Source organism: Euphorbia lathyris, chromosome 10, assembly GCF_963576675.1.
Source record: "Euphorbia lathyris chromosome 10, ddEupLath1.1, whole genome shotgun sequence".
Lineage (NCBI taxonomy): Eukaryota > Viridiplantae > Streptophyta > Magnoliopsida > Malpighiales > Euphorbiaceae > Euphorbia > Euphorbia lathyris.
Window position 1 is genome coordinate 63,386,518 of NC_088919.1, and position 72,089 is coordinate 63,458,606.

The window sequence follows — 72,089 nt, forward strand, 5'->3', positions numbered from 1 at the left end:
TTTAACAACTTGAAAATGAAATTTTTCAAGAATTAAAGTCGTTCAATGTCATATTTTCTATGGAACTACATTTTCGATTTTCGAAAATCATATTTTTTGGAACTTTCTCTCTCTAAACATTAACTTTCTCTCCCTTTACCAAACATCATCTAAATAATCTCAAAATAAATAAAAAAAAAATTGGAGAATTAAAGTTGCTTAGAATATTAGTGGTTCTTAAAATATATCATTTTTGAAGTCGTCAATGGTGATTTTAATAGTATCAATCGAAAAAGTCCTTATTTTGGTAAAGTTGAAAACCTCAATCCTCGTTTTGACAAAAAGTAAACCACAGTCCTTTATCTGAAAATTAGTGAAACTACAAGAGTTTTATTTGAAATTTACCCTAATTAAAATAGTGTGGCCTCTTATAATATGTGTGGGTCCATATTACACATTTCAAAATATGTATAGGAGATCCTCCATTTGACATGGAAAACGATGCTTCTAATAATTTGCCCTATAAAACTGTTATCATTTTTTCAAATGAAAATTTTGAACAATTTAAGTTGCTTAGTACCGCAGTGGCCCTCTTTGGTAAAAGAGCTTTTTTGGGAGTAAAATTACAGATTTCAGCTATTTCAAAGGTTTTGACTAGTCAAACCTCTAATGTTTGTGTTTGGACGAAGAGGGTAACGATGACAACGGGTACTGTATCTGTGGGTATCGGACACTATCCGTGGAAACCCTACCCGTTGCCATCCCTAGATGAGAGGGTTGAAAGGACTTATTGGGTCCAAAAAACTGATTTTGAAAAAGTTGGTTTTATAAGCATTTTCAATTAGCTTATGCCCCATCATTTTTAAGGACATTTTAACTCATAATTACTACATTTTAACCCTAAATAAATGCTTTATCGTGTCTTTATTTATCATTTTACACAAACACCTATTAACAATCAGCTAAGTTTTACAACATAAGTTTACAGAATCAGCTAATAGCTGACAACTATTTGCCAAACAAAGCCAATATTTTTCAAAATCATCATTTTGAAATTTAATTTCTAAACGTTAATTTCTTTTTTTACCAAACAACACCTAAATAACATAATAACTAAAAAGTTGAATAATTAAATTTATTTAAAATGTTATTAAATTTTTAAAAATTTTCATTTTAAGGTTATTAACGATGAAATTCGGCAATATCAACCTAAAATTGATCGATTTGCAAATATCGGCAAACACAATCCTCTGTCAAATCTATATTCCTAAATGCTAAATGCTCAATTTGCACCCTAACTTATACATTAAAAAAAAATCAAGTGCTAATTTCAAAAACTTTTTTTTTAAAAAAATTGCTCATTTTTATTATCCAAATGGTAATTTTTAAGTATTAGACATTAATTTTTCAACTTAGATTGGGTCCACAAACTATTATAATAATATATGATGGATGGAATTTTTAAAGCAGATTTGCCATTTGGAAAAGGTTAGCGATGTAATCGAGGCATAGGAATGTATTAATTGATTTTTGGGTTAAGGTGCAAAAATACTCCTAACGTTTTGGGTCAGGAAAATTTTTACCCCTAACATCTAAAATGATGCAATTTTATCTTTAATGTTAGAAACCAAGAGCAATTTTACCTTTAAAATTGATAAATTGGGTCAATTTAAGAAATAATTCATCAAACTGTCTTCTCGATCATGGATCTTGTCATCTACACTTCACACATGCGTTATTTTATCAGTAACAAATCACAAACATATGTTGGGATGTGAAAAAAATAAGAAAAAAATATTAAAAATATACTGTCTTTTGTACGAATTAGATAAAAAAAAATTCAAAAAATTCACCGAATTTATAAATATTAATCTCCAATTTTATTATTAAATTACAAAAAACATTATATCCTTTTTTTAGAACAAATTGATATGCAATTGGTACAAAATAAAGAAAAAAATAACTGTATTTTATAATAGTGTCTGAAATTGATCCAATTTATCAACGGTAGGGATAAAATTGCTCTTGGCTACAAATATTAGGGGTAAAATTGCACCACTTTAGATGTTAGGGGTAAAATTGCTCCTTATCCAAAATATTAAAGGTATTTTTGCACCTTAACTCTTGATTTTTTAAGTATTAGAAAATTAATTTTTTAACATGTAGGATGCACAAATTATTATAGCCATTATCGCTAAAATCTATTTTAAGAAAACTAATATTATTTTTCATCACTAAGAAATGATAGTCAATTTTGGCTAAAACCTATTTTAATAAAACTAATATTATCATGTCTCAAATTACTCCGTCAGACTTTCAGTTTATCTGAAGGTTTAACTAAATTCATTTGATTTTTTGTAATTTCAGATTAATGATATTCTATATTCTTTTATTATCGTTATTCGTGATTCATTTCTTTTTTTTTATTAATAATTGTTAACATCATGTTATTATTCATCACTACTATATTAAAGACACGTTAATATATGAAAAAAAATTAAATATTATCTCGTGTTCAGTAGATGTTTTAAATAAAAATCATATGTTTCATTGAGCTTTTATTTAAGTATCTCATTTCTAAATCTATTTTGAAATTCTTTCATTCTGAATCATCTAATATATAACGGGTGCAAAATACATAAATAAAATATTTGTATTTTTAATAAGGTATAGAAATGATCCGATTTGTTAACATTAACTAAAATTAGACATTTTTATACAATTTTCTTTCTTTAAGAACACAAGGAAATTTCACGTATATCCTTTTTTATATAGTTTGTCCAATTTTTTGGTTCGAGGCTTCATCATGCATTCTATAGGTGGATTTTCTCTCAATTAAAGTTGTCTGTGTATACTAAAATTCAAATTTGAAATCTGTAGTTTAACCGACATAGGAGGTGTTTGGGTGCTCCTTTTCGTGCTCATGTTTGCATTTTCAGTTCGAAATGGAGAGTTTTAGGTGTTTGGTTAGTGACATTCCTGTTTGCCTTTTACACTTGAAAAGCTGCATTAGGTGTTTGGTTAGTGACCTCATGTTTGCTTTTTACACCTGAAAAACAGTTTTTTACAAAAGCAGAGAATCTCTGCTTTTTCGAAAAGCAGCTTTTTCCAACATCAAACAGCAAAAAAGTAGCCTTTTACAAAAGCAGAGAATCTCTGTTTTTTTGAAAAACAGTTTTTTCTAACAGCAAACCGTAACAGTAAACAACAACTAGCAACAACAAACAACAAACCGTAATAGCAAACAGTAACAGCAAACAGTAGGTAAAACAAACGGGCCCTTAAAGCTCTTAACCACTCAAACCACCATTAATTCAAAACACTATAACACTCAAAACAACATGCAAGACTTTCTCAAAACCATAAATGTTTGACATTATAGATGGAGTTTTGTAATGGGTAAGATGGATATCAAGTTGCAAACCATAATAAATAATTGACATTATAGATCTTCATAGTGGTTCCTTAAAATGTGGATCAATCAAGTTGCTTTCACGTAGCTAAAATCTCCAATGACCACAAAACGAGGCATTTTTTTTTCTAATATGTAATATAAAAAGAGATAATGATCCTGTTTCACAATTAGCTAAATAGCGGATTACATTAGCTGTTAGTTGGTTACCTTTTTAGTTAGCTGATTTGACTAGCGGATTATGTAAATTTGTTTGGTAAAACTTAACTGATTGTTAATAGCTGTTTGTGTAAAATGACAAATAAAGACAAATTAAAGCATTTATTTGGAGATTAAAGAATATTAAATAGGGGTAAAAATGTCCATAAAAGAGATGAAGCAATAAGTTAATTGAAAAAACTTCCAAAATGAGCTTTTTGGATCCAATAAACTCTTTCAAACAGTTATTCACCAAACACAACTAGTAGAGGTTTGACTAGTTAAAACTAGACCTCGGCATGGGCAGGGCTCGGACCGGCTTTTGATAAAACCTGATAAGCCCAAGCCCAGCCTAAGCCCACACTAATTAGAGTCAGGCTCGGACTCGGGCTCGGACCTAAAAAAGGAATCCCAAGCTCGCCTGCCCAAGCCCATATCTATATTAAAAAAAAATCAATTAACTTTTTTTAATAAAAAATCATAAACATAATAGTTAATACGAGGCATTTAAATAAATATTAAATTTATAAATGTATATATAGATAGCGAGCCGGACCAATCCCAACGGGTGTTTATATAGCCACGCCTGCCCATTTTCTAGACGGATTTATTCGGGCTTGGACCGGACCGAGCCTGACACTAATTTTATGTGTCCAGGCCCGGCTAAATGGGCCTGGGCTCGGGCCGGACGGGAGGGCTCATCGACCCATCGCGAGGTCTAGTTAAAACCTCTAAAGTGGTTCAAACCTCTAATTTTAAATCAAAAAGCTCTTGTAAGTTAATTTTTTTCAATTAAAACTTTATGTGTATGTCAGGATTCGAACTCGAGATCTAGCTTAATCGATTTGAAGCTCTTAACCACTCAAGTCAATTTTAATTGATAAAAGGAGGTATGACTCAATTGATAATAGGAAAAAGTACAACAATAAATATTGTGGTTAAACTGATTTGCAAATACAATCATCGTGGTTTAAAAGTTTGCAAACAGAAATCTGTGTTTTTTTGTAGTTTACAAACTCAGTCATTCCTTCAAAAATTATTATCGTTACTATTTACCCCTAAATGAAGTGATTTGAAAAAATTAGAAAAAACTAACTTTGCAAATTATCCAAAATACATGGTTTAACTTTACAAATTAACTAAAACACAAGTATTGTTTTATCGAAAAGTTGACTCACATATTTTTTATTGCAAAATTCACAAAATATAAATTCATGTTTGCAAACTTTTAAATCATAAAAGTTAATTTTACAAATCGATTAAACTACAAAATTTATTTATTTATTTTATTATTTTTGTACTTTTTCCTCCATAATATTATTCATGTTGAATCTCTGCTTGACATGTTTGAGGTTCGATTCCTCACTCCGTCAAAATTTAACCTTCATTGATAGGTGATCTGTAAATTCTACTGTAAACCCTCATCGAGGTCTGTGGTTTACCCTAATCTTGGAAGTGAATAGACCTACCCTTACCTTACCTAAACTTTTGGGAATGGAAAAAAAAAATTCTGTCATTCTCCCAGTTGGATAGGAGGAGGGATTACACTATACATATTATATTTTGTAATTTTATTTTATTTCACTTATTAATACCAATGAATGTCACGATACATTTTTATAATACCATGTGTTTCAACTATTATTTTTATTAACAAAATATTGTAGAAAAACATTATAATAAAGAAGCATGCTATTTGTGTACGTATACTAATACCAAATTATAAAAACAAAAGATTTAGTGAAATAATTTTAAAATAAAAAAAAATAAAATGAAAAGGTGAGTGATATCATATGAAATAATATCAATATATACATAATGTCTTTAATATTTAATATAATCCACGATCTGCCTTCTGATGGGAAAATTATTAAAAGCATTCGGTTTTCCATGTCAAATGGAAGACCTTCTACTATTTCAATTATTACGTTGGGTCACATTACACGTGTCCAAATGTGAATTGGGAATCTTCCAAGTGACATGGAAGACCGGGTGTTTAACATAAGAACTCCTTCTGATGATCTAAATTAACAGCAAACGGTCAAAGAGGAGCCATAATCCGGCCTCTCCTCTCCGATGCTTAAGTCAGTGATGTATTTGAGAGTAAATAATAACTTGAAAACACTTAGGGGGCGTTTGGTTCACAAGGGGTAAGGGAAAAAGAATCAAGAAAGGGAAACTAAAGGAAATGAAAGGAATAAGCATTAATTCCCCTATGTGTTTGGATATGTTTAGGAAAGTGAATAGGGTAAAGGGAATCCAAATCCCTACAGGGCCTGGGGCAATGGGCTTAACCTAAAGTGGGGTAAATCCATAATCTAAAATGGGTAAAGGGAATGAGTTTTTTTTAAAACAAACAAGAACAAAGGGAATGAAACCCTCCCATTCCCATTCCCATTTCTAAAGACCCCGAACCAAATGCCCCCTTAGTAATGAATTGGGAATAATGGACATACTTGTAGCTAAGTTTATAGATAATTACATTTACACGTGTCCGCTTCTAATTGGGTTCGGTCAAGTACCTTTCCACATGTAGACCGTTGATTGGCTTCAAACTCCTTCCCTTTATGTCACTCCGCAATATCTCGCGTGATCTAAGGATTAGGAACGTGGCTTTGAGACCCGTAGATGTTATTGGTCCACGTGTGAAACTAGGTACCTTCCAGCTGAAGCTTTCTTCTTAACCACTCCAACTAGCTCCTTCCGCTAACCTTGACATGGGCTTTTGGCTCAAGCCCATTAAGTTGATTCAGTTGGGCCTTCATTCCAGCCTTGATTCTTTTATCCTATATCAACACGTATTCTCATCTTAAACTAATAAGGGCGCTCAGATCAACAGGAGCCGCCATACAAAACTAAACAAGGATATCACTCTTATTCAGACACATAGACCAATGGGAGACAATTGAATCCAGCTCGGATTAGGACTTGTCAATTCCGTCTAGGATAACGTAAATCAGGCATAACACAAATTAACTTAAGTTCACCTGTCTTCCGATGAATCTAAGAATAACATCATTTGACGAATCTACTCATGCACATCCTATAAACTATAATCAAGTTACATACACATATTTATTGCAGTTACTCGTAGTTGTTTAGTACTCTATCTTATATTCTGCTAACATAGGCATCAGAGTGGGATTGTCTGTCAACGGCCTCACGTTGATCATCTTTCTGTCTTACCCCAGGCACCGGAAAGATCACATCAGACAACAAAGTGCTACCTCACATATTCTATCATATCAAATTGGTGCGGTGAGCGTGGATCGAACTAGAAATGATCACGACTCATTAAGAAAACACAACTAATCCAACATCCTCGCAATAACTTGGTACCTTTCATGATGCCAGTAACAACCCAATAACCTTCCTTCAAATAACCTCGGAGATCGATCGGCATATTGGTGGATGTTTGGGATCCATAAAACCTTCCTACATAGAATTTATGGACCGCATCACTAAGCAACTCCTATACATGAGCATCGTTCAATAGGCCATAAATGAGCAAAAAGCCATGGTGGTTGAGCGACAGGAAAAACTGACAGAAACAGAGGAGGCCATTAGATTGGCAAATAACCAAAGTTCCAAGGACTACTCCGCCAAGTAGAACACGGATCGCATCTATTCACAGAGGATGTTGGAAGATCATGTGTGCAGTGATGAAAGATCCCACATAGCTTGCTGGTGAAGTAATCTCATACGGCATGTGACCTTAGGGACACTTTGTGTGGATTGAAGTTCAAGCAGAATTACAGATGTCCTAGATTAGTTCACACGACGTGTTGTAATAGAGACACGCCGTATGAATTAATCCAAAAGAAACAGAAACTTCTCCAAATTCTCACACTCTATGTGGCTGGAGTCACACGTCGTGCAACTTTCTTTCCCCTGTTTTCTGGATATTGCAATTGCTCACACGACGTGTTCTTGTCCTCATATATGTGAGGCGATAAGAATGCCTTGTGTTTATGTTTTTCATAGCGAATCCTTGTGTTTATGTTTTTCATAGCGAGTGCATTTTTATATTGGGTGACTATCTTCACCTCTTTAATCTTCAAAGATGATGATTGATCATTTTATTGCATAATAAAGTGTAATGCTTTGTCTTATTTTGCCATTGTTCTTTAACTTCCCATTGTTCTTTAACTTCCCAATTACCCATTTTATATTTTTACTTTAATTTTGTACTTCTTTTATTGGGTTTTGGTTCGATTGATTTTTTTTGCTCCAATGATCATATAAGCCTGGTTAAGTTAAAGAAATAAAGCATATAGAAGTCGTAATCAAACATATGTGCAATTTTAGTTTTGAATTTAGTTTAATAGGTAATGTGTTATTTTTTGATTGACACGAAATTGATACATAAACATATTTCTATGCTCATTATAATTACATATATATACAGCAATGTTCATGTGGCTCTGTGATTCTAGTAAGCTTAGATATTATGGTGACTGAACTAACGTGTGTTTTTCTTTGTCATGAAACAAAATCAACAACCAATTCAAAAATAGCATTCAAGGGAGGCATGATGTCGAAAGTCGATTCTGAATAGCAACAATATACCCCGACAATCAACTACAACATACTGGTACAAAATCTGATCTTGGTGTCTCAAAAACAATGTGTAAGAAAGGGTTTTCTATTCTCCAGTTAACATTATCCTCAAAGTTTTGTCAAACATTTCATGACGTAAAGGAAACATATGCCCAGAACCCGGAAGTTCATGATAATGAATCCAGGGAAGCCGCTGCGCCACGTATCGCTGCAACTTAACAGGCACTAATAGATCTTCATCTCCTTGCCATAGATGAACAGAAACTTCGCTATTAGGAAAAGGATTCTCCAGATCCATAGGATCAAATTCCCACTTGCCAAATGCAATCGCCAAGTCACGATGAATGGATTCAGCATCTCCTTGTTGTTTTGCATATCCCTGAGGAGGCACAGCTTAAAAAATGACCAAGTAGTAGCACAAGTCATAGAATAGATCAATAGAAGAATAACTTTGTTAAAACATTGGATGATTATCTTCCAACTAAAGATGCTGGATAAACGGTCAAATTGGTCATTCGACTTGGCTCACGTAATCAATTGGCTTCGGAAATAAACTTTGGATAACAATTTGGACTTTCAACTTGTCATTTTTCTTACGAGTGACCATGAATGACGCATGCCAACATCTGATGATTGCTTATGTGAGAGGATCCTTCTGCTAAGATCTTTCACTCAATTCTTTTCGTTCAGGGTTTCATGTCACCTTTTTTTCAATAACGGATGCTTTAGGATATGTTTTTCAAGCAAAAAATGCATAGGAGAAAATCTAAACTGCCTCTGATGGTATTTTCTTTAACATGGTGCAAGATAAACAGTATATAAAAGCAATAGAGGTAAACAGAAGATTACCGAAAAGTCTAATTTTCGATCAAACTTAGCCACGATCTCTTTGTCTTGCTGGGAAAGAAGATCAGGGTTGTTAGCTATAACAGCAGAACCAGGGAACCACTTTTGAGTATTCCACCAATAGGATAGCCAAGGAGTGTAATGAGCAACACGAAGTGCCCATTGGTCTTCTGGTAACATTTCGCTGTAGGCTTCAGTCGATAAATTAGCAGGAAAACCAGGCCACCAGTAGTTAGTTACTGGAGTTAATAACGATACCCCTGCTAACCTGTTAAATGCAAACAAAACCCTCGCAAATTAGAAGGCGTCCAAAGGAAACAATAAGTAACAGCGATTCATATAGCTGAGCTAAATTATACCTGTGAGGAATGTACTTAAGGCAGCTCCAAGTCAAAGCACCACCCAGGGAAACCCCAATTATGTAAAACTTAGATCCAAGTTGCAACTGATCTGCAAGCTCTTCAATATCCAAAGTCAAGCTTTTCAATGTTCGACTTGGATGAGGATCACTCTCTCCATAACCTGGTCTATCAAAGCTCACAATGTAGATCCCTAATTGTTTGGAAATTCCTGGAAGAACCTACCATTGAATGAAATGATACTCATTCTTGATGCATAAAACTCGAGAACTTAAATAGGATGCAGAATAATAGGGATAAAAAAACAAGCCATTAGTACCGGTGAAAGATGATTATCAACGACCGGATCGTGCCTACAAGAACCAAAACCATGGAGAAAAATGATTTTATGTTTGGCCACATGTTTTGGCACACCATGCTCTTTGTAGGCCAAATACCTCCCGTCCCTAAGCTTTATTCTTGGTCCTGTAATAGTAGGTCCACCTGGAGAGCCACATATCTTGGTTGGAGGAGGTCGTATCGTCTGATAACCCCACGCCAAAATCCCCACAAAGAAAACCAATGATACTTTCCCAAAGATCCCTGAAAATATTATGATTTCGGCGATAGTCGGGAAATTAAGACACATAATTGAGCATCACATATATACATATGAAATGATAGAAAAGGAATAATACAACACCGATCCAGTAATTCACAGTCTCATACTGCTGAAAAAATTTGATTCAATGATCTGTGTGCCTTTTCTAGGTCAATGCAGATGCCATTATCTAGCTAAGGGATATTATAACACAGAAGACCAAAGCTAACTGTCTACTAATATATATTCTTAATCATAATGCCATTTTGTTCATTTGAATCAAATATCTGTCTACTAATATAATTTTTTTTTTGAATCTACAGGAAAATGAAATTGACATGAGTAAAGTCAGAGTAAGCTATTCGAATTGCTAGTTTGAAACTGTGAAACTTTCGCATTACAGAAATCAATCAATAACTGAAAGAAAAAAACTCGATGAAATTCCAAACCCTTAGTCATTGATTCTAACTTCTAATCAAATAATACTTTCGCATTCCTAAGCCTACCGCGAACACATCTATGATCTAAGATCTAAAGTTATGAAGTTCGAACACATCTGTGTTGCTGCTTGATTTCAGTAACTAAACAATGTGAATCACTTAAAAACGAAATCGAATCAAAGAAAACAGATAGAGAGGGAAAGTAAGTAGACCTGAAGGAAGCTTGAAAGAGCTGTTTTGGTTAGCTCTTCTTCTAGTATGAGATCTAGCTGAAGCCGCAGATATCTTCCTGTTCACACCTTCTACCATTGCTGGCGACAGAGAAGGAAATTCAGATTTCGCAATGACTGACGGATTTCGCAATGACTGCGTTTTGTTCTGCCTTCTCTGGTGGACCAATTCATCCTCGTACATCATTTAGCTCATTTATGGTGTTTCTTTTAGAAATTACAAAAAAAAAAAAAATCTTGCGTTTTAGTTAATTTTCAAACGTATTCCCGTGTTTCAAAAATTAATAAACGGACAATTTAAGAATCCGTTTGTTTTAACCACTGTTTGCTGTTTGCTCTTTGAAAAAGCTGTTTTTCCCAGAAACAGAAATTCTCTGTAAAAGGCTGTTTTTCACATGTGAAAGACAAATAAGAGGTTTCTAACCAAACACCTAATACTTCTTTTCAGATTAAAAAGGCAAACAGGATGTAACTAACCAAACACTTAAAACTCTCGCTTTTGAAATGAAAAGGTAAATAGGAACATGAAAAAGAGCAAACAAACGCCCCTAAATTTACAACCGTTAACAATGTGTTTTTTATAATGTTACATGCAAGAGAACATACTGTTACGTAAAAAATTTCAAAGTCACAAATGGATAACAGAAAGAATAGTATCCTGAAAATCTTTAAGACAAACGATTGTAACCATAGTCACGTACTATCTTACTTCTATTTTATTTTCCTCTAGTATAATGTTTGATTATTATTGTTGCTAGTCAAATATAATGATTTGTCACATTTATTTTGCCATTTTAACTTTTTATTTACCCATTGTGCATATGTAGTTTGTTTTTTACTTTATTTGTTGGATTTTTTTATCTAACTAGTTTTATTTTTCTCCAGTGGAGAAAATAGCTGATCATATAAAACCGGCTAAATTAAATAAATAACGGATATGGAAGTTGTTTGATCAAACTTATATTACTACCTTTTTAATTACCTGTTTGATAAAACTTATATTACTACCTTTTTTAGTTACCTGTTGGCTGATTTAACTATCTATGTCTTGTTTAGTAAAACTTAACTTGTAAAAATGTCATTAAAAAAAGATAGAGTAATAAGGTAATTGAAAAGGCTCATAGAACCAGTTTTTTCAAAATTAACCCTTTAGATCTAATAAGCTATTTCAAACATTTCCTCACCAAACACCTCTAAGGTGGCTCAACCTCTAATTTTATCTCAAAAAACTCTTTACCAAGCAGATCGTTATGTTCCATTCTCTCATTAACTCCACAATGGAAAGATGTAGAGGATCGATCAACTTGAGTTGGCCAAGTTTTTGTTTTGTGTATGCATACACAAGAACTCGACTTGAAAGCCAAAAACCATAGCATAAGCCATCCGAGTGCTCGAACAACTGAAAAAAGAGTTAAATTTAAGTCGAATGGGGGTAGAAGGAAGGCTTTGACGGTCTTCAATAGCAAAATAAACATATTTATGTGCTCAATACGATCATATATATATATATATTTGAAGAAATACGATCATATATTCTTGAATAAACATAATTATACATTCTGCGATCCAAAAACGTACATCTTATGCCTATTATATAAGCTTGCAAGCAGCTAATATTAGAGAAAATTCAGCTATAATCTCAACTAATCCCACCACCCAAATAACTAAATTAATGACATAAAAATAGGACATGTTTAATAATCTATTTGAATCAGTAAACAACACAGATTCTGAATACAACAACAACAACAAAGCCTTAGTTCCGAAATGATTCGGGGTCGGCTAACATGAACCATCAATTACAACATACTGGTACAGAATCTGATCTTTGCGTTTCAGAAACAATGTGTAAGGAAGGGTTTCTATTCTCCAGTTAACATTACCTTTATAGTTTTTTCAAACATTCCCTCAAGTAAAGGAAACACATGCCCAGAACCCGAAAGTTCATGATAATGAATCCAGGGAAGCCGTTGCACCACGTATCGCTGCAACTTAACAGGCACTAAGAGATCTTCATCTCCTTGCCATAGATGAACCAAAGCTTCATTATTTGGAAATGGATTCTCCAGATCCATAGGATCAAATTCCCACTTCCCAAATGCAATCGCCAAGTCACGATGAATGGATTCAGCATCTCCTTGTTGTTTTGCATATCCCTGGGGAGGCACAACTTAAAAAATGACCAAGTAGTACAAGTCATAGAATACATCAATAGGAGAATAACTTTGTCAAACCGTTGGATGTCCGTCGAAAGAGGCTGGATAAAGGGTGAAATGGGTCATTCGACTTGGCTCACGTAATCGAGTGGCTTTGAAAATACACTTTGGACAACAATTTGGACCTTTGACTTGTCATTTCTTTTACGAGTCAGCATAAAATATCGACATGTATCAATAAAAACTACGAATAATACATGCCAACATCTGATGATTGCTTATCTAAGAGGAACCTGGCAACTATTATCGCTTTAGGATAAGTTTTTCAAGCAAAAAATGCATAAGGAGAAAATCTAAACTGCCTCTGATGGTGTTTTCTTTAACACGGTGCAAGTAAACAGTATATAAAAGCTTTAGAGGTAAACAGAAGATTACCGAAAATTCAAATTTTATATCCAACTTAGCCACAATCTCTTTGTCTTGCTGAGAAAGAAGATCAGGGTTGTTAGCTATAACAGCAGAACCAGGGAACCACTTTTGAGTATTCCACCAATAGGATAGCCAAGGAGTGTAATGAGCAACACGAAGTGCCCATTGGTCTTCTGGTAACATTTCGCGGTAGACTTCAGTCGATAAATTAGCAGGAAAACCAGGCCACCAGTAGTTAGTTACTGGAGCTAATAACGATACCCCTGCTAACCTGTTAAATGCAAATAAATCCCTCGCAAATTAGAAGGCGCCCAAAGGAAACAATAAGTAACAGCGACTCATATAGCTGATCTAAATTATACCTGTGAGGAATGTACTTAAGGCAGCTCCAAGCCAACTCACCACCCAGGGAAACCCCAATTACATAAAACTTGGATCCAAGCCGCAACTGATCTGCAAGCTCTTCAATATCCAAAGTCAAGCTTTTCAATGTTCGACTTGGATGAGGATCACTCTCTCCATAACCCGGTCTGTCAAAGCTCACAATGTAGACCCCTAATTGTTTGGAAAATTCCTGGAAGAACCTACCATTGAATGAAATGATACTCATTCTTGACGCATAAAACTCGAGAACTTAAATAAGATGCAGAATAATAGGATAAAAAAACAACAAGCAATTAGTACCAGCCAAAGATGATTATCACTGGCGGGATCGTGCCTAGAAGAACCAAAAGCATGGATATATATGATTTTATGTTTGGCCACATCTTTTGAGACACCATGCTCTTTGTAGGCCAAATGCCTCCCGTCTCTAAGCTTTATTCTTGGTGCCGTAATAGAAGGCCCCCCTGGAGAGCCACATATCTTGGTTGGAGGAGGTTGTATCGCCTGATAACCCCATGCCAAAATCCCCACAAAGAAAACAAATAATAATTTCCCAAAGATCCCTGAAAATATTATGATTTCAGACTGACTCAGAGAAATTAAGACACATAACTGAGCATCACATATATACATATCTCCACATTATATGAAATAATAGAAAAGGAATAATACAACACCGATCCAGTAATTTACAGTCTCCTACTGCTGACAAAATTTGATTCAATGATCTGTGTGCCTTTTCTAGGTCAATACAGATGCCATAATCTAGCGAATGGATCTTATAACGCAGAAACTAAAGCTAACAGTATTCATTCATTTGAGTCAAATTTGAATCAAATAACTGTTTTGAATCTGCAGGAAAATGAAATTGACATGAGTGAAGTTAGAGTAAGCTAGTCGAATTGCTAGTTTGAAACAGTGAAATTTTCACACAATTTCCAATCAAGCAACGAAATCTACAGAAATCGATGAAATTCCAAACCCTTAATCATCGGTTCTAACTTCTAATCAAATAATACTTTCGCATTCCTAAGCCATGAATAATCTAAGATCTACAGTTATGAAGTTCGAACACATCTGTGTTGCTGCTTGATTTAAGTAACTAAACAATCTAAATCACTTAAAAACCAAATCGAATCAAAGAAAACAGATAGAGAGAGAAAGTAGACCTGAAGGAAGCTTGAAAGAGCTGTTCTGATTAGCTCTTCTAGTATGAGATCTAGCTGAAGCCGCAGATATCTTCCTCTTCACACCTACTGCCATTGCTGGTAAAAGGAAATTCAGTATATCTTTTGCAATGAACGAATGAATGAATGATTGATTGTGCAATGCAAAAGTAATGCGTCTTGTTATACCTTTTCTTTGGTGGACTGATTGTGGACCAACTCATCCTCGTGCATTTAACTCATTTATGGGAGAAATTATTAGAAAGACGGTAGTCGACCATGTGAAATCGAAACGGATGACTTTTATACATATTTTAATCCACATAGGTCTTGCTATTAGATAATATTCAACTCTCGTTATTCGTATACGTGACATTTAATTTATTTTGAATAGAAAATTAAGATTTGTTAAAGTTTGTGACATATTATATAAATCATGTGGCAAAAATTTTAGGGTAAAGTTCAAATAAAACCCATATGGTTTCACTAATTTTCAGATAAAAAACTGTGGTTTACTTTTTATCAAAACGATAATCGAGGTTTTTAAATTTAGCAAAATAAGAACTTTTTCGATTGATACTATTAAAATCACCTTTGACGACTTCAAAAATTACATATTTTAAAAACTACTAATATTCTAAGCAACTTTAATTCTTCAACTTTTTTATTTCGAGATTATTTAGATGATATTTGGTAAAGAGAGAGAAAGTTAATGTTTATAGAGAGAAAGTTCCAAAAAAAGATGATTTCTAAAATCGAAAATGTAGTTCCATAGAAAATATGGCATTGAACAATTTTAATTCTTGAAAATTTTCATTTTCAGGTCGTTAAATATAGTTTTAATAGCATTATTAAAAGTGTGAAACATCAATCCTCGTTTTGACAAAAAGTAAATCATAGTCCTTTATCTGAAAATTAGTGAAACCACAGGGGTTTTATTTGAACTTTACCCAAAATTTTAATACATTTGTTAGTTTTCCATCTAAAATGGATTAAATGTCACATATTGAATTACGTCAAATGATAAATATTACCGAATGATTGCACATGGGAAAAATGATAAAATTTTGGGCATCACCTAAGCCAAATATAGGTTTCATTCAAAACTAAAGAATAAAATAAAAATTTAAACATTATGCATTTTCAAAACAAGTATAAGTTCAATACTTATGGAGGAGTAAGTACGAATCTGTTCCTTCCTCTGAAAGTTTTTGTCATCATCAAAATGGGAAAGGTTGTTAAAACTCAATTTTGATTAAGTTTTGACTATGAAAAAAAAACCTCAAGGAATAAGATCCCTTAATAGATTAAAAAAATTCAGAATTAAATATTGCCTTATGAACTAACAATCTTTTAAGTGTGAAATATTATTCAAAGCAATTAGGTTGTCTCTGTCCCATAAACAAATTAGAAGCAAAAGGCCTTCACCAAATAAAGGCTCAGACAAAAGCAAGGCCCAAGTCCAGAACCAGAAGCCCAAAACAACACACTGGAAGAGACAACAGTGTTGTCTTCCCCAAACTTACCGTTTATGATTCTGGCAGAAACTGGTATCTCTGCAACAACTCATCTCTCTTTATACAGAAATATGGGAACTCTCTAGCCAGACCAGAATCCAAAAGAATATTTAAGGACAAAAATTATCAACAGTCTTCCAGAAATGGTAATTCACCAGTCAAACCATAATCCAAAAGAAGAATTGAGTACAAACTTCTCAACGGATATCTTCTGAAGTCAAACTGCTAGTTTGAAGAATTGACTATAGAATGCAAGCTCTAGCTCAAATTCAAATAAGAGAAAATAAGCGCAAATAAGCAAAAGGCGATATATATGAGATATACGAGAAAAACAGAGCAATTGCAAAGCACAACAAAATTTCATACTTGTGTAATTGATTTGAGAGAGAGATTAGTTCATACCATTTTCTATCTGAAAAAACTCTATAATCTTTCTATTGTTTTCAATAGTTTTGTTACTTCGGATTTAAGTAGCAAAGTGAGAAATATAGTAAGTGTTGAGTGAATGAGGGTACTTCAATCAAGCTTAGATATTTCTGTAAATGGCTTGTTCTCTGCATGTGAAAGAGATCAATAGTGGATTAAAGCTCAAGAGATGATATCTTGAGGACTGGACGTAGGTAAGAGGCTGAACCATGATAAGTATGCTGAGTATTTCTTTCCTTGTTATTTCCTTTTACTTCTACTGAACTCTATATATTTATCTCTTATGTGCTTTGAATTTATATTACGTCTCAATAATATGAACTTGAATATGTGAACATATTATCTATCATTTGTTTTACATCCCTTCACAACCTCTGATAAGAGCCATCCTTTAAATAGGTAATTCTCAAAAGCTGAAAGAATTTCGGTAGACTAAATTGTTAATCAATTTAACAGATTGAAATTACTTCTGACTCTAAACTTATCCTCTATGCTCTATTGACTTAAGTGGAAAAGTTTTTAAAGTCTTAAAATTATCCAATAGTTATATTCACCCCACCCCACCCTTTAGAACTATTTTGTCTTATTAGGGACCAAAATAGGGTTGGCAGTAACAATTGGGTCGGACTTCTATGAGATTTGGCTTTTTCTTCCATTTGATAGTTACCTTTGGGTAAGGGCAAGCAGAAATGTTAGACCAACTGTAGAATCAACCCCTTTCATTCTGTCCTTGGATCTTGTTTAGTCATTGGCTTGTCTCTATGTGCTGTTTTTACTTTAATCTGCTCTAGAATGGTAAATATCATTCTTGAAATGCTCAAATGGAAATTAGGTAGAAAAAACACCCTATTAACATGCAATTTACCATAAAAAGAGTCATTAATCCCATTCATAAACATGGCTTTTTCTTACTTATCAACAATAGTGTCTCGGAAATGAGGAACTACACTTTATTCGATATAGTGTGCTCTATGATGGATTCAGGAACTCTCTTAATGTCATTCTGTCATTATGCCCTACAAACAACCTTGTAAGTCTGCCTCTACAACTCCTTTTGAACCGTTCAAGGGGAAAAACCAAACTTTTCATTTACGAGAACTTAGGGATATTCAATGTACGTCTCTGTATATGTGACTTAACAATTTCCATAGTCACAGCTCGTTTGGATATAGTTGATGAAAAGTCATATTAACTATTCAATGAAAGATAAAAGGTCAAATCAACTTCTTATGGCTTTTAGGGGCGTGTGAGACTTATTTTTTAAGCCGAGGCACTCGCTGCATTATACATTTAGTTGGATTAATTTTGATAGAATTAATAGATAAAAATTAAGGAGTTAATTTGCTATCTGATTCGGTATTAAGTGAATTGCAATAAATGAATACAATTGATAAGAATCTAATAGGTCGCATACTATAAATTGAGAACCAAAAGAAAAATGGTAATCTTGGAATTGTTCCAATAGGGGGAGAAAAAAAGAGGGCTGAATATATATATGGTTAATTATTTGATTGATTTATGGTGTAATTATAATTAGATTAAACTAATTATAATCTAAATAGAAAATATAAATTCTATTGGAAACTAACTATTAATTATAAAATAGTTAGAAATAATTAGTTATTTTAATTCTTATTTGGTTTAACTAAACCTAATCTATATATAATATAAAACAGTAACGATGGAACTGATGTGTCACTTCCTCATTTTTTACTGATAAAAAATATAATATAATATATAATATATTAATTTTAATTCTATTATTATTTTTTTGATTAAAGATTGGTTAGCGAGGAAGGGTAAGCGGCGGACATCCCAGCTAAAATCTCTCTATAAAAAGATTATTTTATCTGTACTATATCTAAGAGTTCTACAGAATTTAAATTAATCCCTAAAATCTCTCTAATTCTCTACATATTTATATATAATATAAAACAGTAACGATGGAAATGAGGTGTCACTTCCTCCTTTTTTAGTGATAAAAAATTTAATATATTAATTTTAATTGTATTATTATATTTATCTATAAAAGATTATTTTATCCGTACTATATCTAAAAGTTCTACAGAATTTAAATTAATCCCTAAAATCTCTCTAATTCTCTACATATCTATCTATATATAATATAAAACAGTAACGATGGAACTGAGGTGTCACTTCCTCATTTTTTTACTGATAAAAAATATAATATAATATATAATATATTAATATTAATTTTAATTATATTATTATATTTATCTATAAAAAGATTATTTAAAGTAAATGTGAAAATAAAATAATAATATTTAATTTATATAGCACATTTATGTCATTAATTGTAATTATTAGATTATATTTTTATTAATATTTATATATTAAGATGAATCCGTGCATCGCATGGGCCAAAAACTAGTATTAGGAGATAAATTAACTAATAAAATAAACCTATATTTTTTTTGGTGAAGATAGGAAGGCTAGGCGCCCAGGGAAAAAAAAAACAAGACACAGAAAAAGCTGACTAAACTTGAATGTTTCTACTAAGTGCTAGTCCCCGATTATCATCAGAGAGGATATCCTGGAGGCCTGCAGGAGGCGCACCAAACTCATGGTGGCCCAAGGAACAAGAACCTGCGAAGTTCGCCAACCAGTCAGCAGCACGGTTGCCTTCCCTATACGAGTGGATAAAAATGGTCTCCCAATTTCTGTCCCGATATGATATGCACCTATGAATTAACCACGAGAAGGGATGGTGAATATCAGTAGTGCCCGTCATGAAGCTAAGAACAATTTTTGAGTCGAGCTCAACTATTACTCTCCTGAAGCCCTTGGCCCACGCCATTTGGAGCCCAACATACAGTCCCCAAAGTTCTGCCACGGAGGAAGTGCAATAGCCAATATTAGCTCCAAATCCACAACACCATCTTCCTAAGTTGTCCCTAATGATCCCGCCTGCTGATGCTAGGCCCGGGTTTCCCTTACAGGCACCGTCCGTATTCAGCTTTACCCAACCATCATCCGGCGGATTCCAGAAAATCCACACGGTCTGCCTGGTACTATACGCCTCTCCAATGAGAGACTTCTTTGCTTCAATGAACTCTGTGCAGAGTTTGTAGCTAATATCGATATAATTGTCAGGAAGCTCCCTTTCTTTGAAGACCCTCTCATTCCGGAATCGCCAGATCCACCACACACAACAGGCAAAGAAGAGCGCCCACGGGACAGATCGGAACTTCTCGGAGCTTTTTAAATTCAGCAGCAGCCAGACACTTAGATCCGCTTGAAAGAACTGCGCTCTAATCGAATCGGGGATGATTCCAATCTAGGCTGTTTTTATTCTATGATAGTCTCTGAGTAAATGGACAGCCGACTCAACCAGTCCGCAACGGTCACAACACGGGTTCAACAAGATGTGGCGTCGGGTCCGATTTTCATTATAGAGGATACTGTTGTGCCCCGTTTTCCAAAGGAAGTATTTTACTTTTTCCGGGGCATCGAGCTTCCATATGTGATCCCAAATTGGCTCCAAATTATCTTGAGAATAGTAGTTCAGCATTTTGTAACCAGAGCGGACAGTGTAATTACCCGTGGCGCTTTCAGTCTAATACCACACATCCGACGAGCTGCTTGAGGGGCAGACTGCAAAGGCGGCAATCTTCAAGAGAGTTGAAGTGATGACATATGGGCGGATCACTTCCCAATTCCAACAGTCTAATTCAGAGATCCAATAATCGGTAATTTTCAGTCTCAAACACCAATCTGGGACTGGATAAAGGACATCAGTTATCAACTTATCTTTTCCACACCAAACATCAGACCAGAACAAGGTATTACTCCCATTAAAAATTTGTTTCCCAATACCCGTCTCAAGGACGGCGCTTCCGGCCACTATACTTTTCCAAGTGTGAGAATGCGTCGGATTTTTCTTGAAGATTTCCATTCCTTCTCTACTTCCACCGTATTTCGCCCTGACAGTGCGGATCCAAAGGTGCTGTTGCTCAACCAAAATTCTCCAGCTCAGCTTCGCTATCATTGCTAAGTTCATTTTTCGAGCTGTGTGGATTCCCAGCCCGCCGTCCATTTTTTTACGACCAACGGTGTCCCAATTCACTAGATGCATTTTTCTGCTAGTAGCAGAAGAGCCCCATATAAAGCGCCTACTGCATTTATCGATTTTCTCACAAATTGTCTTGGGGAGGATCGTGGTCTGCATAGTATAGATTGGGATTGTGGTTAAGACTGACTTCGCAAGCGTAACTCTACCCGCAAAGTTCAAGCAATGTGATTTCCACCCAGCCAATCTGCTGTAAACCCTGTCAATGATGTATTTTTAGGTTTCCTTGGAGACTCGATCGTGAAGAAGCGGTACCCCAAGATAGGTACCCAAATTCCTGGTGCGGGATACCCAACACATCACAAATACCATTGCCTGCAGAATCCGAGACATTGTCAGAAAAGAAGACCCTGGATTTCTGAAAGCTAACCTTCTGCCCTGACGCTTCACAAAAATGGTGAAGGATGTCTCTTATGATAATGGCTTGATCAGTGCTTGCTTCCGACATGAGGACGATGTCATCAGCAAAGCAGATGTGAGAAAGCAAGGGTCCTTGATGGGAAAGCCAGATAGCTCTCCAAGAAGAATCTTCAACCGCTTCGCAGATCATATGAGTTAACCACTCTAGACAGAGCACAAACAGATAAGGCGAGAGGGGGTCACCTTGCCTAAGACCCCTCGAAGGCTTAAACTGCTGCAGCTTCTCCCCATTCCACATGACACTCAGCATCGAACCAGAGACACAATTCATGATGAGATTAACCATTGTTGAATTGAGACCAACTTTTACCAAGGTGTCTCTTAGGAAATCCCAAGAAATACGATCATAGGCTTTTCTCGAGATCTAATTTCATAATCATAAAGCCATGTTTACCTTTCTTCCGCTTACATGTATGGATTACTTCTTGAAGGAGAACCACATTATCAGTAATCTGCCGACCAGGAACAAAACTTGACTGCATCGGGCTCACCAAGGTCTGTAGGAGGGGTTTTAGACGGTTGACTATGCATTTTGTGACAGTTTTATAGAGAACATTACACAGGCTGATTGGGCGAAATTGAGAGATCTCCTCCGGATTGCTAACTTTTGGGATAGTGGTTATAAGAGTGTCATTCCATCCAGGAGAGAGCTCACCAATTGCTAATCTGGACATAACAGCAGAGCAGAACTGAGCACCGACAGAAGACCAGAGGTGCTGGAAAAAGCCAACCTGATACCCATCCGGGCCAGGAGCTTTAAGGGGGTGGGGGCATGTCAAATAAAGCTTTCCGGATTTCATCATTGGAGAAGGGAACTAGCAAAGCCGTGAGGGCCGGTTGTGAAAGGCTAGGGAAGTTCACTGTGGTGCTCAAAAGCGGTCTGTTGGGGTTATCTTCAGTATACAGGTTGCGGAAGAAATTAGTTACCATTTCTTTCACAACTCCCTTATCCCAGACCCAGGTGCCAGCAGAATTCCGAAGGCCCTCAATCTTATTCCGGCGGTGTCTAATCAAAGTGGAAGTATGGAAGAAAGTTGTGTTTTTATCCCCATGACAGAGCCATTTCACTCTTGATTTTTGATACCACATCGTTTCTTCTTGGAGGAGGATGGTATTAAGTTCATCTAGAAGACGAGATTCAAGTCGAATTAGACCCCTAGTCATTCTGTGCCCCAACTGCCACTGGACTCCATCAAGACGCCTCAGAGTTCGCTGCTTATTGTAAAAAACATTTCCAAAGACTTCTTTATTCCATTGCCCGATGCTTAGAGTAAACTTCTCAAGACCAATGTCAATTGGCACAGATTTATCCCAAGCAGTGTTAAAGAAATGATGAAACTGGTTGTGCTGAAACCAGGCAGCTTCAAACCGGAAAGGTCTGTTACCAGGCCGAGGAGCACACGGAAAAAGGGAGAGATCAATGGGGGTGTGATCTGACGAATTATGAGGGAGATTCCAGATTGAAGCCTCAGGAAACAGCCTTCTGAAATGAGAATTGCATAAGGCTCTGTCGAGCCGGCAGGCCACCCGAGTTCTAGGAGAGGAGCCTCTATACCAGGTGAACGCAGGCCCCGAGAAGCCCATGTCGATAAACTGCATATTGTTAATCCAGTTGAGGAAGAAAGAACATCTGTTCAGCACACTAGGCGAGCCACCAGATTTTTCCATAGGGCTTTTGATACAATTGAAATTCCCGAGGACTACCCATGGATCAGTAATATTTATTTGTAGAGCGAACATGTCAGAGATAAATTCCCGTTTGAACCGCATCTGGGGGCGAACATAAACAAACGTGACCAAGAAGGACAAGCCATGCCTCTGTCCACCAGTAAAGGTTACTCTAGTATGAAGAAATTGCCGGTTTCTGCTCAGGATAGAGATGTCAAGCTGCGCTTGATTCCAGAATAACCAGATCCCGCCACTGAACCCATCAGTATCAATCACTTCTATAGAATCAAAATTAATTTTCCTTCTCAGTTCCTCAACACGCATACGGGGCAGCCTTGGTTCAAGAAGAGCAAAAGCCTGCGGCCTAAAAGACGAGATCAAGTGTCTGAGAGCCCGATGAAACTTATTACCACCGGCTCCAAAGCAATTCCAGGTAATAAACATAAATACAGACAGTTAGAGCTGATGGAGAGAAACAACAAGAATCAAGTCACATTACTCAAGGAGTTTGTGACTGTAGTTGGAACTACGTTACCCAAAATATTACTAAGAGGGGCACTAGCACTGGTCCCAACACGGCTTCTTTTGTGTCTACTAGAGTGATCTCCTTCTGGTTGAATATTCTCTTTGTTTCTATCATTCGCATCTATCTCCATTGAGCTTTCTGTTGTTTCAAGCCTTAAACTGTCAAACCTGTTATTGCTTTCCCCTAAAGGTGTCTTCTTCCTGCGCTCCGGGCCCAATCGGATACTTCTGTTCGAAACAAACGTGAAGGGATTGTGCGAAAAGCTAATTGGTATCTCATGCGCTTTGCCTTTAGGGTCTCGGGATAGGCCAGTTATTATGTTGGCTATCCCATTCGTATTTTGTCGAACTTCCTCCGGTGCTCTCAGATCCCCTGGGCTGGTCATGCTCTGCATTTCAGACTTCTTCTGTCTAGGTTTGTACGGGCGTTTGGGCACGATCATCCATGCTCCATAACCTGCTTCATCGTCCTCCAGATTCTTCATAGAACCAGGTTCCGTGCCCTCTAGGGGGATATTCTCTCCATTAGCATTGTTGTCATGCGAGGCTTTCATGGTTGTGTCTTTAATTTGAGGCTCCCGGTTAAATAGGGTTGGCTTAGCATGGACTTTCCGATTGTCAATTACACTGGAGCAGGTTTCTATCATATGGCCGTACAGCCCACACTTGGCGCAGGCGATGTATAGCCTTTCATATTCTATGTGATAGGTTTCTCCATTCAGGCAGAACTGCGCTACCAGGGGCTTAGACAAATCAACTTCAACACAAACCTTAGAAAACTTACCACATGATTTAGAGGATGTGTTCTTATCAACTTTGACAGCCTTTCCGAATGAATTACCAATGAGAAGGAGACACTCTTCATTGTAAAAGTGTAATGGGAGCTCAGGGAATCGAGCCCAGACAAGCGAGGAGTCCACTATGGCTTCAGATGGTACGAAGGAAGGTGACCAGGTTCTCACTGTCAAATAATGCCCCTGAACCATCCACGGGCCATCCTGGATAACACGTTCTCTGTCTTCAGTCAGTTCCATCTTGACAAGATAGAATCCGTACCCTAATTCCATGATGTCCATTGTTCCTTTGGGTTTCCATAGTTCCCGAACACGATTTCGGAGGGCAATAAAGCCAACGTTTCGTCCCAAAATTTTAACAATTAATGCATCCGACCAGGAAGTAGACCACTCATCCACCAGGTGTGAGTCAATGGTGATATTTGGGAGAAGCGGGTTGTCATTAAAGAATTCAATTTTGCCAAGCCCCGACTCGCGGAGGTCGATCAAAGGGTGTTTTGATTCTTCGCCGCCAGGTTTTGCAACAGAGTCACGATAGGAGCGAGGTGGAGCTTGGGTGTTGAGGAGGGGTGATGAGCAAGGGTTGGGAGATGCAGGATGATACATGTTGTGAGCGGCTGAGATGGCTGGTTGCGGAACCAGTTCCGGCGAGGGGGTTAGGGCTTCGATCATGAGAGGCGTGTTACGGTTGTTGATATTATTAGTCTGTTAATAAATAAACCTATATATACTCCATATACAATATGTATTTCAGCAATCACATCACCAAGCCCTAATATAAATACTTGATATTTTTGCTCCAATTTTTTTCTCTCAAATTTACTTAACCGGATCAATCAAATAGTTTAGTTTGGATTTTGCTTTTTGTTCGACGTTTGTGGACTTCATTAGAGGTGGACTTCATTAGAGGCAATCTATTTTGGTTGCTAAACAAGTTGGTCAAGTTCGTTCAACGCATGTTCAAACTTTTGTGGTTCGCTACTTCAATAGTAGATTGCTTCAAAAAAGTAAATCGTTTATGATTTTTTAAACCGTTTTAATATTATTGCCAAATAACGAGCGTAATAAATTCCTCGTACTAAGGAAATAGTTATAGAAAATTTAAATATTCCGATGCGTAACCTATTTCTTAACAATTTGCATTTATTTAGAGATTGCTTACATGCTAAGAAAATCTGGATGAACATTCTCCAGGTCCCATTTCGCCAGGCCTTTTTTAAATTTTAGTTTTGTTGGGTGGTTGAGGGATCATCTTATGGCTAATGTGCTTTTTAAGTATGTACCTTGGACAAGGGGTCAAATACATCAATATCATAATTGAGTACAAAATTACAATTAAGTCATATCACCAAACTTAATTTTTAATATGTCATTATTCTTTATATATTATGATTTTACATCATAGTTTAAAAATTTTAGACTCCAATTCACAAATCATAAACCCTAGAAAATACATTCTAGACTTCTAATTTATAAATTTTAATTCTTAAAGTATATTAAAAGTACTGATTTTATTAGTTCGACATAACCCAAAATTATGACTTGATATAATTGTAAATAGTTGTTAAAAGATGAATTTCTGTGTAATTTTCCCGACAAGGGTGTTTGCTGGTAACGTCTGGTGGTTGTGGAAGTGGCGTAATGCCTCGGGTTTTGAAGGGGTGGAGGTTAATGTGGGTTTAGTTCAATTCTTTACTGTTAAAAGGAAGCATATTGTTGTTGCCTTTCATATAGAATTCTTCTCTAACTCTCATGAGACCCGGGTGATTTGGATTAATTAGACTCCACCGGACTTTGGTAAGGTGAAAATGAATATATATATAGAGCTTGTAAAGGGAACTCTGGCTACGGCTCGACCCAATGTGTTTTACGTGATGCTAATGGGCAGTGGCTAGGAGGGTTTCCAATTAACATGGATACATGTGCGATGACTTTAGCAGAGCTATATGGTATTTACTCGAGACTCAAACTAGATTGGGAGAGCGGGTTAAAAAGGTGGTTTGTGGAATTTGATTATACTACGTGGTACATGACTAGTTGTGTGGCTAATCATCATCATACTATTGGCTAGTTGTACTCATGAGTTTCGTGACCATAAGTGGAAATTCAGTTTGTTCATTCTTACCGTGAGGGCGATTAAGTTGTTGACCGGATGGCGAATTATGCATGGTGTCTATCTTTTAGCTCACTCTGAATATGGTGTGCCTCCTGCATGCATCCGTGATATTATTTTCGATGATTGTTTAAGAGATTCTTTGAGTAGTGAGGTTCGAGTGTAAGCTTTTGTTCTTTCGGGCTTTTAAGCCCTCTGTTTAACAAAAAAAAAAGTAATTAGATTACAAAGCACATAACTTTAATTATATTGTGGTTAGTATCATAATATTGTCCTAATATAATAAAATATGATTACTCTAGCAAGTGCAATAAATACAATTAATACTACAACAACAATAAAGCCTTAGTCCCGAAATGATTCGGGATCGGCTAACATGAACCATCATATAAAACCGTGAAATCAAGTCGTGTCAGCGACACAAATTCTCTCCCTCCACTCTTTCCTATCCACTACCATATTTTCCTCAATCCCCAATACACTCATATCACTCTCGATCACCCTCCTCCAAGTTTGCTTAGGTCTTCCCCTACCCCTCACCACTACATCCCTTTGCCACTCTTCGGTCCTCCTAACCGGCGCATCAAGCGCTCTTCGTCTTACATGGCCAAACCACCTTAGTCGGTTTTCCCTCATTTTATTCTCAATAGATGTAACCCCTACTTCTGTCCTAATTATTTCATTTCTCACCCGATCCTTTCTCGTATGACCACACATCCATCTCAACATACGCATCTCCGCCACCGACATCTTATAAGTGTGACAGTGTTTCACTACCCAACACTCCGTACCATATAACAATGTTTGTCTGATTGCCGTGCGGTAGAATTTTCCCTTCAATCTATTTGGCATGTCGGGGTCACAAAGGAAACCCGTAGCACTCTTCCACTTCGCCCAACCAGATTTAATCATATGAGCAACATCTCCATCTACTTCTCCATCCGTTTGGATAATAGATCCTAAATACCGAAAGCAATCTGATGTCTGAACAACTCTCCCATCCATGATAATTGTCCCGGCCTCCCTACTCCTATCGCCGCTAAACTTACACTCCAAATATTCTGTATTTTATAATGTTTATATTTTGATACTTGAAATCTATTTTTATATTTAAAAACTATTATATTCTACAGCCGCATAACGCTATGATGTCGGCACATTACTTTATGTACCAGTGTAGAATATCAATGCACTAAGACTATTTTGAGGGGTTCAGTGAAGTTTTTTATCTCTGTTTCGGAGAGTTTCTCTCGGAATTAATTGTTCATGGCCCATACTCCTACTTCGAGAGATTTTTTTTTGTCAGTGCCATTTTTACTTCTATTTATTTTTCTCACATTTTATCACTTAATATAATTATTTCATCAACAAAATATTTTAAATATAATATATATATAATTAAAATTCTAATTCTTATCTAAAATTAGATATTATACACCGATGTATAAAGTAATGCTTTAAATCCAAAATGTTATGCGGTTGCACAGAATATAATAGTTTTTAAGTATAAAAATAGATTTCTGTATCATAATATAAACATGATAAAATTCAGATATAAAAAATATATTATATTTTCAGGACTGATTTGACGATGAGTTAATTTGACATTTTCGACCAATTTTAAGGGTTGAGTTAATACCTAAAAATTGACTTGGACTAAATTGGCCCTCCGTACCAAATTTGGATGAAAATCATATCTAACTATAAAATTATACTTTTTTTTTTTTTGAGGAAACTATAAAATTATAATTAAATCATATGAAAAAACTTAATTCTTAAGATATTATTATTTTTTATATATCACAAATAAAGTACGATTTTATATTCTAATTTATAAATTTTAGATCTTAATTCATAAATTTTAAATCAAAAAAATATATTTTAGACCTTTAATTTATAAAGGGCTAATACATAAATAACTCATGAACTTGTCCAAATGTTGCAACTGCCCCCCGAACTTTCAATTGTAACAATTTACCTCTCAAACTTGTCTAATTGTAAAACATAAGCCCAAACTACTGACATGGACTGCAATTGAAGAAACACGTGAAATACAAAAGATGCAACGCTTATGGAATGTGATAATCAGATCTTTGGCGTGATACGAATCCGAAAAAACGTTTTTACGGTTGCTTCAAGTACAGGGTAAAAAAATTCCAATTTGAAATTATGTTTACAATTGGATAAATTTAAGGGATAAATTATTACAATTGAAAGTTTGAAAGGACAATTATAACATTTGAACACATTCAGGAAATTAATTATATATTAGACCATTTATAAGTAATTCTTAAAATATATAAAAAAACAATAATTTTTTAGTTTAATATTATTTAGATTAGTATTTAAAATAATTATAAATAATTTTTCAAATCTAAATTTCCCCAAATTTAATAGCGAATTTGAACTTTTATTCAATTTTTCATAACCCGCGAAACTTAATGCACCGTTCAGATCATCGAAGAAAACCACAAGTGTTGCCAAATCGAAAAGCCCGATAACCTTGAAACAATCTTACGCGTCCAATATAAATAAAGCTCCTACAAATCCAACGTTAAACAAGATATACACGTCATCAATCCGTGTCCCGAAGTTTTAACCAATCATATATAATCCCTCTTTCTCCTATATATCAGAGTCTGAATCCTCTGAAACTGCTACAATTCACTCAATTTCAAAATCATATTCTCTCTTCAATCTCTTATTCACAAAAACCAAATGGCACCAAAGGCAGCGGAGAAGAAGCCGGCAGAGAAAAAACCGGCGGAGAAGGCACCGGCGGAGAAAAAGCCTATAGCAGAGAAGAAGTTACCTAAGGACGGTGGTGCATCATCAGCCGATAAGAAGAAGAAGCGATCAAAGAAAAGCGTCGAGACCTACAAGATCTACATCTTCAAGGTGCTGAAACAAGTTCATCCTGATATCGGAATCTCCAGCAAGGCCATGGGGATTATGAACAGCTTCATCAACGACATCTTTGAGAAGCTTGCTCAGGAGTCATCTCGTCTTGCTAGATACAACAAGAAACCAACAATTACTTCTCGGGAGATCCAGACCGCCGTCAGACTTGTTCTTCCTGGAGAATTGGCCAAGCATGCCGTCTCTGAGGGTACTAAGGCTGTTACTAAATTCACAAGCTCTTAGATGAGTTCTCTCTCTTTTGATTGGTAATTTGTGATCGAATTTGATGTTTCCTGTAGAGATTGGGAATTTTCAATGTTTGATTTAGGTTTCTTAGGTATTCTACATAACTTGATTTAGGAATTCTGAAAACCCTAATATTTCTACATAAGTAGTCCATCTGCAATACATTTAAAAGAACATTTAGCATCTTTTGATTGGTGATTTGTGATCGAATTTGATGTTTCCTGATGCAGAGATTTGGAATTTTGTGAATGTTTGATTTAGGTTTCTTAGGTATTCTACATTACTTGATTTAGGAATTCTGGAAACTCCAATATTTCTACATAATTAGTCCATCTGCAATACATTTAAAAGAACATTTAGCATCTTTTGTTGTTGTTTGTCGATTTCAGGTACTAACAGTGACTGAGAATCTTTCCTTTTTGTTGAATATGATCCTGGAAATTGATGATTGTATTTAGGGTTAACTAAAACACTGTTACAGTTGAGTGATTGAAAGATACCTGATACTATGTAGATTTTGATGATTCTATTTCACTAGTTCCTTGCTCTTATAATTCAATCTTGCTTCTGTTAACATAGATATGACTTTTAGCCATTGCTTGGGAGTTTAGAAGTTAACGGGCTGAGGTAGTTTAGAAGTTAACGGGCTGAGGTAATGGAAAGAAAAAGAAATGGTAATGGAAAGAAAAAGAAAGAGATGGGAAGTTAAAAATTAATCTTATCTTAATATTTTTTTAGTGGTTGATTTGGACAATGTTCAATAGTGGAGACTCTCCATCTAAGGCTCTGTTTTTTAAATTTTAACCGAATATTACTAAATAATGAACTGAATTTAAATGAACTCTATTAAACTTAACTGAATACTACCGTTTTAACTGAATTTAATAATAATGATATTAGACTTTAAAATAATGATAATATTGGACATTAATAAGTTTATAACAATAATAATAATAATAATAAGGGCTAATTACTAATCTAGTTTATTTGAAGGGGTCCATTAATATATTTTACCCACTTTGCTTCCATCTCATTAAATTAGACACAATCATCTACTTTGGATAAGAAATCTACTTTGGATAAGAAATGAGAAAATTACATGAAAAGACAAGTTTCAAATTTATTTTACAGTTAACTAACCCTATAAAATTTCTTTAACACATATATAAAAAATTCATCTTTTTTAATTTTAGTTTTATCAAATTGGCAGTTACTAATTTAAAATCCAGCAAAAAAATCTTTAAATTCATCAGTTTCTAATACTGATTTTCCGTCAAATTCAATGAATTTGATATAGTTATAAATTTTTTTTTTCTAAGAATGACACATTTATAATAATTTACAAAATTGCTAACCTTTATGTAACTAACCCATAAGAAATTCTTATGGGATGGCAACGGGTAGGGTACTCGCGGGTAATGTCATTCCCAAACCCTTATCCTTTTATTTTTTAATTACCCGTACCCGTCCCATTACCTAACGGGTATACTTTTTGTATCCCATACCCTTCCCATTTAATTCGCGGGTACTTACGGGTACCCTTACCCGTTAAGAATCAATAAATAGAAAAAATATTACAAATTTAACAAACTATAAATTTAATAAAACATCAATCCAAAAATTGAATAAATTGAACCTTAATTAATAAGAATAAAGTAGCTTAGTGGTATCACTCAATTGTTGAAAAATAAATGGTTGGGGTTTAAATTTCATGTTTTACATCTAAAAAATAATGATATTTATTAATATAATTTTTTTTATGACGGGTACCGGGTACCCTAGGGGGTATTCCCATACTCGTCCCATTACCCTAACGGGTAATGATTTTGATCCCATACCCTTTTATACAGGGTTCGGGTAGTCCCATTAGGGTCGGGTAGTGCCGGATACCCGCGGGTACACTACCCGTTGCCATCCCTAATAAGAATACCCTTATTTTAATTCACATTCTTTCTTAGACTCTCAACGTCTTCTTCGCTATCCCAAACTGACGAAAAGACGGTGGTTTATAAAGAGAAGAGATTATGTTTCGTTCAACCTTTGAAGAATTAGTGTCTGCGGAAGAGGATTAGGATGGAAAGCTCAAAAAATGAGGAAAAAAAAAATTTAACAATTGAACTATTGCGATGTCGTATTTTTGATGAATTTGTCACAAATGCGACAACAGTTGTCATAGATGTGACAATTGTTGTCGCATTTGTGACGAAATACGGTAAATTTCGTCACAAATACAACAACAATGGAGGAAAATAGAGAAAATTGAAACAATACTATTACAGATGAAGAAAGAGGCAAGACCAGCGAGAAAAGCAGACATATAAGCTAAAAACATACCATTTCTAGGAGAAATTAAACATACTTCAATAATCTCAAAAATCGCAAACAATTGGTATCGAAAATTGAAAAAGATGAACCGAAGAAGAAGCGGACAAAGCGGAAAAAGAAGAAGTGGGAGGAGTAGATAGATCGATCGAATAGAACTAAGGATAATTTTGTCCAAAATGGATGAAAATATCTAATTTGATGAGATGGAAGCAAAGTGGGTTAGATATGTAAATAGACCATTTTAGTTGAACTAGATTTGTAATTTTCCCTAATAATAATAATAAATATATATATATATATATATTATTAAAGATAAAACTAAATTGAATATCAAATAAAAGTTCGGGTCGATAAAATCTCGGCTCGATAAAAGCCTATGAAATTACATAAAAATGAGTCTAATTTAAATTAAAAATACAAATTACATACAAACATTTACATACAATTTAAAGCCTCTAAAATTTTCCTATGAGTACAAACTCTTAACTTCTTATTATAGATACAGGATAAGGTGTAAAAAATACTCCTAACGTTTTGAGTCAGGAGTAATTTTACTCCTAACGTCTAAAATGGTGCAATTTTATCTCTAACATTGATAAATTGGGTAAATTTGAGAAATAATTCATCAAACTGTTTTCTCGGTCATGAATCTTGTCAGCTACACATCACACGTGCGTCATTTTTTATTAAACGATGTATATTTTAATAAACTACAATTTCTTGACTTCTATCTAATTTATAGATAATGATAAATTATAGATAAATTATAATAATAAATAATTATAATTATAAATAAATAATAATAATGATAATAAATTATATATAAATAATTATAATTATAATAAATAATGATAAATTTCTGAATGCTGAATACTGAATTGAACTGAAATTAAGTAATAAAGAACAAGACCTAAGAAGAGTGTTCTACTCTGAAAAGCTGATTCTTTATGGGTGTTGTTATACCCAGCCTCAAATTCCCACCCCTAGCCCCGTGAAAGGACGAAAATGCCCTTTCATGGGTTAAGGGTGGGAAAATGCTACTTTTTTTGCTCTCCCGACACGCGGGCGTGTGGCTATCACGCCTCACCGTGTGGTCGGGCGTGATAGCCCCACGCCTCACCGTGTGGTCGGGCGTGATAGCTACACGCCCGACCACAAGGTGAGGCGTGGGGCTATCACGCCCGACCACACGGTGAGGCGTGATAGCCACATGCCCGACCTCACGGTGGGGCGTGATAACCACATGCCCGCGTGGCGGGTGGGAAAAAAAATTAGTCCGCTATTGAATTAAACCCGTAAATACCTGTTACGTAAAAAAAAATTAGTCCGCTGTTGAATTAAACCCGTAAAAAAATTAGTCCGCTTATTGAATTAAACCCGTAAATACCTGAATTAACAAAATAACAATTTAACAAAATAAAGATTTAGTTAAACTAAATTAAACAAACGAAAAATTACAAAAATTTAATTAAATTTAACTAAAAATCTACAAAATTACACTAAATTAATCTAAAAATTTAACATATAAATTATAATCAAAATTTCACATATAAATTAAACCCCAAATTAATCTAAACATTTAACAATTTAATTAAAATGTAAATATAATTTTTTTTTTAAAAAAAATTTCAAAAACCCCTCGGGCGTATGAACATCACGCTCGAACCATAGGTCGGGCGTATGAACATCACGCCCGACCTACGGTTCCGGCGTATGAATATCACGCCCGGCCTATGGTGCGGGCATGAGGCTATCACGCCGGAACCACAGGTCGGGCGTGATATTCATACGCCGGAACCGTAGGTCGGGCGTGATGTTCGTACGCCCGACTGCGATTCCGGCGTTTTTAAAAAATCGCCCACAGATTCCATTTTTACGCTTAAATCAAAAAACAAAAACGGTAAATCTTATCATTTTCGCTTTCCCTTTACGGTTGTTGTTACGCTCCATTTTTTGGTTCACAAATTAGTCCGGATTTGATCAAAGAGTGTGTAGGGTGTTTGAGAGGTTTTGTGTTTTTTTAAATTTTGGGTAAAGGGTAGTTCGGTCTTTTCACGGGGCTAGAGGTGAGAATTCATGGCTGGGTATAGTAATTCACTTCTTTATTCAATAAAATAACTTATTTATTTATAAAAATTATTTTTAAAAGGAAAATAATATTTTTAGTGTGATGTTAACCCTCCAACCATTACAAATGCTCTTATAGAATTTAAACGATAGCTAAAAGTCCTTTTAAAATATATATTTGTATGAATGTCCTTTTAAAAGCACTAACGAAACCGAGCTCATCACACATATTCCCGAGATCATCAAATTCAAAGGACATTCATACAAATATTTCATCTCTATTTTTGGTTTTGCTGTGACTCTATTTGACTTTTTTCTATTTTGGTTTGGGATGACGAAAAAGACGTTGAGAGTCTGAGGAAGAAGATGAATTGAAATAAGGGTATTCTTGTCCAAAGTGGATGAAAATGTCTAATTTGGTAAGATGAAAGGAAAGTGTGTCAAATATGTTAATAGACCTTTTCAAATGGACTAGATTAGTAATTAGCTCCAAAAAATAACTCCTAAATAAGGTTAACGTGATATTTAATTTTCCATTACTCTCATATATCTTCGTTAACTTTCTTCCAAACAATGACTTAGAATAATTATTGCAGCTGACCGGTACCATAAAACTAAGGGATAAGTTACAAAATAGGCTTAAGGTTTTTGGGGAAGTACCAATTCAGGCTCAACGTTCAAAATAGCACCAATATAAACTTAACGTTTACAACATAATATCAATTTAGGCTTAATATTTACAACATAGCATCAATTTAGGCCTTACGTACAAAATAGCATCAATATAAGCTTACAAAATAATACGAATTTAAGCTTAAATTGTATTATAATAAAGGTTTCAAAAAGAAATTGTATTATAATAAATAAGAATATAGAACGAAATAAAAAGATAACATATCAAGTTAATAGGTAAAGAATATAATATAATATGATTAATTGTGATGTTTAGTTTAAATTGGATATATTTTGTAAACGTTAAACTTAAATTCGTATTATTTTGTAAACATTAAGTCTATATTGGTGCTATTTTGTACGTAAGATCTAAATTGATGCTATGTCGTAAACGTTAAGCCTAAATTGATATTATGTTGTAAACGTTAAGCCTATATTGGTGCTATTTTGAACGTTGAGCCTAAATTGTTACTTCTCCAAAAATTTTAGGTCTATTTTGGTACCTTATCTCTAAAACTAATTATAAACGGAACATTTCATTGGTCTTAAAGTAATTTAGTAGTAATTTTAAAATCTTTTTAGTATGCCCTTGTTTTTTCATGTGTTTTTATTAAGTTTCTATACTAATATTTATTGAGATGAAAGTTGATGTAAAAAAGTATGAGGAAATGACTGTTTCTACATCTCTGAGGGTACATGTTTAGTGATAGCCTGTTTTACTTTGTAAAATGGTTTGCGAATAACATGTAGAGAGGTTATAATTATTGGTATGCTACTAAGTTTGTCCACAAACTATTATTTTCTTCAAGAATTGTTGAGAAACTGAGTGATCCAAATCTGACGTGTAATATCCTGGTCCAATAGCATCTAGATTTTGTCCGCTTTGATCAAAATCCAACACATTGGGTCTCACGGCTTTAAAACGTGTCTGCATATATTGGATTCACACTTTACTAATAAACTCCATTACCCCCTCTCCATTTCTGATGTATGATTCAATTCATTCCTGCCCCCATCGCCATCCTTAGGGCCGCTCCTTGCTCAGGCATTCTACCCCGGTGCCACCCACTTCGTACCGGGTCGTTACAGTGCGTCTTGCGGATTGACTTATGTTAGGCACGCCTGCTATATGTCTCATTAAAGTAGTTCACTGCTCTCATAAAGGGAGCAGTGACTACACATTCACGGGTTAAATTTTCGTGAATGTATAGTAGCAATTCTGGTACCATATTAGAACCAGATTAATATCCATTCCTCTACTTCTGAAAAGATCTCACAGCCTCTCATTTCACTTGTATTCAATTTCTTCAAAATACCTTATGATGAAGCATGTGAGGCTCCCTCCTTCAAACACCATCGTACCCGAGCCCTCAATGCCGTGCACCCATCGGTCCCGGACAATCATTGAGATTGAGAGAAGAAAAATACACATGAGTTTCCAAAAAAGTAAAAAGAGGAAAAGGTAACTTCAATAATAGCTATTTTACGGTTAGGGAAAAGTAAAATTACACAAATAGTACCTAAACTTGAAAGCCAAAAAGATAGCAGAAGCAACCTGAGTTCTCGAACAACGAAATAAAGGAGTTGAACGTAAGTCGAACGAGGTAGAAGGAAGGCTTTGATGGTCTTCAATCAGACAATAAACATATTTCTGTGCTCAATATGATCATAATGTGTGTGTTTTTCTTTGCCATGAAACACAATCAACAACTAATTCAAGAATTCAGGAGGCATAATGTTGACAGTCAGATTCTGAATAGCAACAATATATCCGGACAATGAATTACAACACAACATACTGGTACAAAAACAATGTGTAAGGAAGGGTTTCTATTCACCAGTTAACATTACCTTTATAGTTTTTTCAAACATTCCATCAAGCAAAGGAAACAGGTGCCCGGAACATGGAAGTTCATGATAATGAATCCAGGGAAGCCGCTGCGCGATGTATCTCTGCAACTTAACAGGCACTAATAGATCTTCATCTCCTTGCCAAAGATGAACAGAAGCTTCATTATTTGGAAATGGATTCTCCAGATCCATAGGATCAAATTCCCACCTCCCAAATGCAATCGCCAAGTCACGATAAATGGATTCAGCATCTCCTTGTTGTTTTGCATATCCCTGAGGAGGCACAACTTAAAAAATGACCAAGTAGTACAAGTCATAGAATACTAAAATAGAAGAATAACTTAGTTAAGCCGTTGGATGTCCAACGAAAGGGGCTGGATAAAGGGTCAAATAGGCCATTCGACTTGGCTCACGTAATCATTGGCTTCGAAAATACACTTTGGACAACAATTAGGACCTTTGACTTGCCATTTCTTTTACGAGTCAGCATAAAATATCGACATGTATCAATAAAAACTACTAATAATACATGCCAACATCTGATGATTGCTTATCTATGAGGAACCTGGCAACTATATCGCTTTAGGATATGTTTTTAAAGCAAAAAGTGCATAAGGAGAAAATCTAAACTGCCTCTGATAGAGGTATTACCGAAAATTCAACTTTTATATTGGACTTAGCCACAATCTCTTTGTCTTGCTGGGAAAGAAGATCAAGGTTGATAGCTATAACAGCAGAGCCAGGGAACCAGTTTTGAGTATTCCACCAATAGGATAGCCAAGGAGTGTAATAGGCAACACGAAATGCCCATTGGTCTTGTGGTAACATTTCCCGGTACGCTTCAGTCGATAAATTAGCAGGAAAACCAGGCCACCAGTAGTTAGTTGCTGGAGCTAATAACGATACCCCTGCTAACCTGTTAAATGCAAACAAATCCCTCGCAAATTAGAAGGCGCCCAAAGGAAACATTACGTATGAATCTGAGCTAAATTACACCTGTGAGGAATGTACTTAAGGCAGCTCCAAGTCAACTCACCACCCATGGAAACCCCACTTACGTAAAACTTAGATCCAAGTCGCAACTGATCTGCAAGCTCTTCAATATCCAAAGTCAAGCTTTTCAATGTTCGACTTGGATGAGGATCACTCTCTCCATAACCCGGTCTGTCAAAGGTCACAATGTAGACCCCTAATTGTTTGGAAAATTCCTGGAAGAACCTACGATTGAATGAAATGATACTGATTCTTGACACATAAAACTCGAGAACCCAAATAGAATGCAGAATAACAGAAATAAAAAAAATAACAAGCAAATAATACCGGTGAAAAATGATTATCAATGCCGGGATCGTGCCTACAGGAACCAAAACCATGGAGAAATATGATTTTATATTTGGCCATATCTTTTGAGACACCATGCTCTTTGTAGGCCAAATGCCTTCCGTCTCTAAGCGTTATTCTCGGTCCTGTAATAGAAGGCCCACCTGGAGAGCCACATATCTTGGTTGGAGGAGGTTGAATCGCCTGATAACCCCATGCCAAAATCCCCACAAAGAAAACAAGTAATACTTTCCCAAAGATCCCTGAAAATATTATGATTTCAGATACATAATTGAGCATTATATGAAATAATAGAAAAGGAATAATATAACACCGATCCAATAATTTACAGTCTCGTACTGCTGAAAGAATTTGATTCAATGATCTATGTGCCTTTTCTAGGTCAATACAGATGCAATAATCTAGCTAATGGATATTATAACACAGAAGACTGAAGCTAACACTTTTCTATGCTATAAACTTCCAATATATATTCTTAATCATAATACTATTTTGTTCATTTTAGTGGAATTTGAATCAAATAACTGTCTACTGATAAAAAAAGATTTGAATCTACAGGAAAATGAAATTGACTGAAACAGTAACTTAGCACAGAATTTCGAATTACAGAAATCAATCAATAAGTGAAAGAAATTAACTCAACGAAATTCCACATACTAAAATAATCTAAGATCTGAAGTTATGAAGTTCGAACACATCGGCATTGCTGCTTGATTTGAGTAACTAAACAATCTGAATCACCACGCAGAGGTCTTAAAAACCAAATCGAATCAAAGAAAGCAGATAGAGAGAGAAAGTAGACCTGAAGGAAGCCTGAAAGAGGTGTTTTGGTTAGCTCTTCTAGTATGAGATCTAGCTGAAGCCGCAGATATCTTCCTGTTCACAGTTCCTGCCATTGCCGGCAACGGATAAGGAAATTCAGAATATCTTTTGCAATGAGTGGTGGATCGTGCAATGTAAAAGTGATGCGTTTTGTTTTATGCCTTCTCGGAAATGGATACTGAAACTGAAACTGAAACGGATACTGAAAAACATACTTTACAATGGATACTGAAACTGAAACGGATACTGAAAAACATACATTGTATGGATACTGAAACTGAAATGGATACGGGAAACATAATTTTTGAAAAACACATAAAAAGGAAAAGTGGAGGAAAGTGTAAATATTAAAAATATAGGGGCATATATTTATAAATATTAAAAATATAATAATACTTCTCTCTGGTGCCAATTCATCCTCGTGCACGGAAATGGATACTGAAACTGAAACGGATACTGTAAAACATACTTTACAATGGATACTGAAACGGATACTGGAAAACATAATTTCTGAAAAACACATAAAAAGGAAAAGTGGAGGAAAGTGTCAATATTAAAAATATAGAGGCATATATTTATAAATATTAAAAATATAATAATACAGTACAAAAAATAAGATTGAAGAACAAGATGAAGACCGTCCAAGCTCAATCAAGACTCAAGAGACAAAGATAATAAGAGAAAGAAATATGGGTAATTTTTTTAAATTGAATGATACAAGGAATAAATTATCTCTCAAATGGGAAGTTTCAATTTTCCTAATCTTAGATTGAATAAAAATTGCAAAATAGAAAGTTTGAATTTCTAGAATTTTAATCAGAATAGACATGTAAAACCGTTTAAAAACTGAGAGAGGCATTTCATATTTTGGGTAATTACGGAAACGTGTCCGCAAACATTTCGTATCAGTTTTCGAGAGTTTCCGTTTTTCATATCTACCGGAAACGGGAAAACTTATATCATGAAGAGTTTCTGTGCATCATAGTTGTGCACCATTTAGCAAATGTGTTTTTTTTTTAAATTACAAAAGAATAAAATAATAAATCTTAGTGTTTTTTTTGTCATTTTTAAACATACTTCAGTGTTTTAAAAATTGATAACCACGTAACTTGAGTTTACAACTGTTAGTAATTAAAGACTAAATGAAACATAGTGATCCATCTAGTTACACTTCATATGTACTAATATAAAGGGTGTTAATGAAAACGTCAATATAGAAATCCCTTACAATTTGACAATCTATATCAATATGTTTCATTTTCTTAACTCATGCAACTTTTGTTTGTCTTCGTACATTCGTACATTCTCTTCTGTTTCATTAACTTATCCTTTTAAGGCCATTAACTATCATGTTTATCACCCCGCAGGGAATGTGAGCCGAAGTTTGGGAGGTTTTGTGTTCTGAGGTGGGGGCTTTGGTCGATTTCTTAAGGTAGCATTCTAGTAGGCCTCTTTCTGCCATTTTATCTAGCTCTAGAGCAAGTTGTATGTACTCCTCCATATAACGACCCTTACTCTTGTGGTACTTAAGTTTTGTTGCTTCTTGTATTTTGGTGGGTACTCAATATGCTTCTTGTTTTTCTCGACTAAATACAAACCTCTTTCTTAGAAGCATTAAGTGGTGGGAAGTTACACTCTTGACATTCTCGCGGTCTCTTCTGGTCACTTTCTTTTTCCTCTTGGTGCTGTTATTTCTAGTAATTGATCAGACTCAAACAGTCCTATAAAAGTGTGTTAATTTTATGTTTGTCCCATCTTACAAAGTCTTTTCCCCGTCACATGAGGTTTAGGAAAGAATAGGGCCTTTAGTAGCGAGCTTATTGAACGAATTTTTACTCTGATAGTTAGCAGTCATTACGTCCACTATCGTGTCCACATTTAGTTGTTGGACTTGTATAACAGTTTTCTATAACCTCTCCACCCATTCTTTTAGAGTTTCATCACTTTCTTGGACCAAATAGTTGATGTCCTACATGGTCCTATGTTTCGAGATCAAGGTGATAAAGTGGTGAGCAAACTTTGTGGCCATCTGATTGAAACTCCAGATAGACCCTGTTGGAAGTTGTTCATAATAGCATGCATCTTCCTTTTTTAGTGTGGTTGGGAATAACTGGCATATGATAACATTTATGGTTGTCGTGGTTTCCAATGATCTTCTGAAGTTTTTAACATGCATCATGGGATCTCATATCCCGTTGTATTCTTTGAAAACGGATATTTGAAGCCTTGAGGCATCGGTTCCTTCAGGATGCATGAACAGAGTGGTAAACTAGTAACCGTGACTTCAAGATTGCGAGAATCTATTCTTGCATTTGTCATGGTGCTTTTTAACCATCACTTACTTCTTCACTAATGAGATTGTACATATCCTCCTTATCCATCAAAGTCTGGTAATCCTCGTAATCTTCAGGATAAGTTTGCTTATGTGTTGACCATTGATCTCAAAGAGGTCTTACCTTTCCTTCGAAGAAAACATTGATCATGAGCTTGTGCCCAATGAAGCATTTTTAGAATGAGCATTTTGTTGGAGGGGAAGGTGCCTCCTTAAATGACTCTTTCCAACTAATGCTCGACGGTAGCAAGGGTGACCTAGAGAATTGAATCTAGAGACTACATGGACTTCATTCCATTTTTTTAGATCTCCCCCTCAAGTTCGTTCGCGTGGAGGGATGAGGTCTCCTTTCGTTGGGGCATCTTCAAACAATATGATGTCCGTTGAAACAAGCAACAAAGTCCTGGTTGTTCGAGCATTTGATAGCTTCCTATATCGCTTTGAGTTAGGCTTGAACTTGTATCATCTTTGTAGTGTGTTCTTCTTTGATCTCATTCACGGTACTTTAGAAAATCTCCATATAATATATTGGTGATCCTGTCCATGAACGTTTTTGCCTATATGGATCCAGTGAGTTCAGGCATTCATTCATGCACTGGTCTAGATCTGGAGTGATTTGGAAGAATTGGATGGGATTATTGCTAACATCCAAAGGAGTTCTAGGGCATGAGAGGGGTTGCCGTTTGGTAGAGGAAGATTAGTGACCGGGAGGATTTGAGCATTCTTTTAGGTGATCCAGAATATGATATAAGGTCCACGTTCACCGCACCAATTTGCTATTGAAAAGTGTGAGGAGGAACTCTTGAGGGTGACTTGAGAGGATACCTTCCTAAAATAAGATAGAAAAAATGACCAAATGAGGGATGGACGTCTAACGAATTCGAGAATCCTTCTCATTGGTCCATGTGTCTGGTATGATTATTTTTTTGTTTGTTAATAATGTAGAACTCAGATCCAAGTCGTAGCTGATCTGCAAGCTCTTCAATATCTAGTCAAGCTCTTGGATTAGAATCACTCTCTCTGTAACCTGGTATATCAAAGTTCACACTATAGACCCTAATGGGACGTTTGGTTCGTGCAGAGATAACAGAATAGAATCAAGAAATGGAAACAATGAGAAATGAATGAAATGACCTGAATTCTCTTATCGGTTTGTTTCAGTTCCACGAAGGGAGTGATGTACCCCTGATTCCCTTTGTGGCTGTTTGGTTCAAATCAGCTAATAAAACAAAGTTGTGTTTTTAACAATAATTTCTATACATACAAGTGTCATGTAAATGTAAGAATGAAAATCAATTTATTTAACCATTAAAATCAAAAGACGATGAAATAAAGTAAACTGAAATAAAATAAATAAAGAAAAATGCATAGACATTCTATTTGACTAGCAGATTGTATCAACTTATTTGGTAAAACTTAACTTGCTAATAGCTGTTTGTGTAAATGACAAATAAAGATATAATAAATCAATTATTTGAGGTCAAAGAATAGTAATTAGGGGTAAAAATGTCCTTAAAAAGAGATGGAGCAATAAGCTATTGAAAAAGCTCCTGAAATGAGCTTTTTCAAAATTAACTTTTTGAACCTAATCAGCTCTTTCAAACATTTCTTCACCCAATATCATTATCAGAAGTTTGACTAGTCAAAACTTTAAAGTGGTTCAAACCTCTAATTTTATTCTGAAAAAGCTCTCTATTACCACAGAAGGAAAAAAAAAAGTACTCCCTTCGTTTTTTTATTATATGACGTTTAGAATTTTTAATTTGTTCTTTTTTATATGTCGTTTTGTATTACCAATACACTTTTTATAATGCTTTCTTTAATTTGCCCCTATTTACAATATGAGGAAAAGTTATAACTATTAATGCAAATAACTTTAATTAAGCCATAAAAATTAGGGTAAATTTTAAATAAAACCCCTGTGGTTTCACTAATTTTCAAATAAAGGACTGTGGTTTACTTTTTGTCAAAACGAGGATTGAGGTTTCACACTTGGATTAATGCTATTAAAACCATCTTTAACGACCTGAAAATGAAAAATTTCAAGAATTAAAGTAGTTCAATGTCATATTTTTTATGGAACTACATTTTTTATTTTCGAACATCATCTTTTTTAGAACTTTCTCTCTCTAAACATTAACTTTCTCTCTCTTTACCAAACATCGTCTAAATAATCTCAAAATAAAAAAGTTGAAGAATTAAAGTTGTTTAGAATATTATTAGTTCTTAAAATATGTCATTTTTGAAGTCGTCAATGGTGATTTTAATAGTATCAATCGAAAAAGTCCTTATTTTGCTAAAGTTGAAAACCCCAATCCTCGTTTTGACAAAAAGTAAATCACAGTCTTTTATCTAAAAATTAGTAAAACCACATGAGTTTTATTTGAAATTTACTCTAAAAATTAAGATGAGAGAGAAATTTGCATATAAAGTAGAGATTAGAGAAAGATAAATTAGTCATTTTAATAGTCTCATTAATATTGCATTGGTGTTAATGAAAACCTTAAGGGTAAATTCCAAAAAAAACCCCTGTGGTTTGATGTTGTTTCAAAAAAACTCTTGTGGTTTGTTATTACAAAAAAAAAGGACTGTGGTTTGCGCCGTTACCCGAAAAACGGAAAATGACTTAACGGTGTTAAATTGCTGACGTGGCACAAAGATAAGGTTGGAAATTCGAATTTTTTTTATTTTTTTATTTTTTTTTCTCTCTCTCTCCTCCTCCTCCTCCTCTTCCTCTTCCTCCTTCTCCTCCTTCTTCTGCTTCTTCTTCTTCTTCTTCTTCGTTTTTTCATTTTTCTTCTACTTAGTTGTTCTTTTTTCCCCTTATGCTTCTTCTTCCCTATGAACAAGATTCCTTGTGTCTAAAAATCTGAAGAACTGGGTTTAAAGAATTATTTTGATTCGATTTCCCAAATTGATTGAAAAGAACAATGCTTTTATTAGAGATCTTGAGTACCCCTGAGGAATTGGTAAGTGGGTTATCTCTGTTAGCTACCCAGACATAAGTTCTAATCGGAATGTTTTTGTGCCAAATTCCGATATACCAATTTGGAGAATTTTCAGGGGTGAAGAAACCCAATTCGAAAACCTTGCCGGCGGAGAGAAGAGTTTGGCCATGGGAGAGAGATTGGGTAGTTGTTAAAGTGTCTGCGGAGAAGGCAAATTTTGAGGTATGAGAAATCACGAGCGTTGATTTTGAAGTTTTACCAGATGGAGAAGAAGCGTGAAGAAGAGAAGCCGCGAGGTGGTTTCATTGCTTTGCAGTATTCATCGTCGGCGTCTACGTCATCGAAGTGAGAGAGCGAAAATCTTTGCGTTTAGGATCATCGGAGATGAGAGTGTAGTCTTTGGGTGCGGCCACATTTGACGTTACATTTCCCATTAATTTACCCACTTTTTTTCCTTTTCTCTCTGAGACAAATTCACAAACACAAAGCAACCAAACCCAATTGAGAAGGCCGTTGATTTACCCATTAATTTACCCACTTTAATGTGAAGGATACGATCTAAGAGGGCGGAGCTGGGAAAGGAGAAGGTGGAGATGGTGGTGGAGGAACAGATATCCAGAAATAAATCAAAACTATGGGAAAGTAGAAGGTGGAGATGGTGGTGAAGGAAGAAGAAGATGAGAGAGAAAAAAATAAAAAAATAAAAAAAAAATCGAATTTCTAACTTTACTTTTGTGGCACGTCAGCAATTTAACACTGTTAAGTCATTTTTCATTTTTCGGGTAATGATGTAAACCACGGTCTTTTTTTTAATAACAAATTACAAGGATTTTTTTGGAACAACATCAAACCACAGAGGTTTTTTTTGGAATTTACCCAAACCTTAATCGAGGAAGTAATTAGTATTAGTGTTAGTGAGATGATTGTCAATGATGAGATTGGGCCTACAAGAACCAAAATCATGAAGAAATATGATTTTATATTTGGGCACATCTTTTCAGATATCAAGCTCTTTGTAAATGCCCCCATCTCTAAGCTTTATTTTTTTTATCTTGTAATAAAAGCCAGGTAAATTACATCCATGGCTACTAAACTTTATCCATTTTCACATTATGGTCACTCAACTTCATTTCTTTTTTATATGACCAGTGAACTTTACACTTTTTAACACCGATGGCCACTCAATTTTAACTAACTTCTCAAAATGACCATTAATGATCGTTAACGACCTCAAAATGAAAATATTCAAGAATTAAAGTTGTTCAGAATGACATTTATCATGAAACCACATTTTTTATTCTTAAAAATCACATTTTTTGGAGCTTTCTCTCTCTAAAAATTCATTTTCTCTCTCCTAACCAAACAACACCTAAATGACCTCAAAACGGAAATTTTCAAGAATTAAAGTTCCTTAGAATATCATTAATGCTTTGGATTTTTTAGTTTTAGCCGTCAATGGTCGTTTTGAGGCGTTAAGTGGCCACTGGTGTTAAAAAGTGTAAAGTTCAATGGCCATACCGGAAAGAATGAAGTTCAGTGGCCATAATGTGAAAATGGGTAAAGTTCAGTAGCCATGGGTGTAATTTACCCAATAAAAGCCTCACTTGCAGAGCCACATGTCTTGGTTTGAAGAGGTTGTATAAGCACATGCGAAAACCCACGCAAATAAAACCAATAATACTTGCAGAAATGAGTCTACAATATAATAGAAAGTCTAATTTTATAAATTGCCCGGTTTCTTCGTATACTTTTCTTTTTATAACTATTATTTTATTCCAATTTTTTTACATATACGGGTGTTTGTTAGAAGGGATATAGGAGGTGAGATAGGGATAAAAAACACAAGATAAGTTATCCCGTATTTGTTTGAGAGATCGAGAGATAGAAGAGTGAGACGGATGAGGGATAAGCTTCTTATCCCTCAAATCCTATACCCAGGAAGGAGGTGGTATAAGGAGGTGGGATAAACTCCTACGATTTTAATAGGATGGAAAAGTCAATCTTATCCCTCAAATTAATGTTATATAGTTTAAATAAGGTTAACATAGTAAAATGTATTATTTTGTCCTCATCCCTATCCCACATACCAAACATTAAATAATAATTCCCGACTATCATATTTTTATCCTTATCCCAACCATTTATCTGGGGTGTTTGTTAGGAGGGATACAGAAGGTGGGGTGGGATAAAAAACACGAGATAAATTATCTCGTATTTGTTTGGGAGATAGACAAGTGAGACAGGCGAGAGATAAGCCTCTTATCTCTCAAATCATATACCCAGGAGGGGGTGGTATAAGGAGGCGTGATAAGCTCCTGGGATTTTAATAGGATGGAAAAGTCCATCTTATCCCTTAAATTAATTATGCAGTTTAAATAAGGCTAAAATAGTAAAATGTATTATTTTATCCATATCTCTATCCCACATACCAAACATTGAATAATAAATGTCGACTATTATATTTTTATCCTTATCCCAACCATTTATCATTGTCCATATCCCAACCTTTATCTTTATCTCTATCCCAATAGAATACCAAACGCCCTGTTATCTCTATCCCAATCTTTATCCCTATTCCTATCCCAATAGAATACCAAACGCCCCGTAGTTTATCTTATTTTTCGGTTCGAGACTCATCAGGTACATTTTAAATAGATCATTTTTCCAATTAAAATTTCATACGTATGCTAGAACTAAAACTTGAAATTTAGCTCAAATAACCACTCATTGATAGATAAGAATTCCACTTAATATCATCAAATATGATGCACATTTTTATAATATTGTATCCTAAAATACTAATGTTCTTCTCAAAATACTATTTTCTTTTCTTCCTTGCTGTCTTTTTTTCTTCCTTTCTTTTTCTTCTTCTTCTTAAGACTATTTTTTGGTTTTTCTTTTTTAATTTACCCTGGGATAAATTGAGCCATTGATTATTATCAAACCTTTTAAGATTTATAATTCTACACATTAGATTAAGGATTTTATATGGAGGCAGAAATCTGAATGAACTAACTATAAGGGGTAAATTACACCCATGGCCACTAAACTTTACCCATTTTTACATTATGGCTACTGAACTTCATTTCTTCCCGGTATGACCACTGAACTTTACATTTTTTAACACCGGTGGCCACTTAACGTCTCAAAACGACTGTTAACAGCTAAAAATAAAAAATCCAAAACGTTAATGATATTTTAAGGAACTTTAATTCTTGAAAATTTTCGTTTTGAGGTCATTTGGGTGTTGTTTGGTTAGGAGAGAGAAAGTGAATTTTTAGAGAGAGAAAGCTCCAAAAAATGTGATTTTCGAAAATAAAAAATGTGGTTTCATGGTAAATGTCGTTCTGAACAATTTTAATTCTTGAATATTTTCATTTTGAGGTCGTTAACGGTCATTTTGAGAAGTTAGTTAAAATTGAGTGGCCACCGGTGTTAAAAAAGTGTAAAGTTCAGTGGTCATACCGAAAAGAAATGAAGTTCAATGGCCATAATTTGAAAATGGGTAAAGTTCAGTGGCCATGGGTGTAATTTACCCTAACTATAAGGCTAAATGAGCCAACTACAAATGTGTAATAGGTATTTAAAGTCAACTATAATTATGTGATAGATTATTTTAAAAGTTCAGAAAGGAAATTATTTAGAACAAGTCACTTTAAACGAGTTTACATGAACTAGTAGGTTATTTGAGTAAGTTCAAGAGGCTAATATTTCACTTTAAACAAGTTTATAGAGCTAACGAGACATTACCAAAATCCAAGGCACCAATCAGATTATTTGGCTGCTAAGTACAAGGGAGCCCCTAAGCCATCTTGAATAGCAACAATACATTCAGACAATCAATTACAACATGTTGGTACAAACTTGAACTTATACAACAAATAATTTACAGAAACAATGTGGAAGCAAGAGTTTCTATTCTCCAGTTAACATTAACCTTATCATTTTGTCAAACATTCCATCAATGAAAGGAAATAGATGACCAGAACCTGGTAGTTCATGATAATGAATCCAGGGAAGCCGCTGCGCGATGTATCGTTGCAACTTAACAGGCACCATGAGATCCTCATCTCCTTGCCATAGATGAACAGAAGCTTCATTATTTGGAAATGGATTCTCCATATCCATAGGATCAAATTCCCAATTCCCAAATGCAATCACTGCGTCACGATGAATGGATTCAGCTTCTCCTTGTTGTCTTGCATATCCCTGAGGAGGCACAACTTAAAAAATGACCAAGTAGTACAAGTCATAGAATAGATCAATACAAGAATAACTTTGTTAAAATGTGAACACATTCGAACTTCTTTTCGATGATTTATCTTCCAAGGAAAGGTGCTGGATAAAAGGTCAAATTGGCCTTTCGACTCGTCTCACGTAATCAAATTGGCTTCGAAAATACACTTCGGACAACAATTTGGACCTTCAACTTGTCATTTTTCTTACTAGTCAGCATTAAAAATTGGCACATATCAATAAAAACTACGAATAATACATGCCAACATCTGATGATTGCTTTATCTGAGAGGATCCTTCTGCTAAGATCTTTCACTTAATTCTTTTCATTCAGGGTTTTTTCACTTTCTTTCAAGCAAAAAATGGACATGAATAATCCAATACTATTATTTACAGCTCCCAAAAACAGTATCCAACGGAGTTAATAACATAATTTACCTAGAAATAGTCGAAACGGTAATGATCGTTATTATTCAATACATTTAAAGCAAGAGACAAGAAGTATTGCAACCCCTTGGAATGAAAATTGATCCTTTCATAGTAGTAGAAAAATCCTAAAACCTGAACAACTCTAGAAAATAGAGTAATTCATCACAATGAACTTCAATAAACAATTATAACTCTATTCTTGCTGAAAATCTAAACTGTCTCAGGTAGTGTTTTCTATGAAACAGTGCAAGATAACAGTATATAAAAGCTGTTAGGTAATTAAACGGAAGGTTACCGAAAATTTTGATTTTCTATCAAACTTAGACGCAATCTGTTTGTCTTGCTGGGAAAGAAGATCAGGATTGTTAGCTATAACAGTAGAACTAGGGAACCACTTTTGAGTATTCCACCAATAGGATAGCCAAGGAATGTAATGGGCAACACGAACTGCCCACTGATCTGGTGGTAACATTTCGCGGAAGCCTTCTGTCGATAAATTAGCAGGAAAACCAGGCCACCAGTAGTTGGTAACTGGAGTTAATAGCAATACCCCTGCTAACCTGTTAAATGCAAACAAATCTCTTGCAAGTTAGAAGACACCGAAAGGAAAAAGTAAGAAACACCAATTCATAGGAAATAATACCTATGAGGGATGTACTTAAGACAGCTCCAAGTCAACTCACCACCCATGGAATACCCAATTATGTAGAACTTAGATCCAAATCCCAATTGATCCGCAAGGTCTTCAATATCTGAAGTTAAGCTTTTCAATGTTCGACTTGGATGAGGATCACTCTCTCCATAACCCGGTCTGTCAAAGTTCACAATATAGACCCCTAATTGTTCGGCAAATTCCTGGAAAAACCACACCAAAAATGATATTCATTTCTGCCACATACATCTCAAAAACTTAAATAGGATGCAACATAATATGGATAAAAACAAGAAGCAATTAGTACCGGTGAAAGATGATTTTCAACGAAAGGATCGTGCCTAGAAGAACAAAAACCATGGAGAAATACGATCTTATATTTGGCCACATCTTTTGAGACACCATGCTCTTTGTAGGCCAAATACCTCCCATCTCTAAGCTTTATTCTTGGTCCTGTAATAGAAGGTCCACCTGGAGAGCCACATATCTTGGTTGGAGGAGGTTGTATCGCCTGATAACCCCATGCCAAAATCCCCACAATGAAAACCAACAATGCTTTCGTAAAGATCCCTAAAAATATTATGATCGAATTCAGGGAAAGAGGCATAATTGAGTTATTGAATACAAAAGCATGAAAACCATAAAACAAGATGGGGGGAGCACTTAAAGTATCACATATATACATATCTCAACGAAAGACCAGAAAAAAGAATATTACAACCCGAATCCAATAAATTAATCTGGTATTGCTTTAATAATTGGATGCAATAGTCTTATTTTAAAATGCAATTTATGTGCTCAAATCTAGCAGCTGGATATTATTATAATACAGAAGACTTTAAAGCTATAAATGCAAAAGCAATTTTTCTATACTTTTAAAATCCTAAAATTAATTATTATTTTTTGTTTCAATTTACAGGAAAAACGAAATTGATATGATTAAAGTCAGAGTAAAAAGCTAGTCAAATTGCTAGCTAGATTCAACACTGAACCTTTGACAAAATTTCGAATCAAGCAAGGAAATATACAGAAATCAATCAATAACTGAAAGAAAATCACTCAATGAAATTCCAAACCCTTAATCAAATCGCATTCCCAAGCCATGAATGATCTAAGACCTAAATATATGAACAATCGAACACATCTATATTCTAAACAATCAGAATCACCACGCGGAGGTCTTAAAAACGAAATCGAATCAAAGAAAACAGATGGAGAGAGAAATTAAACCTGAAGGAAGCTTGAAAGAGCTGTTTTGGCTAGCTCTTCTAGTATGAGCTCTAGCAGAACTCGCAGAGATCTTCTTGTTCACACCTCCTGCCATTTCTGGCAACGGATAAGGAAATTCAGAATCGGGCCTTTTCGTTGGAATTCCCAGAGAAATCAGATTAAGCGCGAAAAGGTTTGAACTGGTGAGTCAGTGAGTGAATGGTATACAATTTTATATGAAGAACCGCTTATCGTGAAGATTCTTCATTCACAAACTTGTCCAAAAAGCTTGATTTGCTTACTGAACTTTCAAAGTGTTCTGATAGCTTCCTGAACTTGCATAAAATATTCAGTTAACCCCTGAACTTATATAAAATGTAATTAATTGATCACTCGATCGTAAAAAAATAAGTTAAATGCAGAAGATGTATTCCACGAATCTTAAAAAAAAGTAAAACGATCAAAATCGGAGTATACAATTCTAATATTAGAGATGACAAGTTGTGTAGTTGAGCAAGCAATAACTTTTCTTTTAATCTATTTTTTAATTGTGTAATAACATTCAAAGATGCGTGAAATACATATTCCGCATTTAATTTACTTTTTTACGACCGATTGATCAATTGATTATATCTTACGCAAGTTCAAAGGGCTTACTGAACATTTTATATAGTTCAGGAGGTTATTAGAACACTTTGAAAGTTGATGAGGCCAATCAAACTTGTTGGACAAGTTGAGGGGCAAATGATGTATTAAGCCTTAACTAGTTTTGTTTTACTGAATTTCTCATTACATATCATTTTAGTATTTTAAAGGTTTAAGGTATAAAAATATCCCTAACATTTTGGGTAATGAGCAATTTTACCCTTAACGTTTAAAATGGTGCAATTTTATCATTAACGTTAATAAACTGGGTCAATTTGAGAAATAATTTATCAAACTGTCTTCTCAGTCATGAATCTTCTTATCTACATTTCGTGCATGTGTCATTCTATCAGTAACAAATCACAAACATTCGTTGGGATGTGAAAAAAAATAAAAAAAAATATACTGTCTTTTTGTAGGGATTAGATAAAAAAAAATTAAAAAAATCCACCGAATTTATAAATATTAATCTCAAGTTTTATTATTAAATTATAAAAAATATGAAATTGCAATTGGTGCGGAATAATGAACAAAAATATCTGTGTTTTATAATAGTGTCTGAAATTGACCCAATTTATCAACGTTAGGGGTAAAATTACGCTTGACTTTCAATGTTAAGGGTAAAATTGTACCATTTTAGACGTTAAGAGTAAAATTGCCCCTGACCCAAAACGTTAGGGATATTTTTGCACTTTAACCCTATTTTAAAAATATTTTTAAAAACATGTTTTTGATGATGAACCTCGAACCCAGGAATGCCTCGAAACAAGGAATCGGATCAATTGTAAAAAGAAAAAGGTAAATTACACCTTTGGCCACTCAACTTATCCATTTTAACATTATGACCACAGAACTTCAATTCATAACAGTATGACTACTGAATTTTACATTTTTCAACACTGGTGGCTACTTAATTTTAACTAACTCCTCAAAGTGACCGTTAACGACCTCAAAATGAAAATATTCAAGAATTAAAATTGTTTAAAATGACATTTACCATGAAACCATATTTTTTGGAGCTTTCTCTCTCTAAAAATTCACTCTCTCTCTTTTCTAACAAAATAACATCTAAATAACCTTAAAACGAAATTTTTTAAGAATTAAAGTTCCTTAGAGTATCATTAATGCTTTAGATTTTTTATTTTTAGTCCGTCAACGGTTGTTTTGAGGCGTTGAATGGTTATTGGTGTTAAAAAGTGTAAAGTTCAGTGGTCATACTGTTAAGAATTGAAGTTTCAGTGGCCATAATATTAAATGGGTAAAGTTCAGTGGCCATGGGTGTAATTTACCAAAAAAACATCTTAAAACAAAAACAAAAACATAATTATATATATATATATATATATATATATATTATATACACATATATATAATATTAAAAACAAAAACATAATTATATATAATATTAAAAGCCAATAAGGGTCGGTCCAAGTGGGAATGAGCTGAATCTCTTTTCGGATGAGCGTTTTATGTTTCACTTCAAACCACAGTAAATTTAACGTCTGATTAGGTTCATATAACCGCAACGTTTAACATTTTCTCCGGAAACTGCAGCGTTTTTTGAACTTTTCATGAACAACTGTTTGTATAGTTATTTGTTATTGATAAAATTATCCTTTTTTATTTTCATATTTTATTATTTGTTATTGATAAAATTATCCATTTATTTTCATAAAATATGTTTCTTCCTTAACATTATTCCCATTTCTATAACATTATTACCGAAACAACAAGGTTTTATTGTATTCAATAATTTTTTATTTTTTATTATTTAGATTGATTTTATTAAACTATATATATCTATTTGTAAATTTTTAAATTACAGACATCTATTTGCAAATAGAGCAGACCAACAACATTTTTTTTATAGTTCACCCTTTTATATATTAACACAAAAATTTAATCACAATTTATCAAACATTAATCATGAAACAGCAAATAGGAAATACAATGGGTCTTTAATAATTCTATAGTTCTTTACCGTAGCGGAATAAAGAATTAAGATTTGGGGAGCTAATTTTAACCGTATAGTTGACAGTAAATTTTCATTTTTTTTAAAAACCAGCATTGAAAATATGTTAAGACTTTTTTTTTTTTAATAGTATAGACATAATAAAATTGAATATTAAATAAGTTAATGGTAAAGATTTATATTAATGATCCCAAGTTGATAGAAAATATATTGGAATAATTCAACAAAAAGCAAAAGTGGTGGTTTTACTCATTGATAAATAAAAGTCTTGGAATGATTCAGCTGTATAATCAAATGAAGATATTATAATCTACTAAAATCATAATTGAATTTTGATTTTATCAATTTTGTTTTCCTGATTCCACGGTAGGGGTTGAGAAACTCAAATAAAACAATATCAAAATGGGAGGGTGAGAGGGACATGAGAATATATTATTGTTGTTTGTTGTTGCTGTTTACGGTTTATTGTTTGCTGTTTAAAAAAATTGTTTTTCTAAAAAGTAGAGATTCTCTGCTTTTGTAAAATACTACTTTTCAGGTGTAAACGACAAACCTAACCAAACACCTACAACTATTCATTTTAGGCCTAATATACAAATAACCCCCTAAACTTGTCCAAATGTTGCAACTGCCCCCTCCAACTTTCAATTGTAACAATTTACCCCTTAAACTTGTCAAATTGTAAAACATAACCCCAAATTGGAAATTTTTTACCTCGTAATTGAAGCAACCGTAAAAACGTTTCCCCAGATTCGTATCCCGCCAAAGATCTAGTTATCACACTCCACGAGCGTTGCAGTTTTTGTATTTCACGTGTTTTTTCAATTGCAGTCCAAGTCAGCAATTTGGGGTTATGTTTTACAATTGCACAAGTTTGAGGGGTTATGTTTTACAATTTGACAAGTTTAATGTCACATCCGTGTCCCTAATTTTAGTTATTATACCCTAATGTAAGGTTATATCATAATTATTTATTGATTGGAGAATTAATTGGGTATTATGAATATAGTTTGGAAGCCAATTTCATATTTTAAGTGTAAAGTTAAAAGTTTAGGGTAAGTTTTAAAAAAAGTTAAAGTTTAGAAGAGACCAAAATGGATATTATCCAATATTGGGAACATAAATTCCACAATTCTATACATGAATTTCGGATTTACCAATATTTGGATGTTCTCAATGCTTCAACTCCTCCATTCCCACTCCTCTTCTTCTTCATTCATCTTAGAATTACATAGCTTCAGTGATCATTTGATATCCGGAGATCTAACCGTCCGATTGAGCCGAAATTTTTACAGTAGCTTCAAGACATCCTAATACACATTGTGGTCGGTGTGATTTTGATTTGGAGATTTCTATCATGGGATTCGACCTAGGAAGATTATGGTGATGAAATTTGAGGTTTTAATGTGTTTTTCTCTCAATTAGTGCTAAAGTAAGTAATTATCAACTACCCTTTAAAGTTTTTATGTATATATAACTCTATATTTTTCAGAAAAATTAGATTTTTGTTGTGATTTTTGACATGCATTTGATTAGTTGGAGTTTTTATGATTTAGTTTTTAACATGAGCTTAAAGTTAAGTTCAAGTGATTATATATGTATTTGCATGTCAATTTCAACATATAATATATGTTTATGTATACATGATTTGAGTTTGGTTTTGATGAACTTAGTATATTTGATTAATATTTGTGTAAGATTTGATATTTTGAAGAGTTAAAATTCAAAGAAAAGTTTGTTGAGAAACTTTATTGATAATTGATTTATGAACAATGGTATATTTATATATTAAGTGATTTTCTATAAATTTATTTCTCAAAGTAAATTTTAGTTTTAATTAAAGATTGTTAAGGTTGCAATTTTGATGAATTTATGATTTATTGAAATAAAGTATATTTTTAAATTATTTATTGATGATTTTAGTACAATAATGATTTATGATGGAATATTTTGGAAATTGATTGAGTAAAGGCATTGAGAAACTCTATGATGTTTATTTATGAGTTATATATATATATATATATATATATATATATATATATATATATATATATGTTTTTAAATTATATTATGAAATTATAATATTTTTAGTATCCATCAAGAGTAATCCGGATAGGTAGCTTTAATTAAAGTCCGTATTTAGTGAGAAATACGGCCTGTGTACACAGTTAAGACCTAATAGGGCATGGCAAAGAAGTGTTGAGTAAGACCATGCAGGGTTAGGCAAAATTATGAGATATCTCGATTCTATTATATTGTGGGAATTGATACATACGGGGATTATCTCTCGGATGGATACGATTTGCGAAATATTTATTGATATACGATTTGTGAAGTAATTATTGACATACGATTTGTGAGGTATCTATTGAGATACAGTTGATCGAGCTTTTATTAAGATACAGTTTATGAAGTATTTATCGATATACAGTTTATGAAATATTTATCGAAATACGATTTATGAAGTATTTATTGATTTACGGTTGATTTGAGTAAATGGTTAATTACGAACCTATTTATTTTGTATAATTGAGATTTTAAACAAATAAAATATATATAGCTATTTTGGATATGAGTTTTATATTAAGTGTTTTAATACATTGATTTACGTTTTGACTATGTGTGGTATTCGAGAAATTATAGCAAGCTTATGATATTTTAAAGTGCATATTTGGTTAAAAGTACTACTTTGAGTATTTTATTATGGTTCAATCCATAAAGTGTTCATTTTTAAGAATATGAATTTTATATGATGCATTTTGAAAATTTAACTATATACATAGCTATTTTGAGTATAAGTACTTTATGTAGTTGATAATTGCTTACTGAGATTTCTGTCTCACTGTTTTTAAATGTTTTAATGTTTTAGGCGAGAAAGAGCAAGGTTTAGGAGAAGTCACTGGTTGATAAACAAGGTTGAAGTATCAAGTCATCATTTTTGTCATTAGTTAGGACAATTATCTTTGCAGTAATTTGGAGATTTGGTTATATTGGTGGCACTTAAATGTAATAGAAATATGTATATAGTCTAAATGTACTTGAAAGGAATTCTAGAAAAGAATTGAAATTTATAATATTTGGATAATTTGGAGACTTATAGGTATTGATTCTGATCTTTCTATTTCACGCCCGATGCCGATTGAGGTCGTTCAAAGGTCGGGTGTGACATTTAAGGGGTAAGTTGTTACAATTGAAAGTTGGATGGGGCAATTGCAACATTTGGACAAGTTCAGGGGGTTATTTGTGTATTAGGCTTTCATTTTAAAGTGAAAAGGGCAAATAACAAAATGAAAAGGAGTAATCGAACACCTCTTATATGATACTGGCCATTTTGCGCGATTAATTTCCGAGAATATGTGGTTGAATCTTAAGAGTTCACGTGTCAATCCGCAATTATATAAAAATAAAGTCAAACGGGGTCTTTGTATGAAGAACTCACTCTAATACGTAAGTTAGTTTATAAAAAAAAAAGCGATCACAATTAGTAAACTAAAGCTGTAAGACAAGGTTAATATAATAAATAAACTTGTTTACCTTGAACTGCGCTTACTCTATTTATATTAATTTCGAACTATAGAAGACGGTTATGGATTGCGGAGCAGAATTATCCATGTGTCTCATGCTGATAAGAGGAAGTGTGCTTAGATATCGGGGCTGGATATCTCTCAAGGCCGCTTGGCCCGTGCTTCTCAGGATCGGCCGTGATTATGGTAACGATTGGATCATTGACAGTGTTTAGTGAGACTTCCTCAATCAAGCTCCATGACATGCAGTCGTATTACCTTATTTCGTTGTGGAGATGCCACGTTCTCAATCTCTAGGAGTTGGTTCGAGCTTATATGGCACCACATAGTAGAGTTATAGTTATCAGATATCACATATGTAAAGATTGCCAATTAAATTATGGATTTAATACTTTCCTAGCCTTTGATACTTGTTAAAAAAAATCAAGTGTTTTCTTATATTTTTAAAATATTCAATTTACCTTTGAAATTATTTAAATGACCTGTTAACTTCTTAAAATCTAAGTGACAAGGTATGAGAAATTTTGAAAAAATTGAAATTTGAACATTTTAAGCAAGTTGAGAGAGCTAATAAACATGAACGGCTCCAGGGGGGAAGCCGCATAGGCGGCTACCTAGGGTCTCTCTTTTAGGAGGCCTCTTTAAAAATTCAAAATTAATAGCAGAGATTGCTTCAAACTTTGCCAATTGCAAAAAAGAAAAAATTTAATCTTCAATTGATTCTTTTTGGTCAGGTCAATAATTAATTATATTTTATATACATTAAATTTGAAATCGTAAAAAATGGAGTATAAAAGGTAGGCTTAAAGCATTATTTGGCCCCTAACCTATCAAAAATTTTATCATTTGGTCTCTGACCTATTATTTGGTCACATTTGACCCGTTACCTATTCCATTTGGTGAAATTTCATCCAATTTGTATGAATACTTAACGGAATCGTTATCTCATTGACAAGTAATGATATTTTGATATTTGAAACGTGATATTTCTTAAAGTTTTTTTGTCACATTATATGGAAATAATTAATTAGATTAAATAAAGAAAAAAATAAAAACCAAATCCTAAACTAAAATCTATTGTCAAAATATCACTACTTATCAATGAGATAACAATTCGGTTAAGTTTGAATAATCTAGCGCCTTTATAATATTAGAGCAGTTTTTACTAATAATCATTTTAAAAAAAATTTAAAAGGCTCATAAATATATTTTAAATAGTCAATCAACCACTTTAAGCAAGTTCTAGTGATTAATAGAACTTTTTCGAAATACGGGATGGAGTTTGATTTTTTAAGGGAAAATTATAAAACTGGGTCAAATGGGAGGCTCATTTACATATTTAACCCATTTACTCAACCTACTACATATCTAGACTGATTTTGTATGACTTTCTCATAATACCCTCAATATTTACGCGCGGCTTGTTGAAACACCTTTCTACATGATTTTGATTTGACAAAATTGTTTAAGTAAAATTAAATATATTCTAAACACACTAAGTTTAAATGCTTTGATTTATTACACTAATGTGTTTGTTCAATGTTGAGTTAAAATTGTTTATAAGACATAAAGACTAAAAGGCTTAAAGCCCAATACGGAAGTCAAAGCCCAAGTCAAACAGATCAAGACCACTCGACCCGCGTGTGCAAAACGTTGTCGTTGTGTACAAAACGCAGCTCAGTGGAAGAAGGATCGAGAAGACCTTCGTTGAACAACTTCGGAATGAAGCTGCTGAGTTGTATCGACAAAGAGTACAAGACAGGAGCTGAGCAAGAATAACTTCCAGATAAAGTATTTCTACTTTGGGTAAAGTTCAGAAGACACAGAAAGTTGTCTAGTTGACCTTACCATAAATGGAGAGACATTCTGCCGGACTGACTAAAAGCTGCTCAGCACTGACCGAAGACAGAAGATACTTGAATCTGATTGGCCAAGAGCACTGAGCAGGACTGAGTGACAACGACAGGAAGCCGTTTCCCTCCAACGGTTATTTCGAAATTCGAAATGACTGATGCCTCAGATGTCTCTATAAATAGGTCCTTTCAGTTGCTTCATTCAACACAGAACTTTATCAAGCCATTACGCTGACCAAAATTCTACTCAAAGTTCTGTGAGAAAAAGCAAAACAAATACTTACACCAAATTCTATATCTTTTGTATAAAAGTCTAGAGTGATTATTCAATCATCTAAGGTGTCTTAGCAATTGTTGTTTAGGACAAATCTTTATCATTTCTAGAGATTAGAAAGGAGAGGCTGAGTACTCGGTTATAGTACTCAGCAAGAGATTAGGAGTGAGTAGAGGTATAGAGGAAGGTACTCTTGTTATACTCAGCTTCTAAGTTGTAAAAGGTTTGATGCTCTACCGTTAAAGAGCTCAGTAGAGAATTCGAAAGCTCGGAACGTGTTTCGGGGACAGGACGTAGGCTTAGAGGCCAAACCTGGATAAATCTGCTGAGTAACATCTTTCTAACCTTAAACTCCTTAATATATATATATTGCTTGCTTAAACAAAACTGACCAAGTAAAGAGGTCACGCTGAGTTGTGTGTGTTGAGTATCTGAGTTCAGGAATAGACTCAAGTGATATCTCCTGACTCAAAGAAAGAAGCTGACTTAGTCACCAGTTGACTAAGCTAGTGTCTTAATTTACTCAGCGCGCTGTGTAATCCTTTTTCAAAGAGAAAGAAGTCAGCCTTAACGTACTAAAATTTAAAATAGTTCCTATCCCCCCCCTTGGAACTAACTTGTTACGTTATAAGGGACCAACAAGTGGTATCAGAGCTTAAAAGCTCACTGTGAAAGGTTTAACTACCTTGAGCTGATCCCCACTATGGCTGAAAACAGCACTCGGTTTCTCCCAGGAAACCAGACAACTCAGATCTTACCTGAGGGGCTATCCATTACTCGGCCTCCCCTATTCTTCGGGTCTAACTACACCTTCTAGAAGAATAGGATGAAAAACTTTATTCAGGCAACAAATATGAGTGCATGGTTTCAATAGTCCAAGGCCCATTTGTTCCTGTTGAAGTTGTGGCTGGCCAAACAGTTGTCAAAGTTGGGGCCAAATGGATAGAGGATGATCTCAAGAAGCTACAAAATCAAGCTTCGGCTATAAACATGCTTCACTGTGCGCTTGATGCTGCAGAATATAATAAGATATCAGGTTGTGAGTCAGCGCAAGAGATCTAGAAGAAGCCGGAGGTCACCTACGAAGGAACCAACAAAGTGAAGGAGTCCAAGGTGAACCAGCAGATGAGACTGTACGAGCTGTTCGAAATGAACGATGATGAAGGAATCTCTGACATGAATGCAAGGTTTACAAACATCATCAACGAGCTCAAGAGACTTAGAAAGATCTTCACTGAGGAAGAACAAGTCAAGAAGATTCTTAGAAGTCTTCCTAAAAACTGGCAAGCAAAGAAGACCGCTGTTGAGGAAGCTCAAGACTTAACCACCTATAAGTATGATGAACTCATCGGCTCACTGCTGACCCATGAGATCTCGATGAAGAATTTCGAGGTGAAGGAAAAGTCTGAAGACAAGAAGCAAAAGTCTCTTGTCATGAAAGATGACTCCACTGATGGAAGCTCAACAGACAATGAAGAGATGACTATGTTTACCAGAAAGATGAAAAGGCTGTTCAAAAAGAATGACAGATATTCTAAGAAGCCTTATAAAAAATTTGATAAGTACAAAGCTGACTCCAGCGACAGCAAGTACAAGAAGGACAACTCAAAGCCCATTACTTGCTTTGAATGTCATCAAACTGGCCATATCAAGTCAAGCTGTCCCTCGCTGAGGAAAGAAAGAAAGAATGACAATAAGGCAATGGTGGCAACCTGGAGTGATAGTGATGATTCATCATCATCTGAAGCTGATGCCACTGAGTCAGCGAAGATTTGTTTCATGGCTGACGAACTTGCTGAGCCATGTGCTTCTGAGCATGCTGACCCCTTCATTGCATCTGATGATGAGGAACAATCAACTAAGGTAATATCACTACTCTTGCTCAGAAATGAAATGGTTAATGCCCTGAGTGATCTTTACACACTTGTCAAAAAGTGTAAAAAAAAGGTTAAAGCACTCAGCAGGCGATGTGACGAGGTTGAGGAGGTCAAACTGAGTGACCTTCGATATCTTCTTCAGGACAACTCAGATTTGCATAGTAACATTGGAATTATGCAAAAGTTTGTCTCTGAGGTCCAATCAGATTCTAAGAAACTGAGAAAGGACATCACATCCATTCAGAACCAACTAAAGGTTCCAAACAAAAGAAATATCCCTCTGAATACTCAGTACCGAAGTACTGGTCAGCAGAGATGGAATCCTCAGCGGAATGTCCAGTGTGACTTCTGTGGGAAGAAAGGACACACCACAAAGGTGTGCTGGCACGCTCAGCACTGGGGTGCTGACCAGTCAGTGAGAAATCCTAAACGGAAGGTCAGCTGTGACTTCTGTGGAAAGAATGGCCATACTGTCCAAGTATGCCGCCATAAAATAAAATATGATGCTTTACCTGTTGAACCTAACAAGCAAGGACCCAAAAAGAATTGGGTACCTAAAAGTAACTAGTTACATTACAGGTAAGCCTGAGATGTGCTGAGAAGTCAAAAATATGGTATATTGATAGCGCATGCTCGAGGCATATGACTGGTGATGAAACTCAGTTCATCACATTCGAGCGTAAACGAGGAGGAAACGTAAGTTTTGGAGACAACAAAAAGGGTAAGATAGTAGGATCAGGAACCATTGGAGGTAATCCTACTATTGAGTCTGTCTCCCTAGTCAGCGGACTCAAATATAACTTACTCAGCGTAGTTCAGCTATGTGACAATGGGAGAAAAGTTATATTTGATGACACTGGATGTAAAATATACGAGGGTAAAACTAATGAGTTAATTTTAACTGCCCCTCGCATTGATAATGTCTTCATGCTGAACTTAGAGAAAAAGTTTTCAAAAACTGTATGCTTAGTATCAAAGGAAGAAAATTCCTGGCTATGGCACAGGAGACTTGGTCATGTAAGCATGGACCTCCTGGCCAAATTAGCAAGAAAGCAATTGGTTGAGGGACTGCCAGAACTTAAATTTGAAAAAGACCAACTATGCCATGCTTGCCAAGCTGGAAAACAAACCAAACAATCTTTTCATAGTAAAAATATTGTCTCAACTAAGCGTCCGTTAGAGTTACTACACTTGGATCTCTTCGGTCCAATCCAGCCGCTGAGTCTGGGTGGAAGAAGATTTTCCTTGGTCATTGTAGATGACTTTTCTCGGTACACTTGGATCATCTTGCTGAGTAGCAAGGATGAGACCTTTGAGACATTTTCAAATTTGGTTAGAAAACTTGAAAATGATAAAGACCTAAAGCTGGCTCACATCCGAAGTGATAATGGTGGAGAATTCAAGAACCAACAGTTTGTTGAATTCTATGAAACCAACGGCATTGATCATAATTTTTCTGCTCCTAGAACGCCTCAACAAAATGGGGTTGTAGAAAGGCAGAACAGAACCTTGGTTGAAATAGCCAGGACAATGCTGAGTGAGCATAGGCTTCCAAAGTATTTTTGGGGAGAAGCTGTCAACACAGCGTGCTATATTCTTAATAGGGCTCTTGTTAGACCTATACTAAAGAAAACCCCCTACGAACTTTGGAAAGGACGAAAGCCCAATATTGGATACTTTCGTGCCTTTGGCTGTAAATGTTTTATTTTAAACACCAAAGATAGCCTAGCTAAGTTTGACTCAAAAGCTGATGAAGCTATCTTTTTAGGCTACTCAACAAACAACAAAGCATACAGAGTTTTCAATAAACGAACTCAAGTTTTAGAAGAGTCAGTACATGTTGAGTTCGAAGAAACTAACCCTGCAGGAAGATATCTGCCGCTGACCGAGGATGATCCACACTCAGTACCCGCTGATCAAGATACAGCCGCTGAGTCATTCCCTCAAGGGCTGACCCAAGGTAAAAGTGAACCTCAAATTGTTTTCACTGACCAGTCTACACCTGCAGAGATTGTTGAAACACAGACATCACAAGACATCAATCTACCAAAGGAGATAAGGATACCAAGAGGACACTCAGAGAGTGCTATTCTTGATGTCGCTGAGAATACCCTGATGACAAGAAACCAACTCAGGAGATACCTCAGCAACGTAGCCTTCGTCTCAGTTCAAGAACCAAAGAACTTCGCTGATGCTGAGGATGATGAATTCTGGATGAGCGCAATGGAAGAGGAACTTGATCAATTCAGAAGAAACGATGTATGGGAGTTAGTGTTGTTGGTCCCTGATAATTAGTTCCAAGGGGGGGGTTAGGAACTAATATAAGTTTTTCGCGATTTAATTAAGCTGACTGGAAGTAATTTTTGAGAGTTTATTAACTCTGCTATTGGTCAGCTTGGTGAGATATGTTCGAAGACAGATTTAATCAGATGTTGACTAAAGTTGTCTTCTTGTGAGTTGAGAATTGACACTCTTGGAGGTCAGCTTCTAACTCAGCACCACTTATTTACTCAAGGTCAGCTTAGGCAATTTATATGCTGGGTAAATTTAGCAAACAACACATACAATATAAGAGAGAGTTCAGAGATTACTCAGTATCACTTATCCTGGTTCGGCCTCCCTGCCTACGTCCAGTCCCCAGAGTCCTCCGGGCTTTTTGAATCCAATACTGAGCTCTTTAACGGTAGAGCACAAACCAATTACAAGGCAGTTGAATATGCAAGAGTACCTTCCTCTATTCGTCTACTCAACTCCTACTAAGTGCTACAACCCAGCACCTAGATTTCTTTACTACTGAAATGCTTACAACTTAGCACTCAGCTTCACTCTCTCAATATTGCTATTGATCACAGACTTGTTCATTTTTGAACCAAAGAACACTTTAGATGATTACAACTCAATCTAGCATTTACACATAGAATAGAAACGTGGGTGTAAGATTCTTTTTGTATTTGAGTGCTTTTGAAACTTTCTCTCTTGTATTTTTCTTTTTATGCTTCTGTCTTGTGTCTATTTTGGTTCTTCGATTGTCCTTTTATAGACGGAAAACTGTGGACTTGATTGTTTAAAATGTCTTGACCGTTGTGACCAAACCGGCTCTTTTGGGGAACATTTTCTGGAAATCTTCAGGCTGCACACCATTCCCTGCTTCTGTTTTTCTTCAGGCGTCAGGTTGTCTTTTAGCGTCTGTTTTGTTTGTTTGTGACAGTTGTCTGTTTCCAATAATCCAACGTCCCATGACTCTCGGAATCAGTCTTCTTAGGTATCTTTGAGATTCCAATTATTGGTGCAGATGTTTGGCAGACTTTGTCTTTTAGTAGAACGGATCCTTCATGCTGTCCTGATGAATACTCAGCTTTGCTTGTTCATGTTTCATGCTGAGTTCCTCCAAGGTCAGCCTTGTTTTGTTTGTCCGTTACTGAAGAGGTCTTCAGCTTTAGTCAGCTTCGTTTTGTTTCCGAGCTTTAACTCCACTTTAGCTTTCATACTTTCATGCTGAGTTCTTTTCTACTCAGCTTCGCTTGTGCTGACTTTTGTCCTGTCTTTTACTTTATATATATATATTTTTGCACTCAAGATTCAACAAACATATTAGTACAATTAAATCAAAGCATTTAAATTTAATTGTCTCTTAATCATGGATGATTTTGTCAAATCAAAATCTTGTGGAAAGGTGTTTCAACAAACTCCCCCATTTTGATATTGGCAAAATACATAATTACGGAACTCAGTTTTAAGTTGCCCCATGATTGAAATTTCTGAATTGACTTCCCCGTAAGGGTTGCATTCATTTTATCTTAGGCCTTCTATGATTAGATTTGTTGCTTTTGATTATATTGGCTTAATTGTGGAAAGATGTTGTTTCTTTGACTAGTTAGATCAGGAAAGGGACAAACTGATATTAGATAACTGTTAACAACACACACAACAACCATAATTTCTGGACAACAGAACAAAAGCACATTATCCTAAACAGTGGATAATAAAAACAAAACAGGATATGATATGGTGCCAAAATTCCCAAAATTCTAGACACAAACTCTAGACACAGACTGGCTAGATTTACTTCACTTCTTCTTCCTTAGAGCTGATGGGTCAACATGAGCAATGCCTTTGCCTTTGCTTCCAGACGCAGACGCAGACGCAGTTCCTCCTAAAGTTAGAGGTTGAGTTCCTCTCTGAGTTACTTCACGTTTACTAGTCTCCCCCGTTTTGCCATCATCGGGTTGATAAAGGAAGGTTTTATTCCTGGCGGCAGAGGAGAGGTAATTGGAATAGCGTTGAAGCCTTTTGGTGCTTTCTCCCAAACAGTCAATTACAGGAATGCTATCGTCCTGAACATGTCTGGGGACTCTAAGAGAACTGCTTATCATGCTCAGGAGACATTCATGTGCCTTACTCAGACAAGAAATGGAGCTAGTGACCTGACTGTAGGATTGATGGAACAGTTTTAACAACGCAGAGTCATAGAACATTCGTTGTGCATTGTTGATCCTCATGGCTTTCATGATGGCTTGCGAGAAGCCCATTAGCTCTGTGTTGGATACTGGATCAACGTCCATCTGTGCCCTATCAATGTTCAAGAGTCTTACTGCCTCACTCAGTTGATCAATCGTGCATTGAGAGGAAGAGGATACAAGGTCACGGGTACTTGTCAGCTCTGCTTGAAGCTTAGTAAAACATTGTTGGAGCTCGGTGGTGGTGACAGATTCTGTATTGCTTGGTGGACTGGATTTAGTTAGCTCAGTATATAGCTTGGTGAAGCAATCATGCAACTCAGTAGATGTTGCAGATCCAGTGTGTGCAGTTGCTTTGGAGGGGGATAGTTCCTCTGCTAGCTTAACAAAATGGTTTTGAAGCTCAGAGGAGGTGACGTACCCTGGATTGACTTCAGATAATTGTTGAATTTTTCCTTCAAGAGTGTTCAGATGAGCGGCCATGATGAGCACTACATCAGTCAGTTTGTCCATCTGCTCTTGGGTTGGTTGCTGGGTTTGTACTGCAATAATAATACTGACCAAGTCTTTCAGGCTTCGGAGTTCTTGTAGAAGTTGAGTGATACTGGTTAGGTGAGAAGGGTCTTGAGTGGGCTGGCTACCTTCAGCTTGAGTAGAATGAAAGTCTTTACGTAAAGACTGAGCTGAATCAATGACCCTACGGCCAGATTCAGTTGCATTCAGGTATGCGAACTTTGCAGTATTGGATTCAGAGGCTGGTGTAGGATTCTCTGATGGTGGAGGTGTTGGTTCTTTTCCAGACTGAGTACTTGGACTTTTATGAAGTTGTTGAGCTGAGTTGTCAACATTCTGTGATGGAGGGTGGAGTTGAGATATGAGTTGGCTCAATTGGTGCAGCTTGACTTGGATTTGTAGGGTTCTTGGCATGTTCCTCATGTTGAGTAACAGTGGCTTGCTTTTCCGCTAGATCTTCCGGTGGAGATTCAGTGGCAGTAGAGAAATACTTGAACTGTATTGTAGACAGATCTGTTTCTGGCTCGTCAAGGGGAAAATCGGTTATTAGATTAAGATGTTTTTGCGCTTTCTTCTTTAATCTCCGCCGGGTCTCAGTTTTTGGCGGAGAATGGTCAAGTTGAAGACCTTCACTTGACTCAGCAGCAACAGTTCCTTCCCCTACTGGTTGCTCAATATTACCTTTTTCCCTTGTTTGCTTAGTATCATCACGAGGGCATGCTTCCTCCTCAGTATGACCTTTTTGTTGCGCAGCTTGTTCCACATCTTTCTTTCCTAGGTCAATCCCATGACCTTTAGTTTGTGGTACGGCTTCCACTATCCTCAAGGAGTGATCTCTTTTTCTTTTCTTTAGTGGGGTTTTCGGAGTCTCTTCGTCCTCATCTTCAGGCACTTCTGGCCTTTTCCTTTTCTCACCGTGCTCATCAACTTTGTCAGCTTTGGCTTTCTGCCTTGATGAAAGCCTTATTTTCTTTGGAACAGAGTGGATATCCTTGGAGCTAGCTTCTGAAGCCTTCCTCTTCTTCCCTTTTTCAGGCTGAACTGACTTGGGTGACTCAGTATGAGCCTCAACTTCTTGAGCAGGCTCTGCTTCAGGTTCCATTTCTGCATGCTCTTCTTCCTCATCCTCCTCTGTATCTCTAGTTCCTTCATACCCTTTCAAGGGTTGATTGTACAATAGTCCATTCAGGAGGACAGCAGTGATTTCATTTCCCAACGAACTTACCTCACCCACAGTTTCTATTTGCTTGTCCTGTATAATCTTTGTAATGAGTGAACCCAAACGTAGTTTCCTACCGCCTCGTTGAAGGGCTCCAACTAGAAATACAGGGAGATTAAATGGAGTGGAAGTCAACATGTGCCATATAAAGCATTGTTCGAAGTTGGACGCGGAGGAGGCAGAGCTGAGTTTAGGAAAGACAAAGTTAGTCAGTATAAAATGAACCATCTTCTGATCCTTACCCATACAAGTACTGGATATTTCTCCTTTATGATCTTTGGGTTTGCAGAACCCTTTTAACTTTTCAGACGTGGCTTTAGGTATCTTTTCCTTTGTTGTTCGAAATTGGATTCCTTTGTTCGGTATCTCTAACAGTGTGGCTAGATAAGCAGGGGTAATAACGATTTCTGACCTTTCACATTTGTCTCCAAGTAATCTGAGTCGTCTGCATCAACTCGTAAATTTGAGTAGAACTCTCGAACTAATCTTGGGTAGGCTGTTCCTGGAAGGGAAAAGAGACCTGTCCAGTTGTTTTTAGCAATCCATTCACAGAATGGCGTTTCACTTGACACGAAGCTCGAAGAGAACCACCGGCATTTTAACACTTCCATATTGTTGACCTTCGAGTGTACCTTGATCATTATCCTCTCTTTTTCTGTTGAAGGACCAGCATGGTCAGTAGACGTGTTTTGCGCTTCAGGGGTTTTCTTTTTGCTTGGAGACATTCTTGGCGATTTTTGAGATTTTTGGAAAGGAAGAGGTTTGAGTTTTAGGGATTGCAAGAATGAGAAAGGACGAGTGAGGGTTCAACTATTTTATATAAATCTCTGAGGATCCTAAATTATTACCTTGCCGTTTTTCTCCTAGGGACGTTCAATCGTCAGATACTCTGTTAATTATGATATCTTTGGCGCATGGGTTTTTGCCATTAATGTGCCTCTTCCCAATGTGTCAGATTTTACACGTGTAGGTTTACTTTATAAGAATGGTTTATTGCCGAAATTCGAAACGTCAATGATATTGAGTACCTATCGTTTGTTAAGGCGATCTTTCTATTTCCTATTGACTCAGCATAGGTTACGCACTCAGCTTGAGTCTTTACTCAGCATGAAGTAATTCGCTTATCTACTCAGCATAGGATGTCTATTTAACCATTATGCTTAACTTAGTGTAATTGCTTACCATGTGTACACAGGATGGCTATGTCAACCTAAGCTTAGTGGATAATAAAGATTTTTCTCAACATGACATACGTACAATCATTCAAAGCTCCACTCATAAATATTCAATGTAAAATTTAGTTACAGTGGATTTGACATACCAATTGCTTCCCTCAGTGTGTTGAATTGCTCTCGTGCCAAGGGTTTTGTGAAGATATCTGCAAGCTGGTCGTTTGTTGGTACATAGGTCAGCTTGATCTCATTCTTTAGTACATGATCTCTGATGAAGTGATGCCTTATGCTAACATGCTTCATCCTGCTGTGTTGGACTGGATTTTTGGATAGATCAATGGCACTCTTGTTGTCGCATTTGATCTCTATTATCTTTATTTTGACTCCATAATCCTCGAGCTGTTGCTTTATCCATAGGACTTGTGCAACACAGCTTCCAGTAGCTACATACTCAGCTTCAGTTGTAGATAGAGCTACGGATGATTGCTTCTTGCTAAACCAGGATACTAAACAGCTTCCAAAGAAGTGACATCCTCCTGAAGTGCTTTTCCGTTCTAGCTTATCTCGTCCGTAGTCAGCATCAGTATATCCAATGAGTGTGAAGTCATTTGAGGTTGGATACCATAGACCTGCATCAACTGAGCTTTGCAAGTATCTAAAAATTCTTTTTACAGCAGTTAGATGAGATTCCTTGGGGTCAGCTTGATATCTAGCACAATAGCATACTGAGTATTGAATATCTGGTCCACTAGCAGTGAGGTAGAGTAATGAACCTATCATACCTCGATAGAGTTTACTATCAACTGACTTACTCTTTTCATCCTTGCATAGGACAGTATCAGTACCCATGGGGGTTGATATTGGTTTGCATTCTTCCATGCTGAACTTCTTTAACATTTCCTTGGTGTACTTAGATTGACTTATAAATATGCCGTTCTTGCCTTGCTTGATTTGGAGTCCAAGAAAGAAGTTGAGTTCACCCATCATGGACATTTCGAACTCAGTTTGCATCTGTTGGCTAAATTCTTTGCACAAAGATTCGTCAGTAGCACCAAAGATTATATCATCAACATATATCTGTGCAAGTAGGGTATGTTTACCCTTTTTCTTAATGAACAAGGTTGTGTCAGCTTTTCTCCTGACATAGTTTCTGGTAAGCAGGAAGTTGGTCAACCTCTCATACCAAGCTCTTGGAGCTTGCTTTAGGCCGTACAGAGCCTTTTTGAGTTTATAAACGTGATTTGGAAATTTTGAGTCTTCAAATCCAGGAGGTTGATTGACGTATACCTCTTCGTTTATAAAGCCATTAAGAAATGCACTTTTTACATCCATTTGGTATAATTCAAAATTCATGTAACTGGCATAGGCACACAATATTCGTATAGCTTCTAATCTAGCAATAAGGGCAAATGTTTCTCCATAGTCTATACCCTCTTGCTGACTATAGCCTTGAGCTACAAGTCGGGCTTTGTTTCTAACCACATTCCCATGTTCATCTAGCTTATTTCTAAAGACCCACTTAGTTCCTATGGGCTTTTGATTCCTAGGTTTAGGTACTAAATCCCATACCTCATTTCTGGTGAATTGATCAAGCTCTTCTTGCATGGCATTTACCCAATACTCATCTTGCTCAGCATCAGCGAAATTCTTTGGCTCATGTATTGATACGAATGCAACATTGCTGAGGTATTTTCTAAGTTGATCCCTGGTCATCAGTTTGTTGTTAGCGGCATCAAGAATGGCTTGTTCTGTATGCCCTCTTGGGATCTTTATTTCCTTTGGCAGTGCTGAGTCGTTTGGAAGAGGTGTTTCTACAATCTCTACAGGAATAGATTGGTCAGCAAATGATATTTCAATTTCTTGCTTACCTTGAGTCAGCTCCTGTATGTTAGGCATTGTGGCTTTTGGTTGATCAGCGGAAGCTGAGCCTGATTCTTCTTCTTCAGACTGAGCTGACTTACCTGTAGGGTCAGTTTCATCGAACTCAACATGTACAGACTCTTCTACAACTTGAGTTCTTTTATTAAATACTCTATATGCTTTACTGTTTGTTGAGTACCCTAAAAAGATCGCCTCATCAGCTTTAGCATCAAATTTAGCAAGGTTGTCTTTTGTATTGAGTATAAAACACTTACAACCAAAGGCACGAAAGTATCCAATGTTGGGCTTTCGACCTTTCCAAAGTTCATATGGGGTTTTCTTAAGTATAGGTCTGACTAGAGCCCCGTTCAGTATATAACATGTTGTGTGAACAGCTTCACCCCAGAAGTACTTTGGAAGCCTATTTTCACTCAGCATCGTCCTAGCTATTTCAACAATGGTTCTATTTTTCCTTTCAACAACCCCATTTTGTTGAGGTGTTCTTGGAGCAGAGAAGTTGTGGTCAATACCACAGGTTTCACAAAATTCATCAAACTGTTGGTTTTTGAATTCTCCACCATTGTCGCTTCTAATGTGAGCTACTTTTAGGTCTTTGTCATTTTCAAGTTTTCTGATCAATGTGGTGAACATCTCAAAGGTTTCATCCTTGCTACTAAGCAAGATGATCCAAGTATACCGAGAGAAATCATCTACAATAACCAAAGAAAATTTCTTACCTCCCAAGCTGAGTGGCTGGATAGGTCCGAAAAGATCTAAGTGTAGTAATTCCAATGGCCTTTTGGTTGAGACGACAGTTTTACTATGAAATGACTTTTTAGTTTGTTTTCCTTGCTGACAGGCTTTACATAACTGATCTTTTTCAAACTTTAATTTGGGTAATCCCTCAACTAATTGCTTTCTAGCTAATTTGGCAAGAAGATCCATGCTGACATGCCCAAGTCTTCTATGCCATAGCCAGGAGTTGTCCTCTTTAGATACTAAGCATATATTTTTAGAAAACTGTTTTTCCAAGTTCAACATATATACATTTTCTACACGAGGGGCAGTTAAAATCAATTCATTTGTATTTCCTTTGAGTATTTGACACTTAGTATCATCAAATACAACCCTTCTGCCGCTCTTGCAAAGCTGAGCTACACTCAACAGGTTGTATTTTAGACCTTTAACTAAGGAGACATACTCAATGGTTGGGTTACCTCCGATAGTACCTGAGCCGACTATCTTACCCTTCTTGTTGTCTCCAAAGCTTACACTTCCACCTCGTTTAAGCTCTAGTGTGATGAACTGAGTTTCATCACCTGTCATGTGCCTTGAGCATGCGCTGTCTATATACCATAGTTTTGACTTCTCCACGCATGTCAAGCTGACCTGCAGTTCAAACTATTCATTTTTAGGTGCCCAATTTCTTTTGGGTCCTTTCTTGTTAGTGTAGACAGGTGCAAAATCGTGTTTCAACTTATGACGGCATACTTTTATGGTGTGGCCTGGTTTACCACAGAAGTCACAAAAAGGTACCTTTTGTGGGTTAAACTGAGTATAGTCAGCATTATTGTGTTGGGCATGCCAACATACTTTTGTGGTATGCCCTTTTCTTCCGCAGAAGTCACATTGGACAGTCCGCTTGTTATGCCAACACACATCCTTTGTGTGTCCACGTTTTCCACACCATTTACATTGAGTGACTTGCTTATGCTGACTATTATTTGAGTACTCAGCAGGGGCTTTGTTTAAGCCTTTCCCTTGACTTTGTAGGTGTGTGATATCCTTCCTAAGTTTCTTCGACTCAGATTGGACCTCCGTGACAAACTTATGTAAGATTTGCATGTTGGTATGCAAGTCAGAGTTGTCCTGGAGAAGATATCGGAGATCACTCAGCTTGACCTCTTCAATCTCATCACAGCGCCTGCTGAGTGCCTTAATCTTTTTGTTACACTTCTTAGTAAGTGTATATAAGTCACTCAGGGCATTCACCATTTCATTTCTAAGCAAAAGTAAAGATGTTACCTCATTGTTGTGGTTCTCTTGGTCAGTTCCATCAGAAAGGTCAGCATGCTCAGACTGGGATTGGTCAGCTCCATCATCTGCCATAAAACATATGTTGGCTGTTTCATTTTGCTCAGCTTCAGATGATGTTGACTCATCACTGTCACTCCATGTGGCTACCATAGCCTTTTTGCTTCCCTTCTTCTCTTTCTTGAGATTGGGACAGCTTGACTTGATGTGCCCGGTTTGATGACACTCAAAACATGTGACAGATTTCGAGATGTCCTTCTTGTACTTGTCGCTTGACTCAGCTTTGTACTTATCATTTCTTCTAAATGATCTTTTGCCATTTCTATCATTTCTTCTGAACAGCTTTTTCATCTTTCTGGTGAACAT

The 72,089-nt window shown here is 35.5% G+C and overlaps 5 protein-coding genes across 8 annotated transcripts; 1 reads left to right on the forward strand and 4 right to left on the reverse strand.

The window, feature by feature from the left end:
• Positions 1-8,084: 8,084 nt before the first annotated feature.
• Positions 8,085-10,811, reverse strand: LOC136208570 (uncharacterized). Its single transcript, XM_065999565.1, has 5 exons — positions 10,587-10,811; positions 9,674-9,936; positions 9,355-9,575; positions 8,999-9,263; positions 8,085-8,528 (listed from the first exon to the last, which is right to left on the reverse strand). The coding sequence occupies exons 1-5, from the start codon at positions 10,789-10,791 to the stop codon at positions 8,235-8,237; spliced, it is 1,248 nt and encodes a 415-aa protein (XP_065855637.1). The 5' UTR covers positions 10,792-10,811; the 3' UTR covers positions 8,085-8,234.
• Positions 10,812-12,113: 1,302 nt separating this feature from the next.
• On the reverse strand, positions 12,114-15,033 carry LOC136208571 (uncharacterized). Of its 3 annotated transcripts, XM_065999568.1 has the most exons (6): positions 14,929-15,033; positions 14,743-14,838; positions 13,874-14,136; positions 13,552-13,763; positions 13,196-13,460; positions 12,114-12,760 (listed from the first exon to the last, which is right to left on the reverse strand). In XM_065999568.1, the coding sequence occupies exons 2-6, from the start codon at positions 14,834-14,836 to the stop codon at positions 12,467-12,469; spliced, it is 1,128 nt and encodes a 375-aa protein (XP_065855640.1). In that variant the 5' UTR covers positions 14,837-14,838; positions 14,929-15,033; the 3' UTR covers positions 12,114-12,466. The 3 variants fall into 3 exon arrangements, with proteins under 3 accessions (XP_065855640.1, XP_065855639.1, XP_065855641.1); XM_065999567.1 differs by lacking the exon at positions 14,929-15,033 and having other exon boundaries at positions 14,743-14,922; XM_065999569.1 differs by lacking the exons at positions 14,743-14,838; positions 14,929-15,033 and having other exon boundaries at positions 13,552-13,773; positions 13,874-14,112.
• A 13,910-nt stretch (positions 15,034-28,943) lies between these two features.
• LOC136207967 (probable histone H2B.3) lies at positions 28,944-29,664 on the forward strand. Its single transcript, XM_065998825.1, has one exon. The coding sequence runs from the start codon at positions 29,011-29,013 to the stop codon at positions 29,434-29,436; it is 426 nt and encodes a 141-aa protein (XP_065854897.1). The 5' UTR covers positions 28,944-29,010; the 3' UTR covers positions 29,437-29,664.
• A 6,291-nt stretch (positions 29,665-35,955) lies between these two features.
• On the reverse strand, positions 35,956-38,711 carry LOC136208800 (uncharacterized). Of its 2 annotated transcripts, XM_066000031.1 has the most exons (5): positions 38,498-38,711; positions 37,675-37,937; positions 37,351-37,562; positions 37,006-37,270; positions 35,956-36,627 (listed from the first exon to the last, which is right to left on the reverse strand). In XM_066000031.1, the coding sequence occupies exons 1-5, from the start codon at positions 38,589-38,591 to the stop codon at positions 36,334-36,336; spliced, it is 1,128 nt and encodes a 375-aa protein (XP_065856103.1). In that variant the 5' UTR covers positions 38,592-38,711; the 3' UTR covers positions 35,956-36,333. The 2 variants fall into 2 exon arrangements, with proteins under 2 accessions (XP_065856103.1, XP_065856104.1); XM_066000032.1 differs by lacking the exon at positions 38,498-38,711 and having other exon boundaries at positions 37,351-37,572; positions 37,675-37,925.
• An 8,832-nt stretch (positions 38,712-47,543) lies between these two features.
• LOC136208802 (uncharacterized) lies at positions 47,544-50,550 on the reverse strand. The gene is made up of 5 exons (XM_066000033.1): positions 50,345-50,550; positions 49,422-49,684; positions 49,106-49,317; positions 48,758-49,022; positions 47,544-48,006 (listed from the first exon to the last, which is right to left on the reverse strand). The coding sequence occupies exons 1-5, from the start codon at positions 50,436-50,438 to the stop codon at positions 47,713-47,715; spliced, it is 1,128 nt and encodes a 375-aa protein (XP_065856105.1). The 5' UTR covers positions 50,439-50,550; the 3' UTR covers positions 47,544-47,712.
• Positions 50,551-72,089: the final 21,539 nt, after the last annotated feature.

Bases quoted from the DNA above. Each gene is read 5' to 3' on its own strand.
- LOC136208570 (XM_065999565.1), bottom strand. From the start codon at position 10,791: ATGATGTACGAGGATGAATTGGTCCACCAGAGAAGGCAGAACAAAACG. The intron at 9,576-9,673 runs GTACTAATGGCT...ATTCAATGGTAG, and splicing joins TTGATAATCATCTTTCACCG to GTTCTTCCAGGAATTTCCAA. The intron at 8,529-8,998 runs GTAATCTTCTGT...GTGCCTCCTCAG, and splicing joins ATCGAAAATTAGACTTTTCG to GGATATGCAAAACAACAAGG.
- LOC136208571 (XM_065999568.1), bottom strand. From the start codon at position 14,836: ATGGCAGTAGGTGTGAAGAGGAAGATATCTGCGGCTTCAGCTAGATCT. The intron at 14,137-14,742 runs GTCTACTTTCTC...TAATATTTTCAG, and splicing joins CTCTTTCAAGCTTCCTTCAG to GGATCTTTGGGAAATTATTA. The intron at 13,461-13,551 runs GTATAATTTAGA...TGCATTTAACAG, and splicing joins CTTAAGTACATTCCTCACAG to GTTAGCAGGGGTATCGTTAT.
- LOC136207967 (XM_065998825.1), top strand. From the start codon at position 29,011: ATGGCACCAAAGGCAGCGGAGAAGAAGCCGGCAGAGAAAAAACCGGCG.
- LOC136208802 (XM_066000033.1), bottom strand. From the start codon at position 50,438: ATGGCAGGAGGTGTGAACAAGAAGATCTCTGCGAGTTCTGCTAGAGCT. The intron at 49,318-49,421 runs GTACTAATTGCT...TGGTTTTTCCAG, and splicing joins TTGAAAATCATCTTTCACCG to GAATTTGCCGAACAATTAGG. The intron at 48,007-48,757 runs GTAACCTTCCGT...GTGCCTCCTCAG, and splicing joins ATAGAAAATCAAAATTTTCG to GGATATGCAAGACAACAAGG.
- LOC136208800 (XM_066000031.1), bottom strand. From the start codon at position 38,591: ATGGCAGGAACTGTGAACAGGAAGATATCTGCGGCTTCAGCTAGATCT. The intron at 37,938-38,497 runs GTCTACTTTCTC...TAATATTTTCAG, and splicing joins CTCTTTCAGGCTTCCTTCAG to GGATCTTTGGGAAAGTATTA. The intron at 37,563-37,674 runs GTATTATTTGCT...AGGTTCTTCCAG, and splicing joins TTGATAATCATTTTTCACCG to GAATTTTCCAAACAATTAGG.